The sequence below is a fragment of the Argopecten irradians genome, chromosome 4 (assembly GCF_041381155.1).
Source record: "Argopecten irradians isolate NY chromosome 4, Ai_NY, whole genome shotgun sequence".
Taxonomy (NCBI): Eukaryota; Metazoa; Mollusca; class Bivalvia; order Pectinida; family Pectinidae; genus Argopecten; species Argopecten irradians.
The window spans coordinates 19,586,612-19,647,559 of NC_091137.1; the positions used below are offsets into that span (position 1 = coordinate 19,586,612).

The 60,948-nt window shown below is 33.3% G+C and overlaps 3 protein-coding genes across 5 annotated transcripts; 2 read left to right on the plus strand and 1 right to left on the minus strand.

The window, feature by feature from the left end:
• Nucleotides 1-2,300: 2,300 nt before the first annotated feature.
• LOC138320865 (uncharacterized) lies at nt 2,301-33,429 on the minus strand. Its single transcript, XM_069264142.1, has 15 exons — nt 33,104-33,429; nt 29,869-29,981; nt 13,176-13,580; nt 11,931-13,037; nt 11,347-11,401; nt 10,742-10,931; nt 9,946-10,086; nt 9,511-9,699; nt 8,783-9,068; nt 8,025-8,157; nt 7,268-7,830; nt 6,270-6,463; nt 5,743-5,851; nt 3,711-3,953; nt 2,301-2,991 (listed from the first exon to the last, which is right to left on the minus strand). Exons 3-15 carry the CDS (start codon nt 13,525-13,527, stop codon nt 2,954-2,956), a joined length of 3,600 nt encoding a protein of 1,199 aa, XP_069120243.1. The 5' UTR covers nt 13,528-13,580; nt 29,869-29,981; nt 33,104-33,429; the 3' UTR covers nt 2,301-2,953.
• Nucleotides 15,255-41,235, plus strand: LOC138320866 (kelch-like protein 26). Of its 2 annotated transcripts, none has more exons than XM_069264144.1 (8): nt 15,255-15,481; nt 20,498-21,274; nt 22,249-22,349; nt 27,722-27,902; nt 37,837-37,952; nt 38,247-38,447; nt 38,711-38,827; nt 38,966-41,235. In XM_069264144.1, exons 2-8 carry the CDS (start codon nt 21,009-21,011, stop codon nt 39,058-39,060), a joined length of 1,077 nt encoding a protein of 358 aa, XP_069120245.1. In that variant the 5' UTR covers nt 15,255-15,481; nt 20,498-21,008; the 3' UTR covers nt 39,061-41,235. The 2 variants fall into 2 exon arrangements, with proteins under 2 accessions (XP_069120245.1, XP_069120244.1); XM_069264143.1 differs by lacking the exon at nt 15,255-15,481 and adding an exon at nt 17,219-17,522.
• An 815-nt stretch (nt 41,236-42,050) lies between these two features.
• Nucleotides 42,051-48,997, plus strand: LOC138320867 (lysosomal thioesterase PPT2-A-like). Of its 2 annotated transcripts, none has more exons than XM_069264145.1 (9): nt 42,051-42,224; nt 44,049-44,202; nt 44,474-44,566; nt 45,879-45,933; nt 46,216-46,268; nt 46,755-46,838; nt 47,423-47,507; nt 48,139-48,193; nt 48,629-48,997. In XM_069264145.1, the coding sequence occupies exons 1-9, from the start codon at nt 42,078-42,080 to the stop codon at nt 48,773-48,775; spliced, it is 873 nt and encodes a 290-aa protein (XP_069120246.1). In that variant the 5' UTR covers nt 42,051-42,077; the 3' UTR covers nt 48,776-48,997. The 2 variants fall into 2 exon arrangements, with proteins under 2 accessions (XP_069120246.1, XP_069120247.1); XM_069264146.1 differs by lacking the exon at nt 42,051-42,224 and adding an exon at nt 42,657-42,820.
• The last annotated feature ends 11,951 nt before the right edge of the window (nt 48,998-60,948 follow it).

The following is a 60,948-nucleotide window of genomic DNA, read 5'->3' on the forward strand; positions in this document are numbered from 1 at the left end:
TTTTGCAGCAAATTGAATCTGATCAGATGTAAATACTAAGAAGTATTTCAGTTCAGTTTGTATTAAAATTGTAGAAACTATATGTTAACTTTATAGAGTTCATTTTATGTATTGAATATAAGTTTATAAGAAGAGTTGCATATTTATATCAGGGAACTAGGACTAATATATCTATACTAGTAAAACATACTAGTAAATATACTATAAGGGGATAAAGTCTGTGTATGAAAAGTAGGCCTAGCAAAAAAATCCCTTTCAGAATTTCATCTGTAAATGAAGACCATTCAAACACAACCTACATTTTGTATGCAATGGTCCAATTTTTAAAGGATGATATGTGAAATTTTCAAAAAATAACCATCGTCAGTTTAAACTCTTGCTGAATTCGCTAGTATCACTATATATATTGCAGTTTTATAGTTTTATAGTGTTTCAATAATGAATTAGACTTTTATCATCAAGACTTATCCGATATTATGATAGTAACTCGTGTTATCTCCACTACTGGCTAAGACAAGTGACTGTTTATTAGTATTGGCGAGGTGTTGTATTACCAGAAACATACATACTGACGTTATATATGGTAGACATCACTTGGCTGAGAAAATGGCTTGTTTATTATACTTAGTTATCTTGATCGTGGTGTTGTTGTGAATTGTTTGGAAAAGTTTGACGGTTATAACTGAGCGATAAATTTATTTCATTAGTCTTACTTCAGAGACCGAGGACCCTACACATTACCTGAAGTACTGGAAACATTCTTGAATGGTAGGTCTTGTGCCAAGCCTGTCTCTTTTTCTAACGACCCAAAGACGAGTTGGTCAGGAGTCAAGGAACCAACGGAACATACCTTGTTATACCTGGTAGATTGTACACGCAATGTTCGATGTGTCTCTCTGATGCGGTGAGTTTTCCCCTCATTTTTTGCTTTGCGTTAATTGTTTTTTCCCAGATATAAGAAATAAAAGATTTTAGGAATGAAAAAATGGTTGGTGATTGAGAGAGGTTTTAGGATAAAAAGTAACTTCAATTCAGATGGTGTATCGTTTAGAGCCTATGGTGAATACTTGTACATTATGTATAAATTTTAATATCAGAATAGTTTGTCTAGATTTGCATACCCAAAGAGTAAGTGTTTAGCAATAATACCATTATACTTGTCAATGGTTTATAACAATTTGTTTCTGTTTAGACCGGATTATATTTCAAACATCATGTAGTATGAAGTATTTTCACAGTGCTACCCGCAGTCTTGTAGATGGGTTTTATGGATCTCTTAATGTATCAATTTCAACAAATTTTCTTTCGAATATCATTTGAAAAGTGTTTGAACAACAGGCATAGGCTATATACATGTAAGTTCTCTCCCCCGTAATGTATCAGAAAAGAACATCTACAATGTACGTAATTTATAATTGTTCATTTGTTAACCATATTCAAGATAGTGTTTAGTTTGTGTTTAAAGTAGTGACTTTGTTTTAATTGCCAAAAGGGACTTTGAAGACTGTGCTTCTGCTGTTGAATTGTTTCAGGAATCTGTTGTACTTTAATCAAAAGATTTTGTTAATTTTAGTCTATAGTGAAAATCTTTGTCTTTCGTTTTTGTAGTTAGAAATGTAAGATAGATTTGGAGAAAGTAAAATTTACCGTAGATATTATAGAACCTGCACACATGTCTGTATTCGCTTGTTTCCTAATGTATGCCATCCTATTTCTACATGTATGTAGTTAATATCCTTTGGTAAAAGTAAATGTAGTCAAGCCCGTTATTATCAACATGCTTCTTAAAATGAATGATCTATGAATTTGTTAGAGAAGATTGCAATTGTTCCATATTTCGCAGAAGTGCTCAATTTTGTGTTTTATCAAGGGATTTCGCCACATCTGTATATTAAAGAACTGAGAAGGCCATCTTTAAATTGACATCATCATTTAGGTTGCATGTTAACCGCTATAATATCGATTATTGATGTCTCCAGTATCATTTTGTGTCCAATTGAATGTAAACCATCTCTATCGCGCGAGGTTTACTTTCGCGACTGTCGCGATCCAAGTGAAACTTTATCTCCGTAAATTTATGTCTGCATCAGTTATATTAATAGGAATATCTATTTAAATCTGCGAATGTTAATAATCCCGATCTTGCTTTGAAATGGAAATCGAGATTAAATAACCGTGAAAGAAAGTTGGGAAAGATAAAGTATTACATACAAACGTACCAAAGCAAGTGAAAATCAACACAAGTCAAAAACGTACCATGCATTTAATTATTTTTCTAGTTTAGAATTGCATGTATTTTTTACAAAAAATATATAGTTATTGCACGTGAAGGAGTATAGTCTATATCACCAAAAGAACTTAGCACGGAACGAACTTTTGACTTAGATTTTCGTCAGGTATGTTGTGATGATCGCTGAAATCAGCTTCATTTAAAACCTGGCCAGTAGTTATATCTGTGTAACCCTTGTAAAATACTAGCCGCAATGCTAAAACTATGCTGGTGGATCTGAAAGATATTCTAGCTTTGTTGAGCATTATCGTGACGTCCCAGGCTTACAAACCAAAATTTCCCCAAGTACAAACATTCAGGCACAGAACCGTTTATCCTGATTGACGTAAAACGACTTATTTTTAGATTTCATATGATAATTAATTGCAGCAATAACAAGCTACTAGAGTGTCTATAAATCGGTTGATAGCCGTATCAAACATCCATACTTAGGTTTACTTTAATACAGAATTTAAACGTTTATTGACAGGATTAATTATGATACAGGACGCCACTCTTAATACACTGACGTCTGAAATTACTCTGTGCTGCAACTTTGCTTTAGATTTTATATTAAAGACTGTCATATATTACGTGGGTTTCAAATCAAGTTTGTTGTTTGTGATGTGTCATTCTCGAGACCACTCCTCCAAATCTCCAGCATTCATTGTCTTAGTTCTATCGTCACGAGCGTGGTTTTGTCATCATTGATGTGAGATGGTCTGTAGGAAAAGTAAATAAAGATTTAAAAAAAATGTAAAATACATTACTTTAGAATGTATAGTTTTTTAAATAGATAAACCATAATAAGAACATTCACTAATTTTATTACAATGTTATTCAATTTTACGTACATTTTTGTAAGTCTTCGTAAATATCTAATATTCAAATATATTATAATGGTAATGGGACATGTCAAGTAAACTCAGTAGCATTTTAATCAGTGTACGAGCATTTCTAGTAAATAAAGGAAATCTGTCAGGAAAGGTATGGGCGCTTTCAGTAATGCTAATATTTCTTAGAGACTTTTACAATAAATATTTGTAAAACACCGCCGACAGAGCACAAACTATACTCATGATTTGAACATTAATTAGTGTTTTTTCGTGTAATATACATATATGTCAAATTAAAACAAAAAATCATATAAAATAATTTATTTTGCTTTGGGTGCATGTGCAATCACTATTTCATTGCATGTAGGACATAGCGCCTCGGAATTTTTATGGGACGCAATAAATCATTTTTGGATATCTTTATCTTGAAGTAAAAATAGTCGCTCAAACTTCTCAATGGTGGTAATGGTGTAAAGTAAGTAATTTTTGTAACTGACGAAAATTCTAATTATCCTGCTCTTATTTTTTATTGAGAAAAAAAAAAATACTGTTAGTCAGCGGTGGAGCATTTTTAAGCAAAATATATAAGGGGTTTTATAAATGACCTGCGATATGGCCGAGTCCAAGATGCTTCAGACACTTGACCAGTTTGCGAAGTCCATAACCATTTTCTTTCCGTTTCCATAGAGATAACATTTCACGACATTTTGACACCTCATCGGAGTTCTCAGCAGTAATAGTCTCGATTTCTGATTCGTCTATATCTAACATGCTGCCGATATCTTTCCATCTCGACACCACCTGGGTACTCTTACACACAGATAAAATCACTGTCTCCATCTTAATGTCTGGAATAAATATGATTATAAAAACACCATTAAGTAGATTTTGGAGTTTTATTAATGATTAATGAAATAGTTTAATGACAAAAATCAAATTCCTGAACATTTTAAAATAATTTGACAGTTAATATATTTAGAAATCCGTCATGATATGTAAGTGTTACCTCCCTTACGTCAAAGGCGTGACAATTGTGCGAGAATATAAACAGAATTATCTCTAATCCATTCACGGGGATAAAATGTTTCAAAACTGCTTCGACGATATCTAGACTTTCATACTGGTCGAGTATATTTGAATATTTTGCGGTTAAAGTATCATGAAAATAGTAGTTCTAGAAAATAACAGGAGCTCAGAAAGTATATACATGACAAAACCTACAGTTTGCATTCCTGGTGTGTTCTTGTGACAAAAATCAATCAAACTTGCTTCTAGCAATTTTAACCCGTTTTTGGGAGCCATGCAAGTTTATAACAACTTACCGCTAGAATTTCTGCCCTGTTCCCTGTGCTGAGTATTACCAAACTTACCTCTCGAAGTCCTGGCCTGTTCTTGGAGTTGAGTATTACCAAACTTACCTCTGGAAGTCCTGGCCTGTTCTCGAATTTAAGCATTACCAAACTTACCTATCGGAGCCCTGGCCTGTTCTTGGAGTTGAGTATTATCAAACTTACATATCGAAGCCTTGGCCTGGTCTCGGAGTTAAGTATTACTAAACTAACCTCTCAAAATCCTGGACAGATCTCGAATTTGAGTATTACCAAACTTACCTCTCGGAGCCCTGGCCTGTTCTCGGAGTTGAGTATTATCAAACTTACATCTCGGAGCCCTGGCCTGGTCTCGGAGTTAAGTATTACCAAACTTACCTCTCGGAGCCCTGGCCTGGTCTCGGAGTTAAGTATTTCTAAACTAACCTCTCAAAATCCTGGCCTGATCTCGAATTTGAGTATTACCAAACTTACCTCTCGGAGCCCTGGCCTGTTCTTCGAGTTGAATATTATCAAACTTATATGTCGGAGCCCTGGCCTGGTCTCGAAGTTGAGTATTACTAAACTTACCTCTCAAAATCCTGGCCTGTTCTGGTGGCAGTGTACAGTAGATTTGAAAAATTCAGCAAAATAATGTGCAGGCTTTAATTATGTACACACAGCTTTTTAACCTTAAATAACATCTATATAAAAGTAGATATATTTTTAATCTAAACAACATTTGCAATTGTTATGCAGAGTTCATTTTTGGACAGGTCTGTTTTTTTGAGGTTTTGTGAGCCTGTAAAAACCATGGTAACCAATTTTTTTTAAATGCAAAAAAATTGGGATTTTCAACCCAACATTACACCCCCTCTAGGAGAATTATTTTTCTTGAATATAGTTTAAAACCAAACGGCACTGCCGTGATAGCGGAACTGAGCCTATTTCGACATAGGTATATCATTAAACTTTTGACCAATCTTGCCTCGTACCCCGGCTATCAATTTCTGCTGTTACAGTATTGAATTTTTCCATCTTAGACGCACATTAGGATACCCTCTAAACCATTAATCTCGAACCCATTTTGGAAATTGAATTCACCAATTTAAAGCCTGAATATAATTCTGGAAATTGAATTCACCAATTTAAGGACATATACATTTTTTAAATTTTTTATGCATATACTAAAACGGGCTTTCTGCTTAATAAAAAATCTCACCCATGGCCATTCGGTCTTACTGTACACTGCTACCTCTCGAATTTAAGTATTACCAAACTTACCCTTCGAAGTCCTGGCCTGTTCTATGTGTTATATTACCAAACTTACCTCTCGAAGTCCTGGCCTGTTCCCGCCTGTATCGTTTACTGCTTTCCCTCAGTGCATCAGCCAGATCATCTCTGCCACAGTTACGTAGAGCCATAATCAAGGCAGATGTCTGAATAAAAACGGCATCAAAAGACATGTTTACATTTAAAATCTATATAGTTATATAAGTGTCAATTCAAATTAAGAAATTTCACGTTTCCCTAGAACACCTAATGGATACACGAAGGAAGAACTTTCAATCGAAATGACAGAAAATCAACTCCAAAGACATATGATCTCATTGAAATATATACATGTATATAAATTGGTATTCTCCTGGACATTAGTTGACTGCATCTTATAGTGTATATTTGCTTGTATGTTTGCTTTTACGCGCTTTGTATAGGTTGATCTAAATTTATTAATTGCTTTTGCTTATTATTTCGGTCTGGTATTTGGTAAGAAATGCTCATATATTGGCAAAAACGAAGTCTTCATACAGTTTCTCAAATTGATCTATTCTGCATGCATTTAGTAGAAAACACTACTTTTTCTTTCCCGAACAGCGACCGTTTGAACCATGTCATCAGGATGTCTCTTGCCAGCTCTTGGTGTTTTCCTTTATGTTGTTGTTTGATTGACTGTATCCTCGGGTGGTCAATATCTAGACTATTTGCAAGCCTTAACCATCCTTCTCCAACAGCCAGTGCCAGGTTCTCAAGAAATTCGGGTGTTATAGTACCTGTGCAAAATTCAATGATGGCTATCTACACAAAATCAATGATAGAACAAAATTAAAGATGCTCCACCGCCGACAGAGCATAACTGATATTCATCATTTGAAGAATAAATCTAATAGATGCAAAACATAATAAAAAGTAATTCATTTTGTCTTAGGTGCATGCGCAATCAGTACTTCATTCAATATAGGATATAGTGCCACGGAATTTTTTCGGGATGCAATTAATATTTTTTTATATTTGTAACTTGAAATAAAATTAGAAGCTTAAACTTTTCAACGGTGGTAGTGGTGTAAAGTAAGTAACTTTTGTAACTGAAGAAAAATCCTAAATCGTCTGCTCCTGTTTTTGATAGTGAAAAAATACCATTTGTCAGCGGTGGGGCATTTTTAAGTTCATTTGTACCTCGATAACTGGGGGTGCTACTACACAGTTAGGACAGCGTGTCATGTACTATTTACTATAGGGTCTTATTCAACCAATTGAATGTGAACATGAACTTATGTCATAGTTTCTTTTTTATCAATTTCAATCTTTACAAACACATGTCTAAACACAATTATACATCACAATCGATTGAATGCACTGTAGGAATCATTAGTATTTGACTAGGTGGATATAGTAATAATCTTTCTCACCAATGACTTCTGATCACATAAAAGGACATTGATATCAGGACCACTCTTAATATATTGGTAGACATTAATATAATTTTGATACACGTTGGTATCACAATAGCAAAACGTAACTCCGTAATGTACACCAAGACTGCTATTTTATGCAATCATTTTTTGCACATTTCTTACCATCTGTTCGCAATGTCACAGGTGCGCGTACTAACTTGGTGGACAATTTCAGCACTGTTTTTGGAAGTGAAATTGGCATTTCAGTAACAATATTCCAGAATTCTGTTTTATCCACGTCTATGCATTGTTCGTCAAAAGGGTTTTTCGATTTCCACACAAATATTTGGAGAAACCCACAGAATGACGTAAGCGACCTCTGTCCATACCTATCCATTACGTCAATCGTCCACGCTGTGTGAATGCCATGGATACCATAGTAACGAAATATTGTCCGGTGGTTAGAAATGGAAGCAATATTTCCACGGAAACATACACATAAGGTATCACCTTCTTTCAGTTTGATGACCCTCTTTATGATAATATTTTCAGATTCTAATCGTATCATTTGGCGGGAGTTAACTTTGGATGCTCGGTCACATGACAGGGCGAGTTCGTTAAGGCACTTTTTGTTGTGAGCCAAACAAATCTGTACATTTTGATATTCGATGTTGGTAAGAAGACGAGGGACAACGTCTTGTATCACTTTCGACGGTAGATCTTCTGTTACCTCAAGGACGACTGAACTAAAAAAAGATAAGCAAAAATACTTTATTCCTTTTCGAAGTCATAGAATCATTCAGATTTTTTCAATGACTGAAATAAATAGTTTCGGTTGTCATTAAAAGTTACAAGTTTAAAAAGTAAAAAAAGCAGAAACTTGGAAATAATATCTAAATATAATAATAATGATTACAGTTATAAATAAAATGTTGCATACGTGCTCGATTTCTCGTGTACAGAGAAAATTGCTTGATCTTCAACCGTGACGTCATCAGAGGTTAACGTCTTGACCTTTGTGGTCATACAAGATGCAAACCGTACAAGGTGACACTCCTTCTCCAGGCTAGGTTCTGTAAGTAAAGGGAAGGGAAGAAGATATTGGCGTTAATAATAATTCCTGATAATCATTCATACATTTCCTGAGTCATACTTTTGGATTGTGGGATTTGTCAACCAGCCGCGCATGGATATTTAAAAAGTGAGACGGCAATCTGATTTCCTAATTTTTCAAAAGGCAGAGGAGCAAGCGCAATATTACCCATATACTTTTCATTAACAGTTATTAATAATCATTAAGATATCTGTTATTATCAATCGAAGAGGTGAATTAAGAAAGTTCACATATTCAAACACCACCGCTTCGCAACTTACACCCTCCCCCAACCCCATTACACCCCCACAATTTCCGGCTTTCTTCGAAACTGGCGATGTTGCTTAGGTCCCTGAATAATCCATAAGCAGAAGTGGTCAGGTAAAACATAAAACTATAACACTTTTATATCATTTTTTCACAGCTAACAACAGCCAAACGTAGCGAATCTATTTAAATGAACGAAAACTATTCACAGAGCAATTAAAAGTGTAGGAATGTACTTTCAAACACAACGAATTCAACCATCCTAGGTGGTAGTATACCATATCCAATGCAGACAGAATTTATAAATGTATTGCAGTAAGTATAGTAAGTTCACCAACCAACAAATTTGCCAAAAGTCGAGCCCTTCCTGCTCATCTGTCCTCCTCTGGATGTCGACCTGTAGCCAGAATCAGGAGTACCGAGACTGGAGGACAGACGCTTACTGCCAGTGGTAGGCCTGGAGGGCACTGGTGGTCGGGCACACGGTAGGTGCATATAGATCGTCTGAGGGTGGTCGTCGTAAAACCTGAGTGTAACAATAGCCCCGGCACTATAGAGCTTCTGTCTGTCTGTATCAAACATAGACTTTGTCTCTTCTAGTATACTTGGGATCACAGGCAAAACCTGGAAGAAGGGATAAAGTTACTTTAAATAGGAAGAAAAAAGTTACTCTGAATATAAATTGATTGGACGAATCTCTTCATGACTTCTGCGGGGAATGTGAAGGTTTGAAGATTGTTAATATAACTCATCATTCAATACTGATCACTGAGTGGCAGTTTTTTTAATTGACGTCGAGTGTTGACAAGACAATTTCTTCAATTCTAAATTTTAAATCTACCAAGTTGTACATAAAAATACCTGTAAGTGGGCACGAACAAAATGTAGATATGATTAGATTCATAAATCTTTTGCTGGATTGTACGTGCCAAGAATGATCAAAGCCAGGGTTTATCGTTTATCTGTAGTTTCTATGTTGAAATATCTGTAAGTTGGGTTTTAGTAAATCTGATTTAATCACAAATAGATTTAAGAGAACCGTTTTCTGAATAACAAGGAAATGTACCTTCAGTTCCACGTGTACGTTTTTGGAGTTGATCCTGGCACTGACAGGACAAGTCAGAAGTATCTCGTTGTCTACAGTGGAGTGGAACTTTGTCATCTTATCAGTGAAGACAATATCATCCACGATAGGAACAGCTACCACCACACATGTGGTCGGCCCGGCAAACTTCGTCATTACCACGAACAGGTTCTGTAAGGAATGCACAAAATATACAAGCCATTAAGTTTTATCAATATGAATTATGCAGTAAATTATTGCTTTTGTTTAGAAAGCGTTATTCATTATTAATATACATGTACATTTTTAAATAAATAAAAATAAATTAATTAAAGCGTGAAAAAGCAATTTAATAAAAATCCCATGGAGCTATCAATCCACCTGCAGTTTTTACAAAATTAATCATATTTCGAAAATCACAATGTTACGAAAACTCACAGTGTCATCGTCCCGCTGGTAAAGAGTTTCACGGCAAGGGACATCACTCCATTTATCGTGTGAGTTGAGTACTCGCAGAACAGGTTCCTGGTAATAATACATTTCGTCTTTCACGAAGGGAATCGCCACTGTTATTTCATCCTTAAAACAACCGTATAGTGTACTTAGCAGATATGAAATTAGCATATATTATGTAGTATACATTTTCATTCGTATCAGTGTATGTATTTACCGTAGCTGAATGATAATGCAATACTAATCCATCTCATTCTTTACCAAGACCAATCACCTGTCTGCAATCTCATTTCTTGAATCGTTTTGTAAGAGTTATTTGTTAACTATTGAAATACTATTATGTATGAAGTTATCCTTAAACATACACTGTCATCATTAATTTCAAAAATATTTATTTTTAAACTTTTTGAAATGCAAATATTTTGCAATATAAATTTTTTCTGAATTTATATTAATAATCAATCATATTTTTAAGAGTAAATACTTATGTGTTTTTCTATCTTATCTTTTTTCAATTTGAATTCTTATTATTTTCTATATATTCATGTTTGGAGCATTGTTATATTTGTTGGTGCTTACCGGATCTCTGATATCACTATTGTATTTGCTTACCCAACGATCTCCCAGGAATAATTTAAATGTATTGATGAGTACTGCTGATGTTTACCTTATAATATTAAGAGCTGTCGATTAAATCCTTATTTTACCTGAAGTATGAATTGTATAGAGAAATATCACCCGAAAATACATTGTCTATGTATCGCTGTATAATCTCACTTACATCTTTATCGTCGACGTTTTGGTTGTGCTGGATGTGGATGATGTTACTGATGACATTTTCGTAGATATTGACCACTGAGGGGACATCAGCTGGACAGACAATAGAACATTGTGCTGGATCTTGACTGTCTGTTTCTGTGTACACTACACAGCCCACCTGGGATTCACCTTTATAATCATCAACTAGTAAACTGTAATAAATAAACACACGTTAATGTTATTATGGTTTTTTTCTATATATTATTTTAGCCTACTAGTATATTTTGGGTCATTGAGACAACAGCCTATGATGTTTCAGTTTACATTAATTTTAAAGCAAATGAGAATGCTCGTTAGAAGCAAGCTTGGATTATTTTACGTTTGCTATCAATTTGGCTTGATAAAATTTGACGAAACTATCAAATCAAGTTATGTATGTAAACAGGTGAAAGTTATTAATAAGAAAAAAATCAAACACCATTTTACGTCCATAGTGGTATGACGTCAACAATAGTGAGTTAGATATGTATGTAACTCCGAAATTTCGAACATATTTGTAACTGTTCATTAGAAGTGTTTCCATGAAATTGTCAAGCTGACAGCTGCTAAAATGATGACACTACTTACATGACATCATTCATGTTGGTAAAGGTAGACATCCACTCCAGGGAAGACGTGCTATCTGTAATAAAGACAATCTGTTCTTGTAAACCTCCGAATAACACTTCGATCCATGGACATATGTGAATTGGAACATGAGAAAAGAAAAGAGCATGCACGTATTGTCGCCAAATCAGAAGCAAGTAGATTTTTCCATTTTCACCATAAAAAGGTTTGTAAAACGCATGTTATTACTTTATTTCAAACGAAACCAACGTAAATCCAGTATTGTGTATTAGTGTATCGGCCATAGGTATGCCAAATGGATATATTTGAACCCGTTATGATGGTAGATATGGTAATGTATATTATTCTACACGGTTATATATATTATACCGTACTAGTAGATCTTTTGATACAACAGAGTTACTTTATTAGAGATAAATTATATCATTCATGCAGACTGGATTTATTTTGACCAATTTTACACTGTACTAGGTGAATATCAAATAATCAAAGATGAATGAATTTTGATTTTTGTTTTACAGATTTATTTTCATTATAATAAAAAAGTTATATTCAAATGCACTATTTTTACTGATCATGCGTACCTCTTCGTGAGAGTAAATCATTGTCGGGTGACAGGTCAATCTGGTCACTCAGACGCGATGGCACGGTATCCCTGAGCTCTTCTATAAACGACGTATCTTCTAGGGTCCCTTCAGGAGACTGGCTTCTCGCTTCCGTATCCCCATCGCTTTCGCTTCTTTCATTCACTTCCTTGGTTTCCTCTCCTGAAACTAGTTCTTCAACAGTTGTATCTAATGGAACTTCCTCTTCGCACGAATTCCGTGTATTCTCATCTGAGCATGAATTAGCACTTTCTTTTATTGGATTGTCTTCATCGTCGTTTACACAGTTATCTTCACCTTCATTATGTCCTTTATCAGTGTCTGATAACTTTTGAATCTCTGTTGTTGTTTCTTGTTCAGCGCCACCGGGAATATCCTGACCATCAGTCTCCGCATCAGTTTCGTTATTTTCATCTGTTGATGTTGCCTTTCTTTCCGGCGATGCAAGAACAGCGGTGTCATTGTCACTCACATCTGCCCTTTCATCTGTCAGACTTTTCGTCTCTTTATCGTCACTTTCCTCTTTCTTTTCTGTCTCCGGTTCGGAAGATGATAATATTTTGTCCTTTTCGCGGTCTTTCACTACCGCTGAGTCAGTTCTTACACAAGCTGTCACCACCTGCCGCATTAATCGAAGTTCTTTATATACATCTTTCATCGTGAGCTTTTTCTGACGTTGTATACCTTCTTTTTTGTTGTTTTCTTCTGCTAAGTCTCCATTTTCCAATGCTGTATCGGTCTGTTTCGACTGCACCAGATCGGACAATTTCCTATCAAGTTTTGCTCGTCGATTCCATCGTTCTTTGATATTAATGATAGCTTCTGAAAACTGTTTTTCGTGTGCCATATCACCTAAATTATTGTACATATCTGTACAAAATATGGCTCGCCGTCGATAGCGCCTCGCTTTTGAAGATTCCCAAGTTTCCTCTATGAACCCTGCCTCTTCTTTGATTTGTGCATATTCTTGTGCCACCTCCGTTTCATCATTTTCTTCCGGTTGTTCCGGTTCCATGTATATCGTTGAATCAATCGACGGTAGTTGTCTGGTGTCCCGTTGATTTGAGCTTGAACCAGGCTGTGGATCTATATAACACAAAATTGTGCATCATCGGATCATTTTAAAGAAAAATAATTATTCACAAGCATTAAAATTTAAATAGATAAATGTTTTAAGTAAATTAACTTAATCGATACAAAAATGTAACAGTATGTTTTACAAACCATCATTCGTTTTTGGTTGATTTCCAAGATCAGCAGATGCTTTGCCTTTCCGATGGTTGACAGGCGTCTTATGAATTGTTAGATTCTCTGAGCCTATTACGACCGTATGATCGTTGATTTTCGGCATATCATTATAATTCTGCAGCCTAGAGAATATATTTCGTCCATTTCTATCAACAGAATCGTGTAAGGATGGCGGAGTACCACTTCCGTCTTCTTTACGCCCGTCAGATGACATCCTGGTTTCTTCTATCACAACATCAACCTCTATGACCTGTTTCTGTGCCTTCTCCATGCTATGATTTACTTCAGAACTCTCTGTTGGTTGTTGGTAGCTCTCCGTGTCCGCCATAATAGGTGGGATGGCATATGCACAGTTACAACATCCAATCACCAGATATATTGCTGTAAAATATAGCATTGCACTACAATCATTTTGTAACACTTGATATATCGATCGTTTGCTAATCATTAGAAAATAAAGTGATATTAAAATTCTGTGGATAAAAACGAATGTCATGCTATATACAACATATACAACAAATAGTATTTCCTATATGAAACAGCTTTATATTTTTTCCCTTCTTTTGTATAGAGTATATATCAAATAATTATAAATTTATAATATATTTTTCGCCATAATAGCCATTTTTCCATGAAACCATTGTTATTTACATGTAAATATATACGGGATTCGAAAGGCAATTTCCTAAATATAAAATGTTATATCTTAGAATCATCTTGATGCTTAGAATGATCATTATTTTCAATTGATATAATTAGTATTATTCGTCCGTGAAATATATATTTTCTAATAAAACATGTAAGCCAGTTAACGTAGTATTATCTCTTTCAAATATTCCTATTTACGATGATAAAGTTAGAAAAAAGAGAGACTGTGTAGTCAGGAAAAGGGACATACTTTATGAAATACTAAAAGTATATTCAGTATTACAATGATTAATTCTGACAAAGAAAATTTATTCATTGTTTTATAAATGTTTTAGTTGCATTTGCTCCAAGCGTATGGTCTTGATAATAATCAACAGAGAAATATTCTAACTGACATTTCGCTGTTTACTGTGTATGTGACAACACTCTCAAGGGGTTAACATTGGGTGTTTTTTTTTTTACTGTACCTATATTATGATTTAGATATGTGGTTTTCCTGTTACATATGTATATTGTGTGTGGATGTTATCAGATGATACCATTAGGTATTGTACCTTTACTGTATGTTGTCGACTATAAAATGGTAACGCTCCAATGCCGTTGCTAGATATGCTCAAATGTCTAATTGCAATACTAAAGAAAGTGTCCACAGTCTAACATTTAGTTTCAACGCCAAGCATCATAAAATGGGAATATATGTCTTTCATCTAGTTCGCCCTTCAGGGGTTCATAATTTATTTTTGGGATACCATACAGATGTTTCACCCTTTTAGGTCTCGTCATTTGTGTTACGTACCCCTCAAACATAATCCTTTCTTCTACGACTGGTCAGTAGTACTAATATCATTACGTGAACATAATAAAACTTTTTAGAAAACTTTGTTTGTATTCAAATGTGGAGAATATTGATCGATGCATTTTATTATTCCTGATATTGAAATTTGATAGAACCTTTTAAGTAATGTCTACGTAATAGCTATTTTAGTAAGGCTCTACAATGCGTATACCTTTAATTGAGAGACCATTAAATTCCCTATTTATACCTGTCTATCATAATTTTATGTAAATCTATATTTATATTTATATAACCAACGATTTATTTAAACAATCTACCTAATATTATGTAGACACCTTTTATCTGTCTCAGCCTAACGCCGACTGATAACTATGTTGACACAAGCTCCTCCGATTTGTCAGTCCCTTTCAGCAACATAATGGCACCTGAATGTTAATATCAGGGTAAATATGTAAAATCACTGGCATTGCAAACTAAGTGCTTGTCAAACATGAATAATAGTATTTAAATAACAAACACTAAGTTTAACTAGCAGTTGGTGAACCTCACAACGCTAAATTAAAAAGAATGACAGTAACAAAACTCTCTGTCGTTGCTGGGAATAAACCTTTTCATTCTGGATCTACACACACTTAAAAAGAAATGTATCGAATATCCAGGCCATATTTATTTGGTTGATGTATATGTAAAACCTTGCTGTCTAAAAGCTTCGTGTCAGTTTCCATGATATCGCACATATCCCTCCAAATCTGACTATAAAACGTAGATATTGCTGAGTGAGTCGGGGCTCCGTGGATTATGTTCTCGACAGTAAGGATCTACAGCGTTACCTGTACTGGTGAGTGGGTATTCTACATTATATCAGCTTATAATGAAAGACCATCTTCATGCTCCATTTTCAAAACTGTATCGGACTCTTTCGACTGCACCAGATGGGACAGTGATGCATTTTGAAATAGGTCGAATGTGATTGGCATGTTAGAATTTTGGGACGGTTGAACAATACGTTTCAGAACCAAATACTGGCCAATAATGATATTATTTTTGTTTGGTTTTATTAATTTCCTTAGACAAATATAGATCTAATCGTTAAATTCTTATCAACGTTATATATAAGCTGTCGTTGATATACTATTGATGTACAATGCTATTTTTAGTATTTTATCGTCGTCTTTAGTCGCCTTCCCATATTAATAGCTTTTGTTCTAAGTATCATCGACGATTCATTGGAGCACGTGGCAATTAGTATAAGTATCCCACACTCAGATGGGGCCCGCGGTGGCCAAGTGATTAAGACGTCTCGACACACACCTATGTCTGGGATATTAAAATAATATTTTTAAGATTAAAATACGTCTCGACCACAAATCCTCCAAATCTTGGTCTTGAGTTCTAATCCCAAACGGGGCAGTTGCCAGGTATTGACCGCGGATCGGTGGTTTTTTTCGGGTAACCTGGCTTTCCTCCTCCAACATACCTTACGTTCTTACCCTAGGTATTAATAGGACGATACACAATAACTAAACTCACCTCACCTTCAGATGTATAGTTCACTTGTATTTTTTAACAATTAATATTCATAATGTATTATAATTTTAATGTTCACTATTACAAAATTATCAAAAACAAATTACTCGATTTGACAAGGGAACAACATGCAGATACTTTTCTTGTCCGATATCAAATTTGACCTTTTTAGATGCCTTCTTTTTATATCAATATCAATATTGTTTGCGACATTATTCATAATATTCATAATAAATAACTAGAAAGTGAACGAGTGCTATGATTGAACGGAACCTGTAACTTTTTTTAATGATTAGTAAATACATATTCACGCTATGATATTGATATACTTAATTAAGTAATCATTAACCACATTATATTTCCATATATAAGCCTGAGTTATCAATCCAAATATCCGGTTTTCCGTAAAAATTGGTGGCCGTGGGTTGATGTATAAATGCTAATATGTCACAATCTACTGTGAGCGGCAGTTCACAGCATTTGGGTATATACATTTCCATTATTTTGTAATGAAGGTATTCATTTCTATATCCTGAATGTATTTGATATTAACTACCGTCATTTCCTGAATATCATATTCCGTTATTGGTTTGCCAGTACACAATATGTTTTAACTATTAATATGCGCTCATTGGAAATAATACTTTTTTATATGTTAATTGTGATTTTCCCCACGACTATAAAGCTTTATGTTGATCATTGAACGTAATATATATGTACGAGTGAATTAGTGAAGGACAAAAACCACTCAATATCCGTAGTCCATAGTTGGTTTTCTCTATTGTGATGTACAATAGACAATACAATGGTGTATTGGGGACGTCGTATTACTGAATGGGACACACATAATACCGGCATTCAAATTTTAATTAGTTTAGTGTAAAGACTAGTGATAATAGCTGGATGAATAGTTCTTATATACGCGCGATATACACATTACATTTACGATGATATATAACACTGAGTTTGGTTTTGATTGTCAAAAAGCAATAAAATCCCCCAATTGAAAGTCCTGTAAACATTTTTGCTTCATAAACACGCATATGAATATATTTTGAAAGCTTCCGCACTCGATGCATGCTTACTGTCAGACATATAGCATGAGACCTGGTGAGGAGTAGGGGGTGTTGTTTAAAGGCTGTGTGAATATGGACGTACTATACCGGAACGACGACAACGAAACCTTAAAAAGCTTGACATGACAACTTTAGCACTCTCTAGTGTTAAGTGATAGGTTCAGTTGTATTTCTCCTGGTTACCTAGCGGTAGGATTGATGCAACCGGTTGTGTGGTCTCCATTAAATGATCGAGACATATGAACATGCTTATCTAGTGTGAGATCTATAGGGAAGGTAAGTGCATAATGTCATTGAAGATTTATTTAATCCGAGTCCTGATTGCTGATATTTTAATATAGATTTTATATTCCATTTTAAACAATTATCGACATGTTAGCTAAGTCATGGGAAATTGTAGTACAATGTCCGAACAAACAGATGTTCAGTGAACCTTTCCTTATAGGGCTTGATAAATGATTTATTTAACCTATGCATTGGCATGCTTCAGATCACCTTTATCGGCCCTTGGCAGATATTAGCATGTCTATATAATCACACCTGTTGAATTCTAATCAGACAGATATAATACTTATCTACCTTAGATCGATAATCTGAATTATATAGGTAGGTATATCGGTGTATGATAGTCGACGGTGTGAGTAGATCGGAGCTGATTCGATACACATAGAGGTAATAAACTAATTAATTGTACTTATTAACATGGAAAGAGACATTGATGTAAATATCATTCATTACATAACACCACGAAAATCATTTTATCGTGGACAATTTCAGCAACAGACAAACCGATAGAGGCTATATTAATTATCTTAGACATATTTCATAAAGTAACTAAATGCAAATACTCATTCTCATTTATTGAAAATGACAAATACAATTTGCGTCGGAGGATTTTAGCCTTTTGAAATTAAATATATTTATATTATTAACGGTAGTCCAAATCGATATCATGTAATGTATTACACACATTTCCCTTCCAACGATATAAGGTTACACTGTTATAAAATTATATACGGGTTAATGTATATATTTCTGATATTGGTATTCTATCGATTATGTTATAAAGGAACGAAAATAGTTGTTATGTTACCAAAACAATTTAATGATTACCAAGTAATTGTTATTCTTTTAATGTATCCTACAGGTGCTAATATATATTATATACCTCGGTCAAATAAATTGACAACAGAAATATGTGGTACTATCGACGCTTCTCATTTGATTCCATTAATTCATCAAATAGGATGTACAATATAAATCAAGTACATCAGAGCAGAAAACAATGGACTACCTAACCCAGTGTCTATCTTAGTAACAATGGAGAGGAATTCCAAACATTGCCTGACGAGTCGTGAAAGTATTTTAAAATATTTAAACTTTAATTTGTGTATTGACTGTTTGTAGCGGGACTTAAAGAGTTATCGGTTTTTATTGTTATAATGGATCTATCTTAAAATTATGCTCCGCTTGACGACTGCATTCACATGTTATACACCGTCTGTGTGAGCTCATCCGAAGTGAATGAAATCGTCCACAAGCTGATCGTACCTGTTTAAAAGGCCAAATCGAATTGAAGTGTCAGATAGACACTCACTTTCTCATAAATAACTCCACAGACAATGCGGAATACCTATTGTTGTTTATCATGTTTATTACAGGCACTTGGTGACATTTTGTATCTCAAATATTTTCCTTTGTATTTAAAGCGATAACAACATTTCATTCTCTGGGTATTTACAGTAATAGGTCTGATCAGATATCTGATAAAATATTTGTGTTTCCATTTTGTGTGGTGTCAATATCTTTAACTTGTAGATTTTCACTTGTTAAATCCTGTGTCGTATTATATTGTCCAAAGCATTTTTTTATTATTATACAACAGTTATTATAAAAAGATTGTAAAAAGCAAAATAAACCTTTAAGATATTGAGAGTGTAACTGATAATGAACTTAATAGCTAAATCATGCAGCTTTTTCATATTTTTATAGAACTCGTTAAACAACCAAATGAATACATCAAACAAAATTATAAACTCTTTATTGGAAAGTTCCCATATAGCAAACATTCGTTTACGTACATGTATGTTGTTGAAGTAATCTCAACGACGAAACATAAGACGTTTAAAGTTAGCATGCAACCGTCACATCAGTTATAAAAACAATTCTAAAATCGTTAATGGTGTGAGATTCAAATAATCTTATTTCGAAAGAGTTTAAACATGGAATATATCTCTACTAACAAACAGTTAATATCAGAAGCAAAACGTGCTAAAGTAATTATGACCAGCTGTAGTACAGAATGACTTAATAGGCATAAACTATCCTTCTATTATTGCAGGGGAAGTAAAATGATATTTAATGTACAGAATCGTGATTAATGAAGTTTAATAATTAAATTGTTGGCTAACATACTATCAATAAGAATTAATGGGCTGTTTGATGATATATATACTTGACCTTGTACGAAGGACAAACAAGCAATATAAGAAAGGCGACAGATGTATTCATTATTGATCGACCAAGGCCAGGTGCCTGTCACACCGTGGTCTATAGGGAGATCTGTGTTAATTAAGGTTTACTGATACAATGTTCCGTGACTGTTCGCAATAAAAAAACGAATGGTCAAAAATCAACATGCCAGCGAAGGAGTAAGGGATACACCACTACCCAAGTTCTGTGTGAAAGTGATATTAGAAACCTATGATAATACGTACATAAAGTTTTCACGGAATCAGCTACAAATCTATCTCTGGTGACAGGTACCGCTCTATTATATTACTGCGGTATTGTTTTCATTAGCGTATTTGTTCATCATATGGAACTGAACCCATTGACCCTATTACCTGGTAATTTGTTTATTAATATCATATTTTCGTATTGGCGTTAATTGTGTGTTCTGAAATAGAAATCGAACAGTACGGTTCCCACAAAACTGATATACATGTATACTAAATCAGATTGATCTTAACGTTTCAGTAATGTTATGATCGAGCGCGATAATAGCAAACCGAGCACAAACTTTGATTTCGTGTCATTCATTTTAAATATTACTTAGAAATTCTTGACAACAAAAATAAATTGGCGTTTAATCGCAACACTTGTTTCTTACTACAGCAGTTGACATAGGGTAGGTTTATTAAAAAAATTCACATGCATTATCAAAACAATTACTTGTTAAACTATCAATATACTTCCATCGTGTTCATTATGAGATGTATATATTTGTTACTATTCTTGTTTTTTTTTAGATTACGTCTCAACAACGTTACTCTTCACACAAGGACGAATGAAGGTCAGGAGTTGACAAGAGTATAACTTGGTTGATAGTATGGTAAATGAATGGTCTACACTGAGGACAATGATCGTATTGCAACGTTGAATCAATATGGCTGATTTGGTATCAAGTAAATAATTTCCATGATACTTACAGAAGGAGTAATGCCCAGTATGAAGTAACAAATTGTTACAGGTGGATTACAGTCATATAATTCATTAATTTACTCGTTTATACTGATTACGTGAAGTTCGAACAGTTTTAATTATTGTGACATACAATGACTTGAAGACTCAACTTATATTGAGGAGTCTCTATTTCTGTAAAAAAAACAAGCTCATGACTAATGACCTTCAATTACCAAGTTGATAACTGGTAAGGCGGTATAAAAGAGTCATGGACATGTAAAATCGGTAAAACAACATGTTGGTTTCTTTACTAGTAATGACGTATTTTTATAATGTGTGACGTCATACCGGTCAGACATGATGACCGGCTTCACAAATACTCCGGCCAAGCCAATCACTATACAGCATCGTCTGTACATAATCAATAAGGCCGGGACAGGAGAGGCGCACTACATTGTCCTCACGCCTGACCACTCGGACATTCTATCGTACAATGTCAAAACAGACCACTGGAAAATTACCAAGGACATCTGTAACTTTGGTGTGGCCGAAGTGGACAACCTGCTGTATATCTTTGGGGGATACAATAAACGATCCGCCAGACACCTAGACGCATGCTACAGGTAAATACAGATATGAAGTATTACTTTTGATTGTAACCAGCATTTCTAATGGCTTAAAATTTACTTTGTCAGCACATAAAGGAAAAAAAAGTGGTGTCGAAGTTTATAACGCAGGTTCTAATTGGCTGAGATGATAATGCTTTCACAGCAAAAAAAAAGTCAAAAATGAATTAGGAATTTTGATGATAATTGCTTTAGTAAATTGTATTACAACGGTCAATTTGACCATAACTCTATGTCATGGAAATATTTTACAAATTCAGAGTGTACTTTCTGCATACATAGCTTCGCGGTTTATTTAGAGTAAATCTACACTAAGATTTTTGTGTTATATCTCAATAATATAAGATATATCCAAGTTAATCTATAAAAAACACATATACGCGTTGGTTGTAGTAGATATATGTATAAAAAAAGCTGGCAGATAGCGGAAAAGTTTAACAATTTCATATCGCCTTGCTCAGGAACAAGTCTTATTTTAAATAACTAAATTTTTCAATATATATGCGCATCTCATTCCCGTTACCATAAACATGCATTTCATAATCTGTATGGAATAAAAGAAAGTAATTAAGGACTCTAAATTGGATTCATTTAGTACTGGCGCGTATTTAGAATAAATCTGCCCGTGATGTTTTTTTGTCTGATGGACCAACCTTGGCAATTAACAAATTATATTTCTATATTGAGTGTCTTTGATATCGATTGTCATCATAATACCATCTAGGTCTGTATTAATGCTATATCAGTACGATAACAGTACCGAAGTGTGATACTACCAGTTATAAATGAGGAATTATTGATCTGATTAATAAAAAGACTATTTCTTTTTGTTATGTATATATGTTGTTTAGTTCAATATGATAATTTCTTACATCATTCATATTTTTTTTCAATGGAAGTTAAACATATTTGTTAAAACGATCCGATGTAAAGTATGTAACCGTATATATAATTATGTTTATATGTGACAGGTACAATCCGTTTGAGGGCACGTGGACTACTTTACCTTCGATGCCGAGGCCACGCGCAAAATTCTCTACAAATGTGATGAAGGGGAAGATAATAGTTACAGGTAGGTATACATCAATTAATGTTGGAGACTCTCCTGATTTAAAACATATTTTATTGTTGACATGTACTGTTCGCCATGGCACGATTTTCTCAAAAACTTGGTACGTGCCTGAGGGATTGTCAAAATGGAAATTGGTGAAAGTCGAAACACACTTCTCAAAAGTGAAACCCGTTTAGAAATATGGCATGCTATTGTATCAAAGACACCTCGAAATAAAACGACAATATAATATAAGTTTAAATAAAGAAGAAGAATGGCAAATTATTAAATAGAATTATAAGTTGGTGATTTGAATGAAATGATTTTGTGCTCCATATATACAAATACGTAAGTTAACTATCCCGCTGATACCATTCCTTATATAATATCAATGTAATGTTATACTAGATATACATTTCATAGGGTTCAAATGTTGCTAGTGCCCATTCTCACTGAGCTCTGAAACAATACGATTCAATAGGTTCCATATTATTATTACAACAAGTTATTTTTATAAAACCACTTATGTGAATGCTATGTTTTCTTCGGTATTTTCTTAATGTAAACATTTCGAAATTGAATTCTGTGCGAATATTTAATATGAAAGTGTTCAGTATTTAATGCGTAAATGAAAACTTGTTCGCTTTTTAAGTATTTTTTTGAAATAGATGCCAGTATATCATTGAAATGATATATGCATATTGTTACCACATACCTAAAATTCCATCACAATAAGTTTAAGTGTCTATCAGAGTTAAAGTTACTAAATCATTAGATTTACATAGATTTCTTAGAGTTTTTGACTTCCTACAAACGTTCTTATACCTGAAATTAGAAAGTTTTCAAAATTACAACATTTAATTTGAACTATTGGCAATGTTTATCAACGTTAAAATATCGCCAAACACAACAAGAAATTGTATCTGTCGGCATTGAATGTTTACAACGGAAAGAACCGAGTGCATCTTTGAGTTCGGAATCGAGGTCGCTGAAAATCTCATCCGGCTAATGGATATAGATGTAATAACACCACTAAGAGGCAACTTATATTTTATCGGTTACATTGGCCTGATTAAGCGTAATAGCCGATACAAAGAAACATAATGGGGGGGGGGGGGGGGTGCAAAGGTCCTCAATATTTGGACCCCCCTCCTCGCCCCGCACCCACAGGAGGAGATTGATTCTTTAATTCAACACACAACCATGTATACTTTATAAACTTTTTTCATATATCGTCGAGTAGAATCCTTGTACACATTTATAGACAGTGGCGTCGATAAACGGAAACTAATGAATACGCAAATTGCCATGCTAGCGCCAAAGGTGCGATATTTTGGTGTTTGGGGGGGGGGGGGTGTTCGACAATCTCCTACGAGAAAAAAATATTACGATTTAGAATGGCTACGATGAGTTTAACGATGCATTTTGATGAATTTGCGAGCGCCGAAACCGCGAGAATTTGGTGTTTGAGGGGTCCAGGGGGTCTCCCCCGGGAAATACATTACGATTTAGAATTTTACGATGTATTTTGATGAATGTGGGAGCGCCTGAAGGCGCGAGATTTGGGTGTTTGAGGAGGTCCGAGGGTCTCCCCCCGGGTAAAAATATTAGATTTAGAATGGTTGTGATGAGTTTTACAATATATCTTAAAGATTTTAAAGCATTCTTAACATAATACTTTTTGTTTTATTTAAAGTTACCTGCATTAATAATTGGTAATTGTGAATGCCGTCATATCTATGCAACTCGATCTGAACATACTGGCTTCACACCATCGGTACATTGTTGTTTAACACAAAATAATAATGAATTAATTGTTTTGCTAAGTCATATAAACAGATGAATCTTTTAAGAGACATTTTTTTTAAAATAGTACGTAGAACCCCCTGATTGACATTTTAAGTCTAGTTCACGAAAATGTGCAGGAGGACCCTTTTTTCTTTCAAATGTGCAATTTTAGAACATTTCAGTCGGCGAAAACAAGAAATGTTTGCCCTCGTCCTGGGAAACGGGGAGGCAATTGCCCCCCCCCCCCGACCCCCTCCACCCCCGCCCCCACCTCCCACACCCGCTTCCTACGCCCCTGTATCTACATTGTCAAGTATATACGATAATTGTTTTATCTAAAAGCCAGTTCTAAGGAAAGCTTGAGAGGTATTTTTCACCTATCAAATTGAATTAAGCAAAACAATATATGTACATAGTCAATGTATGTTATTTTTGTTATACATAAAAAACTAGGCTGATATTTTTTTGTATCAGATGTAAAAAAGTTTATATTGACATATAGTGGAATGTCCATTTAAATAGACACTAGGTATATATAGGGGAACCTCAGACACTATAACTAAGGATATATATAGAGGAATTTCCATTAGAAAGGATAGATATTATAGCTAGGGCTATTATAAGGAAAGTCCACAAAGACAACTAGAGATATAGTCATTATAACTAAGGATTTACGCCTGTACTTACTTAGTCCGCTCCAGTCGGTACCATTTTTTTAAAAGCCGAATAGGTTATAGTAAATCATACAAATGAAAATAAAATAACCAAACGTCAAATACTAGGATTATTTTCACTTTCTTCACAAAACTCACATTTTGCATACGTTTCAACGTTTATTAGATTAACACAGTAATCAGAACCTGTAGTCGATAAATTTGTGTTTTCAGTCGATAGTAGATATGTCCATTAGACAGATGAGATTTCCTTCGATCGGGTTTGAATGTTCACGCGTCGCGCATGCACATAGGTTGTTTACACTCGCCGAAAGATAATAATATGAAATAGTGACTATGTCGGTCCTATTTATTTTCAGTTTTTCTCCATTTTGAACAAAATTGTTATACAAACTTTTAAATACTGTTATTAACACAAAGTACACAACTTTTACAATTAATTTTAGTCCTATAATTCTTTTTATCTTTTATTACATGATTTTTTAGCGATTTAGTCCCTTTAACGCTGTCAATATACATAATTGTTTTATAAAGCCATCGCTTTGTCACCTATCAAATTATGTAGTCATGTTAGTTATCAAACTGTGTATAGTGTTACAGAAATAGCACACCTCACACCACCAACTATAGTCATATTTGCCTGTATAGTCCAGTGGTACCGAATATACATGTATAGTAAATACACCAAACGTCAAATACATATTTTATCTATTTAAAGCATAAAATATGGGCGTCGTGATTTCTACAACTATTATTTCACAACTTAAGTTTCCATAAAATTCTGAAAAAGTACTGAATCAAAAATGTCTACCAGTTGTGATACGTACCAACGAAGTTGGATACGAATGAAATAACTTTAAAAGTTATAATTTATGTCATGCGATCTCAATTATATCCATTTCAAACTAGCATAAATGTTATTGTTCCGTAACCGCGAGCGTGTATAGCATTGCTTCTGTCATCATTTTAAAAGACTCATAACTAAAACAATAATCATTCAACTGTTCATCTTAGAGTTGTGATGTGAATAATACGGTTCATTTGTATATGAATATAGCCGTTTTTGTTCATATGAGAGAAGTTAGGGATAGTTGGGACGTCAATTAAAGGTGTTGTGGTCTGCTTGCAATCGTCAGTGACGCTAAAACACCAGAGATATATCTTACTATATTTGCGTACATGTATAAATATTTGTATATTAACGAACGATCAATAAATTTCACGCGAGATAGGTGGAACCCGCGCATGATTTGAATTGATACATGAGGTATATTGTGTACCTGTTGTGACATAGCGACCTGTTACATTTGATATCATCGCCCACTTAACGACGTGACACAGTGATTGACATTGGTATCTGTTTACTGTAGACTGGTATTGACTAGTAAACACATTACTTATTGATGTTTATCGTGCTTTTATTGTGTTTTAGTTTCCTCATAGGTACAATTAAACAGTGACAGCATTGTAAAATAATCCTGATATAGCAAGCTTGACATAACAATGTTAAAAGATTTAAAAAGGCATCTCGACCGTGGCACATTACACTGTATACAAATTCACTTAAACATCACAAATGCAGCATTAGAACAGAAAGCAATGACAAACAAAACATCATTTGGTCTATTAGTAAATGCTAATACAAATACCATTGACTTGTTTGCAAATCTCATTATTCTCATCCTCTCATATCACCCTAATACACGTAACTTGTTTAGGGATACAATTCTGCATTTCCTATGACCATGGATATAAATCTCCAATATAGTTTTTCCCTATCCAAGAAAAGGACTAATATGATCGATTCGCTTATCTGTCAAAAAAGAAGTTTTATCATTGATTTTTTTTACTTACATTTGTTTCAGTAATAACGCTTAATATATTTTCACTGAATTAATGACGGGAAATGCACTACACATTTTCGTGTTGTTTTCTTATTAAATGAACAAATGAAAATGCAAATGTATATGGCAACTAACAACAAATCTTTCCGACATGATTTGTTGATTTTGTCGTCTGTGCTGGTTCTATTCAGGTCAGCATGCTTTCCCGTTCGTGTCGGTCAGGTAATTAGGACATAAAACAACCTAGCTGTTTCTATAAATAATTAATTTTCAGTTCTTACCCTAATCAGCCTGTTTTCAAAATAAATGGAGTATGCTTATTTTGTTATTTTTACTACATAAATTTATAAATATCATACATAGAGTTCGAATCTGATTTCTAACAATAATGGTGAATTTGTTTTTGATTCCTGTCATTACCTCTAGTAGTAAACACAGTACAGATTGAGAACAATGTCTGCGATAACCCGAATTATGACTATAATATAGCGTGTAACACAATGGAATATACCAATTCGATATTAATGTCATAACGGCAATAACATGAACATAAGTTTCTAGTCGATATAACTTGGCAATCACAGGTTGCGTCTGGTGCTTCTGTTCCCTATATGTTGACACTGTCAGATTTCTTTTAATACGTACCGTCCGCTTATTTTCCAATGCCAATAATTTCGTTTTTGGACTTTTGATTTTTCTAGGTTCGTGATATAATACATATGTATTGATAATTGTTGTAATTACTGTAATGTATGCTTAATATCAACAATATTTTATGTGGTATTGTATTGTCTTATGTCAACCACTCACAAGTGCATGAAGAGCACTTGGTTCCGAGAGTAATATATTGATGATAGCTGAGGGGAAGTGGAAGTTGTACGGTCGACAAGAAAATTTCATTGTGATAGGCTCTGCTTTCATTCGTAGTATAAGGTTAAATTTACTCGATATTTCTTATTAACCCTATGTCTTCGTTTTGTTTCTCCGGCGTATTTTCAATTAGTTTTCAAGTTAGTAATTTCAAACTAACACTTTATGAACTGTCTACAATGTATAACGTATTAAACAAAAAATGTTTATGTTGTAGGCGGGGAGCTACCAGATGGACGACAGTCAGTCATGTGTGACATGTTTGATCCTGTCAAAAATACATGGAAAGAGTTACGCCCCTTGCTATCTCCACGTTCAAACCACGCATGTGCTGTATTCAATGAAGAGTTATACTGCGCAGGGGGATGTAACGGAAATCAGTTTCACAACAACCTGTGGTTGGTACATATTTCAAACATAGTAACAATAACTTACTCTGGTAGTATATACCAGGACGTATAATGCGTATGCTCACTTATTACAGCCCTTCATTTATTGCTAGTTATTTTTCCTGTACTCGATAAGGACAATTCTATTCTTTTTATAATTAATTTAACTGATGACTTCCCTAATCGACCGTTTTATAACTTCACATTTTTACTTTACTTTCAAAACTTATATTCCTAAACCTGCATACATGTAACATGACTGAAATGATACCCACCCCATTGTGTGTTCTATTGTGCGCTCCGTCGGATGGCTTAAAACAGCTACTTGATATAATTTCTTTTTTTCAATAATTTTCATTTTTTCGTTTTGATCAGTGTTAACTAGTGTTCAACTTTTCATTTTGTTCCATACAATGAATCTCAATGCCTTGGGAAATTTAGTGACGTTGTCACGCTGTTAAACTAGTCTAGGTTCACTGGAAACTTTAATCGTGTTATTGTAGGCCAAACTAAATACTGTGGACAATTAATACATTTGTGTCAACTTAATCTTACGAGGGAACATCAAGGTCTGCAATGTTGAGTTAACTAAGTATGTAAAATTAAATCATAATGTTGTCGCAATAGTTGATTCAATTTTTAGTATATTTCTTTATTGAAGAAAAAATTCATAATGTTTCCATGCAATTAGCAGCTAAGCAACAGTTAATGGAGGACCTTGTTACATTGGGAATTTTCATTATTTTTGAATAAAAATGTTTATGAACTTACAGACCTCAGTGAACTTCATCACTAGTCTTTTGTGTACAATTAGATAATGATATTCGATTAAGGGCATTATTGATAATTTCCCCATTTCACCGAATGTCAATTGTACAGCGTGTCTATGTCGTGCATAAAGAACAAATAAATCATGTTTAAAAATTACAGTATCTGGCATCTAACCAGTGCGTTGTTTCCACTAAATAACAAATGAATGAATTATACATACGTATATATTCAATAGTTGATCACTGTGTTATTTCTATTGATAATACAAGCATAACACTCATCGACCGCATATTCCGAACTACTATTTATTTGATATGTGTCTCACGGGACTAAAGCCGGTATTTTGTTGTCTATTGAATTAATTGAAACTATTTCCCTGGTGTATTGTCACATCGAGTATACTACACGATAATATTGAGTACTGTTGTACAATTAATGCTTGGACCCGTTTATTACGTTGGTATAATGACCGTCATATATTTTGGAACTATTTCTATATGCTTTGGTTTCTTACCTAATAAATTATTGTGTTTTTGGTAAAAAATGGAAATATCAAAATTGACTAGATAGCGATTATTGTTCTCGTTAATGAATTGCCATCAACTCGTGTGTTCCAATGAGAGCTGGGTACAGGGTATGCCTATGAATTACAATGACCATTATCAGTTAACAGACTTTTTATACGGAAATGCTTTGAAAACCAATAATATATTTTTTTATTATGCATTCAATAATACAAACAACAGGTTATAACTATAACGTTTATAAAGGGTGGGCATTATATGAAAATAAAACAAATTAACAAAAAACAACTGAACAATAAATTAAAGCAATATTATCTGTATGTCATCTTTATATAGGTATGTATTCCATATTTTATAAGGCAGAACATCTCAAACAGAAAATATAGTCAATTTACGAGCATAATTATCAACCTATTGGTTCCATTCCATAAAACATTTGATGGCATGTACAGTATATATAAGAATGTTGTTAGTTTCGTAAAACAAAACGAAAATGCTTTGTAGGATCACCCACAAACTCAGCAATTTATATTGTGTTTGGTAGCGTTTGCTAGAATCCTCATAAAGTGAGCATTATACTTTTAAGATAGTCTACAAATGAATTCTTCTTACTCCATATTTAATAAAAAAGAAATTTTTAAAAAAAATATCAAGTTATGTTAAAATATATCCAGTCTTACCTTTGTAAAATGCTCCTGTCAACAAGCTGTATCTTCTATATCAAATCCGAGCCCTTTCCTAGTCCCATCGTTCACCGTAGTGTCGTCGCAGATACCCGCATAATCCTTTCGCTCTACAAATAAGCAAAGCAATGTGTGTATTGCAGGTACCTCCATGTTCGTAGTCGTTTACAGATGATATACAATGAATACAAATGATATATTGCAAGTTCATTCAAGTGATGTTTCCTCTTCAAAACGAAATATTAAATTTCAAGTTTTTACAAACACGTCCAGGTCTTTTTCCTTCTTCAAATAAATACTGGCATAAATAATATTGTTTGTAGTCGATAATGACCTTACATTTGTTTGTACCAATGTTTTTTTTCACTTTATAAGCATAGTTTCTACGTGTTGTCACCACTCTGTCCTATCAGCACTCTCCATCACCTAGACACTTGTGACCAATGTAGCGCCCTCTGTTGGGTTAACGTTACCTAATGACATCAGAGCATTGAGACCCAGCATTGATATTTAACCAGGCGGGGCCATGCATCCTCAATATATCATTGTCGTATCACGATTGGTTTACGGCTCACTGACCCGACCACTTTTTATGCTATCTTATTTCATGGTGGAAGTAATAGCTGCGGAAATTACTACTTCTCGTTTCCACGAGGATATCATTTTACCCAATGATTTTTCTAATGAAAACGTTTTACAGTTTTTGTTATCTTTAAGACATGCATGGTATGCATAACAACATGTAAAACACAGCATTGTGTGTCACTTTAAATTCGCGGTGTCATTATTTCACAGTAACAGATATATGAACCACCCGCAATATGGTAAACAGGGAGGGGGCGATTATAAAGATGATGGTTTGTCTAATATAAATGAAGTATTTTTCACTTAGGCTATTGATCCTTAACAAACCTAGACACGACTTCGGTTACCCCTAAGGATTTGAATAAAGCATCATCTATCTATATATATGTGCGTATGTTTGTAATTATTCATTGTTATATGGGTCGATGCATGAGAAAGGACACACATATTTTACTACATTTAAAATGAAAAAAAAATATTTCCATACATAGATTATAATTTATTATTTAAATGGTAAGTATTAGCCCTTTAAAATCTCCTAAACTACCTATAGGCTACGTTGTAGGTAAACCAAATCATTGCGTTGATGAATATTACCATATATTTATGAAAATTCGCTGTAGAAAAATAATACGTCAAGTTTTAGTAAATATATAAATGTCAGAACAAACTATTGTGTTTTGGCAGCCGGTTAGTTACATCCACTGGGAGTTTACCATATTTCGCTAAAGGTTCTGTGTCGCCCGAACAGGTATTGTGTTCCCAGCTTCATTTATTCTTTAAAACGTCCCTTTCATTACCGCTTTCCCTGGTGATTATTGTTTTATTTATTTATACATTTCTAGTCGAAACCAGCCCTTTTAGGGAAGTGTGTATTCCCTGATCTAATATTCTATCCTAAACAAACATGGCGATCGACTACCGTAAATAGGCACTGATTACGTGAAACAGGAGGATAATGTAAAATATGTTAAGATAAAAGAACCATGTATTCACACATTGTTTGCTTAATGTGTTTAGTTTCTCCATATTTCACTAATAAGCATCATCCAAAGGTAAATGAAATGTACATTCACACACATAAATGAATGGTCAATATAGTACAGGTGCCAAATGGCGATTTATATTTTTGGGTTTTCTGGTTGGCACCTGGACTAATGTATAAAAAATAAATAAATGAGCATTTCTTAATTTTAACTGTATCTAATATAAGTATAAAAGTTCTTAAGTTGTAAGTACATTTTACATGATACAAGTAATGCTTTCAAAAAGAGAACATAATTTGGAAACATTTAAATAACTACTAAAATAGTTCAACCGCTGCCGGTCATGCAAATTAATTAACTGAAATAATCATTGACTCATTAGGAAACTTAACATGTAATATGTTATATTTTCTTTACCTATTTAGTATTCAGATTTTATTGATCTTTCTGTTTATTATGTAACTATATATATCACTAACGATAAATGGAGAAAATTGAAAACAAATATAATCTCATGCTTTATTACCTGATGGAATACATGGCAAGTTATTTCTGTCAAATGATTCGACAGTGTTTCCATATATCAATATGAAAAGTTTAAAGATGCTCCACCGCCGACAAATGGTATTTGTTTTCACTATCAAAACCAAAAACAGACGATTAAGTATTTTTCTTCAGTTACAAAAGTTACTTATTTACACCATTACCACCACGGAAAAGCTTGAGCTTCTAATTTTTTCTTCAAGGTAAAAATATGAAAAATAATTAATTGCATCCCGAAAAAATTCCTTGGCACTATATCCTATATGGAATGAAGTACTGAATGCTCATGTACCAAAGGCAAAATAAATCATTTTGTATATTTTTTGTGTTAATAAGACAAATATATACACGATTAAACGTCAATTTTTGTTCAAATAATGAATATCATTTATGCTCTGTCAGCGGTGGAGCATCTTTAAGCAGTTTAAAAGTTTAGCTAATATGGGATCTAATGATATATCCAAGGACTAATTTTGTTGTCATGCGTCGTATCATATATACGAAACAGTAGGTAATGATAAGATGGCATATTTATCAGACCGATATGTAGATAAAAACATTCTAACGGATTTTTTTCAACAAAATCAAATTTTAAAAAGTCGTCCTACACTTGACAGAACCTGACGCTCCATTACATAGATTAATCTTATATGGTACATGATACTACATTTTCAGACTTACCATGCGTTGGAATCATTCGTATAGAGCCACTTGTAGCCGATTCCCAATTCCATTTCACATATCTTCCAAAGACTAGGTTAACTGATGTGAACGTTTACGTAGCAACAAGACCAACAGAGAAGGAACACATCAGTGCATTTGACTCCTGGTTCTATAAGTGTCCTACCAGAACAATCGTATCACACATCTCCTAATCACGGCCATTGCTATTATATTAACCTCTAACCTATTTCCTCAGTTAACTAGTTAATTTTCCAATTGAAAACTATCATTGATCGATCGCCGCACGAGATTACCAGGTCTGATTTGCCTCCTACTGCTTTGTATTGATCAACTTAATGTTATTTCATTTTTCTGATATTTCCATGCAAATTAAACCGCCAAAGCAATCCCTGTATATTCATATGTATACACAATAACTGTAAAATGATACTCACCATGTCGTTGTTTCCACTGGCGCGACGGTTACCCAACTGTTGTTATCCCATCATGAAGGAATGTAGCAGTCACGCTCCTTTGTACCGTGTAATATACCTGGTCGGACTTGTGGGGACTTATGGACGTGGCAGTTCAACATGTGCACGTCGATATCCGGTACTGCTGCCGTGAACGACGTCCGTCCTAATCAGATCCCATCTGTAGACAAGCAATGGTTTCTTCCGGTTATGGAGTTTGTCGCGTTTTCTATGCGGTTCAGTAAGCGAGCAATGTTGTTTACTTTGATCTGGAGATTTCGTCTTCTCGAATCACGGCTTATCGTGGTTTTTGATGATACCAGAATATCAGAAATTAGGTTTGGTAATACAATTGTCTATTTCTAGAAAGGCTGTTCCAAAGAATGTGACAAGACGACATATAAGCAAAGAGTCACTACCCATGTATCATTGAAAATGGCCGAGATAAAATTAAGTTAATTGGTTTATATGAATAAAGGTATCAAAAGAATTAAATGCTTGCAAAGACATTACCTGTGACGGTTTAACCTATCGCAAAAGTGTGAACTGCCATCACCTGTATAATATTATGATTTACGCTGTGAATATACTACTTGTAGTCTAACGTCTTTCGGTGAATTTGTATTTGGCTCATATCGTCATGGCAATATGTACGGCTTTCCACAACATGTGTGGTCTACACAACTGAAATAAACACCGCATCAGACCCAGTTTATATATATTGTACATGCTAATTATGCAAAGACAATAATGTTGATGTCTAATAAATGCACATATGATTTTAACTTATATGGCATTATTGTACACGTATACATAATAATTATTAATTGGATATAAATACCGTATCATTTCATAACAACAGCATTAACGCTTTTTCTAATTAAAAATACAAGAAAGTTACAAACGTATTTTTTAACAGAAACCGTAACGGACATGTTTCGATGGGTTGAACTGTAGAGTACTTTTGTTAATATTGTAAAACCTTAGCCCCGTTTGCAGAATAAGATATCTCCAATAGTTGTTTCATGACGTCATACAGAAAATGCAATTCGTGCAATTAGTTTAGCGCAAAAGCGCGCAGCTACGATCATTGCTACCATATTTACTCCATGTGACTGAGTTTAGTATTAGTTATACTACTGTGAAAGAGTTTAGTATTAGTTATACTACTGTGATAGAGTTTAGTATTAGTTATACTACTGTGATAGAGTTTAGTATTAGTTATACTACTGTGATAGAGTTTAGAGTATAGTTATACTAGATAGAGTTTAGTATTAGTTATACTACTGTGATAGAGTTTAGTATTAGTTATACTACTGTGATAGAGTTTAGTATTAGTTATACTACTGTGATAGAGTTTAGTATTAGTTATACTACTGTGATAGAGTTTAGTATTAGTTATACTACTGTGATAGAGTTTAGTATTAGTTATACTACTGTGATAGAGTTTAGTATTATTAGTTATACTACTGTGTAGATAGAGTTTAGATTAGTTAGTTATACTACTGTGATAGAGTTTAGTATTATTAGTTATACTACTGTGATAGAGTTTAGTATTAGTTATACTACTGTGATAGAGTTTAGTATTAGTTATACTACTGTGATAGAGTTTAGTATTAGTTATACTACTGTGATAGAGTTTAGTATTAGTTATACTACTGTGATAGAGTTTAGTATTAGTTATACTACTGTGATAGAGTTTAGTATTAGTTATACTACTGTGATAGAGTTTAGTATTAGTTATACTACTGTGATAGAGTTTAGTATTAGTTATACTACTGTGATAGAGTTTAGTATTAGTTATACTACTGTGATAGAGTTTAGTATTAGTTATACTACTGTGATAGAGTTTAGTATTAGTTATACTACTGTGATAGAGTTTAGTATTAGTTATACTACTGTGATAGAGTTTAGTATTAGTTTATACTTGTGACTGAGAGTTTAGTATTAGTTATACTACTGTGATAGAGTTTAGTATTAGTTATACTACTGTGATAGAGTTTAGTATTAGTTATACTACTGTGATAGAGTTTAGTATTAGTTATACTACTGTGATAGAGTTTAGTATTAGTTATACTACTGTGATAGAGTTTAGTATTAGTTATACTACTGTGATAGAGTTTAGTATTAGTTATACTACTGTGATAGAGTTTAGTATTAGTTATACTACTGTGATAGAGTTTAGTATTAGTTATACTACTGTGATAGAGTTTAGTATTAGTTATACTACTGTGATAGAGTTTAGTATTAGTTATACTACTGTGATAGAGTTTAGTATTAGTTATACTACTGTGATAGAGTTTAGTATTAGTAGTTATACTACTGTGATAGAGTTTAGTATTAGTTATACTACTGTGATAGAGTTTAGTATTAGTTATACTACTGTGATAGAGTTTAGTATATTATACTACTGTGATAGAGTTTAGTATTAGTTATACTACTGTGATAGAGTTTAGTATTAGTTATACTACTGTGATAGAGTTTAGTATTAGTTATACTACTGTGATAGAGTTTAGTATTAGTTATACTACTGTGATAGAGTTTAGTATTAGTTATACTACTGTGATAGAGTTTAGTATTAGTTATACTACTGTGATAGAGTTTAGTATTAGTTATACTACTGTGATAGAGTTTAGTATTAGTTATACTACTGTGATAGAGTTTAGTATTAGTTATACTACTGTGATAGAGTTTAGTATTAGTTATACTACTGTGATAGAGTTTAGTATTAGTTATACTACTGTGATAGAGTTTAGTATTAGTTATACTACTGTGATAGAGTTTAGTATTAGTTATACTACTGTGATGAGTTTAGTATTAGTTTATACTACTGTGATGAGTTTAGTATTAGTTATACTACTGTGATGAGTTTAGTAAGTTATTACTGTATGAGTTAGTTATACTACTGTGATAGAGTTTAGTATTAGTTATACTACTGTGATAGAGTTTAGTATTAGTTATACTACTGTGATAGAGTTTAGTATTAGTTATACTACTGTGATAGAGTTTAGTATTAGTTATACTACTGTGATAGAGTTTAGTATTAGTTATACTACTGTGATAGAGTTTAGATTAGTTATACTACTGTGATGATGAGTTGATTAGATTATTATACTACTGTGACTGATTAGATTAGTTTACTTGTGATAGAGTTTAGTATTAGTTATACTACTGTGATAGAGTTTAGTATTAGTTATACTACTGTGATAGAGTTTAGTATTAGTTATACTACTGTGATAGAGTTTAGTATTAGTTATACTACTGTGATAGAGTTTAGTATTAGTTATACTACTGTGATAGAGTTTAGTATTAGTTATACTACTGTGATAGAGTTTAGTATTAGTATTAGTTATACTACTGTGATAGAGTTTAGTATTAGTTATACTACTGTGATAGAGTTTAGTATTAGTTAAACTACATTACCTTTAGTGTCATCAGTAACTTACATCGATGTATTGCCACCCGTAAATCTTGCTCTCCTCGATTCACAACTAAACTATAAGTATAATGAAATCTAAGGTATTTGAAATGAATTTTCCAAATGAATTTTCCTTTTCTAAAGAAACCATGTAAGTCGTATGTCAAGCCTTGGTCATGCCTTTTAAGATCGTGGCCCCGCGCAGGGTCATGCTCATGTGGTACCGTATGTTGTATACTTTTACAACTTTGAAGTTCAGTTTCACGCACCCAACAGGTTGACAAGTGTTTATTATTTAACACTCCAGCCTCCGGGCTTCATTACAGAGAATCCCTTTCATCCATCATGATACAGTACTTGGATGGAGGGGGGGTCCTTATCTAGCTATGTAAGTCGAGAAGCACTATAGCTATTCTTTCGGTATGAATGAATGTCATGTATATATATTGAGCATAAAGTTGTCTTCATATTTCTGGTTAATGTAATGCCATAGTTTTGTAAACAAGTCTGAAATGGCACGTAATAATTCATATATAGCTTCAGATTGCGTGGCTGTATAACAATTGCTAATTCATTCAGATTTATGAGCATAGAATGATGCAACAACAGGCTGTTCGTTTTACTGGAGTTATCGGCAATTATATATTATTTATAGAATATTAAACTTTGCCCTTACAATGTAAAATATTGGACACATTAAGAATTTCTTTGTTTCGTCTAATATTAAGTAATCATAAGTAATGGATAAAAAAGATCAATTAGAATAGAACAATTAATTTGCGGACATACTTATTATACTTTTATAATCGGTTCATTGATCCACTAAATAGACTGACGTCACGCTAATTAACACCTACATATTTATTTGTAACGGACAAAAGTCCATGTATTGAAGAACCATTATTGATAACAATGATTTCCATTTATGCTTTTAAACATTTCATTTTAAATTTAATAAAAAAAAGAATATAGCGATGTATTCAAATTTACTCAAATACTCGTCATTCCTCGATTTTTTTTTCAAGTTGACTTCGAAATAAGAAATTTTGAACACATTATCTTTAAATATTTGATTTGCATAAATTTATTTATTACATGTAATAAGCATATTTTGCAAACAGTACTGTCATCGTTTTGATTACCATAATTTAGTAAATGTAACATTTAGTACATCTGTTTGAAATTATTCTGTCAGTTCTTTTCGTTACTACCATCCCCCCCCCTTCTGCTTATCGGTCAGTTTTATGTTTTATCTGACTTTTAACTTATCCTATCTTGTATCATATGTCTCACACAGGATATATGAAGGCCAGAAATGGCAGGAATTAGACAAAGAGTACCCCCAGAAACTACCGGTGAACTTGGACAGATTCGCCATGGTCAAACAAGGACGTTCCTTCTACTTTATAGGAGGTAAATAGATAGTATAGAAGTTTATGCTAATAGAAATAAAGTGATAATGAAGTGATTTGTGTCTGATTAATATTAGTGTCCATGTTCTAGTACTTCTTGTTCTATCAATAGATATAATTCGTTACATTGATGCAAGAATTTCTTGGAATTAATGAAAATGTTTTGTTTAGAAATATTGGAATTGTGCACAGAAAAAAGGACATTTTTTTATTAATTATAATTATCTTCATTCCTTTTTGAAATAAAGCTTTGTGGGTCTAATTATCGAAAATAACCTTTTTTGAATTGTTTTAGGGGTGTCGTGTAAAAGGGACAGGGATTTCCCTGGCCGGTTTAAGTTTGTGACAGAGAGGCGTATATTTTCCTATGCTACCAGTGTGTCTGCACTAGAGGAGACTCAGAGCGACTCCATGTCGTCCCGACTTGTGTCCCCATGGTGTAACAAACTCCCTACAATGACGTTCGCACGTCATAGTGCCGGTGTAGCCGCTATAGGTATGTATCCAAAATCACGTATGCATAACAAAAAGCAGTCCTTGGTCTTAAAAACTTCGGCATTTGTTTTTACGTATTTCCGGATGATTTGCTATTCATTGTGTTTTAAAGTAAAACTAAATGGAAAAAAACAGTCATTTGTAATTTAAGTACTTAAAACCTATTGCACTAATCACCTAATGAAATAATTGAGTCTTTTTTTACTAATTAGTACTTGTTTTGGCTATTTATGATGAATCAGCAAATTTTTCGTTTTATTTCAGGACATAAAATATACGTTTTTGGCGGCTCAGTATTAGAAACAGGACAACAGGTACGATTGGTCGAGTGTTTCAATACCGCCACGGCAGAATGGGAAGATGACTTTCGGTTCAGAAAAGGTACTTTTTAGTTACATTCGGGAATATTCAGTACCTTCCGTAAACAAACAAACAAAATTAAATTAAAGCTTATGCATTCACGAAAAATCTTCGGATATACCGGTTTATCAATAACAAAATGTATTTCTATTTCCATAGGTGATGTTTCCAACGTAACTTGTGTGGTTCTTGAGGTTCCTAACAAACAAGACGATGAACAGGTCCACTACAAATTGAAGTGGGTGTTGTGGTGACCAATTCCGTGAGACCCGCGTGAGACCCGCGTGAGACCCGGGATGTCTGTGTTCTGGATGCCGCTCCCACTGTGTTCCTTACAGGGAAAACCATGATGTTTTCTTTTACTTGATTTCATTATACATATCGGATAGAGCTCAATTATTTCCGATTGTGAAACTCATTTCACATAATGTTTACAGGGATATTTATGTGGAAACGCAATCAGCTCATGATATGAATGTAATAGATACATGTCAATTAACGATTGAATATATTAAGCAAAGCTTATTATTATATTGGTTGTATATCCTTAAATTATCTCAAGATGTTATGATATTCACCAACGTCATATAAAAGCAAATCTATGAAATATGCAATATATATTTACAATTAAAAACCATTTAGCACGTGACCAAAGATTTGACGATATATGGTTTGTTATAAAGAGGTCATGAATTGGTGAATACTAAACAAACAATCTAGAATTATCACTACAATATCATCAACAAAGATATAGTCAAACAAATATTATAAATGTTACCATCACTATTCATTTACCAACGCATACTTTTTAATATTGTATTAATCATATTTAATTAATAAGTCTTCCATTCGGATAACCCTATTTGTTTCCATCGATTATGAATACAGATACCAAATCATTGACGGGCAGGTCTCGACAATATACTCAGGTAAAATGAAGAAAAACAATGGATTAATTCTACATTGCAGTTACTGCTAACATCAAATCATCCTAACATCTCCTCTCGCCTTCATCTTCCAAGAAATGACTTAACGGTATATCCTTCAACCACAATAGATCTGTACTAAATTTCAAATGTGATAATGTTGTTTTCCTCCAGTCGAAGTCTATTGATATCGTTTCCATTGTAGTATCATACAAATGAGCATTTTTGACATGTTACGGTATCTGATTATTAGACTCTACATCTAGTTGACAGTGTATCCTTATATTTCACAGAACACCCTAAAACCGTAAAATCGTCTTTTTATTATTTAGTGTTCAATGATCCCTAACTCATATCCTGGTTATAAATTTTATCAAATCAAAAACATTCTCAATGGTCGTAACGAATATGGTCAATATATAGCGTTGGTGAAAGGGACATTATGTGTTATTTACATTTGTATGTCAACTTATTACTAAAGTATAACCTGCCATAGAGATCATTTCTGAATAAAGACCAATTTAAAGGGTCCCAAATGATTAATTTTAACACAATGTAACCTGGCTATCAAAACCGTTTTCCACTATTCTTCGATATTCTCTATAGACAGGTTTGACTACTGTACGTTATTGAAACCATACCTCTCATTATCACGACTGTACCATATTGAGTATTTGAATTGATTGAAAAATGGTTCTTGTATCAATAGATGATAAATGTCATAAAAAATGATGTATGTGTTTAGGCTAAATTAAAACCTAGTGCTTTACCCTATTGATTAATGTTGCTTGTCAACTTCCAGGACAACAAAACACTCTACACTGCCGGTGGTTATAATGTTTATATGTTATAATATGTTATAATATATGGTATTATGTGGTATTATGTAATAGTTATAAATATTAAAGTATTACACTTTGATTAGAAACTTGTCATGCATGCTATGTTTAATGAAGTGCTGTAATCCCATTGTTTCAATTATAAGATCAATCGTGTTTGACTATATTTTATTCATTAATGATTTATATCAATTATGTTTCATATCCCGATGAATTGTCACATGACATTGTTACCAAACAGAATATATCGGTCGTTCTGGATCAAATTAGTTTATTAGTGTAACTATTATAAATATAATGTGATATTTCCAAGTCCTTTATAATAAGTAGATATCTGAACATGATGAACGTTATGCTTTCTTTTGAAATGACCTTTTTATTTCAAAGAGTTTGTCATATTGAAATATGGCACACAAAATTGTCCTAATTTATTGTAATTTTTATTTCGTTACACTAACTATCTTAGGATATGTTCTTTAGAGAATAGAAATAGTCAAAGTATATTTGTTATCCGTTGTTATTAGTTCCATTGCAAACAGAAAACAACGAAAGTTTTATTCATCGCAATTTCACCGTTATACAGTACATTATCTGGAGAGTACGCATGTTAACAAGGTTGTACTCTACATTTTCTGTTGAATAAACTACTTTAGCATAAAACGTTTTTGAGGCTTTGTTATTATGGTATGCATAATGATGTTTTATATGAACAAAAGAGTCGAATAGGCATCCCTAATTATAACGTATCATAGAGTATAAAGCTCATATTTGATTACCATTTTATGGTTCAAAATTAAATTTCGTCAAGTATATTTGTTGTGTTTAGTCGTGACAACAAAATATGCCAACAAAATGGGCCATACATATATATAATGGAAGCATCGTTGTAAAGAACTATATATAGTTTGCCCTTTTTGGCCGCCATTTATATGATTTTTATCTAAGTGTGAAATTACATTTGAATAATGAAGTATATCCCTGATTTCTAAGATGTGTATGTTTAATAACGTAACACAAACCATACATAAGGATATATTTAGGATGGATATAAATGTAAAGCCAGTAAGAAAAACTCATAAAATACTATTCAAATGTTTTGTTCTCCATTTGTTGTCACGGGTTCTATCGTAGTTTTTTTATTACTTCAACCAAATTCCGTCTTTGATTAAAATGTACATGGAAATAGTCTATGTTAGTGATGGAGCAGCGAAATCTCACTCTTCTGGAATACTAAAACTGCGATTATCCTCCTTGCACTTTTAAGGGGTCATTATAATTTCTGACAAGCTGTCAATATTTGCATTCATTACAAACAAAATACGACTTAAAAATTATATCATAATCTTTTTATGAAACTTTTAACATGTCGTTACATTGTTTCCATTAATATCCTTACATCAGTATATGAAATGACATTAGTTTTGGTGTCTAATAGTCGGAATTGGAAGCCATCCTTATCACTATGTGTATTCGGTGTTTGATAAGACTTGAACAGCTCTCCTAAATATGGCGCCGCCGTACCGGCTTCTTGTATCCGCAGTAGTGTATTGTGTAGTGGTTGGCCATGCCGTTGGTATCCGACCTATCCTATATATGCACGGAATCACAGCCGCCCCAGACGAAGCTGATCCACTAAGGGAATGGGTGAACGAGGTATTTTATTTTCCCACACTTCCTTCTATCACCGGGTCTATACCACATATACAATGTACAAGCCTTTAGATAACACCATAACGTAACCTCTCGCAAAACGTTTAGTGAAACGAACACGAAGCGTTCATCGTCTCCGTAGGTAATTCGTATAGAAACTATTGCATAGTGTATATATGGGTGATCTGTATTAAAGATTGAATGCAAAATCACAATATCGCATTCAGGTTAAAGCAGCTATTGACCATGATGTATGCTTATATATTAAACAAATTACTGCATTGCATTGATGAGAAGACTCTCTTCAGTAGACTGTACCTATGTTTTACTTATTCTGATACTAGCTCTATAAAGTCTTTTAGATGATAAGGAAAATCAGACATTCCGACCGTTATCTGTTCTAGTTAATCTGGTCCCTGTCGACCTATACGATACACTATCTATGGTATTGGCTTGTCAATATGGTGACACGCTTAATATTCGTTGTGTTGTCCTGCATGCTTTTGGGTCATGCTGAAAGTATACGACCTATTATTTTTATGCATGGAATCATAGCAGCACCAGACGAAGCTAACGCTTTAAAGGGTTTTGTGGAAGAGGTATGTCTAAATTAGATTTGAAGAGCACAATGGGAGCATCTGAGAGTGTTCATACCAGAGTAATATACAAGGGAAAGGTTAATGAATCTGATTGCCGTATTGTTTGATTTGGTGATGGTTTACTCGACATCCTATCAACACCTGAAGACGGTCTCCCCTGTACTTGTTACACGTGGTGATTATTTATTCGTGATGAGCCCTCTTGGAATATCTGGCCTACTAGTTATGTTGACCCCCATCCTCCTTTAAGTTCAGTATAATCCAGCCACATTAAACTGATCAATGACAAACCAGTCGTTCCGCTTCCCGAATGATCCACGTTAAGCATTGGCAGTAAGTAAAGCCTCTATAGACAGGGTACCGTCATACCCCTAATCACTGTGGCTGCATCAAGAGAGCTTTGGGAGGTAACATCAGACGAGTGACATTTAACCATTCTCCATCTATGCCTGAGCTGGGCAATGCAATTAATGTAAACATTTGTTATTGTACTCGCTTTTAAAATAACGTAAAACTTGCAATGTTTATTTTGATATGAATGTTTTGTAATAAATCCTTGTTATGTAGGATTGGACTGTTTGGCTGAATACAGTGTATGCATATATTGTGTACAAAACTGGAACGGGTAATTATCAACTGCAGTTATTCGTTCAATTTTCATTGTGTATTGATTTTCACGGCTGGAACGTTTCACTCGGTAAAGGTCGTAAATATGTCAAACAACATGTAAATTAACTTGTCACTGCGCCGTGTGTGTTGAATTTTTCAATGGTCTATCGATATTTTGCGTCATTTGAGGCCTTTTATGGTGTGCATGTAATAAACATCAGCGGCCAAAAGTTTTGTACCTCCCCCAAAAAGAAACTCCCACATTTTTTCAATAAAACATGCAAATAACAACCCTGTCATTGGTATTGATATAGTAAATGTCTAGCTAGGTTCAAACAAAAGTTTGCTACTAAAGTTGTGAAAAGACTTACAGAATGATTTTTTAGAAGTAGTAGTTTTTTTAGAAAGTATATTACCTGTACAATAATTTATGTTGATTTATCTTGCATCGTTTTGTATTAATTCAAATGCGTGTACAGTATTTTGCGTTGATTTACCTATTTTGTGTTTTGTACTAATTACCAGAGAGGCGTAAGATTTTGTTACATAACCCTTTGTTAAATTTACCAATCTGAAATAACACCTATGATCTAACATAAGTTTTGTATTGTTACACTAGGCGTTCCCAGGGACTAAGGTTACTGCCATAGATGCCTTTAACCACCTACAGAGTGTGGTCCCCATGTGGACACAGGTAAACACTATTAAGGAGATGGTCAGAGAGGAAATGGTGAACAGTCCAGAGGGAGTTAATCTCATCTGTTTCTCACAAGGTACCATACAATAATTTCATTATTCATTTGTTCAGTCATGCTCTACAACTCTGCTTTGACAAAATGAATTATAGTCGATGTACAGCTTTAGTGAGTTATTTACAATCATCAATTGGTGTAATCACATTAAGATAACAGCTACCGTTAATATACTATTATTTTTGTAACTTTTTAATATGATGTACTGAGAAATCATAAGTAACATTCATATACTGTAAGAAATCATTAATCATACCTTTTTTTAATTTATTTTCTTTTACTACTTCCTAAGGTGGATTAATATGTAGAGGTCTACTTTCGGTTCTGCCTCACAATGTTAACAATTTCATCTCTGTCAGCTCGCCACAAGCAGGCCAGTATGGAGGTAGGTCTGATCTCACCTTAATGTCCATCCACATAATTATAGTATCAGTACCAATGACGAATTCATGCATTTTCATTGGAAGTTTGATATCTTTTTTCACATTTGAAAGATACGCATGATTATTATATTCTGATGGCCATTTAGATAAAATGCTTCCAAACTAAATGTTGCTTTAATGGTGAATATCATTTTAACCATTTATAGAATATTCACATGACATTTTGTTTTCACAATCTGGGTTTACACAAGGTAAACTTTTAATAAGAATAAGTAAGACTACAATATATAAGTGGAAATAGTCATAGCTATCTTTATTTATATTAGGTATGACTATGATGTATAAGTGGAAATAGTCATAGCTATCTTTATTTATATTAGGTATGACTATGATGTATAAGTGGAAATAGCCATAGCTATCTTTATTTATATTAGGTATGACTATGATGTATAAGTGGAAATAGTCATAGCTATCTTTATTTATATTAGGTATGACTATGTTGTATAAGTGGAAATAGTCGTAGCTATCTTTATTTATATTAGGTATGACTATGATGTATAAGTGGAAATAGTCATAGCTATCTTTATTTATATTAGGTATGACTATGATGTATAAGTGGAAATAGTCGTAGCTATCTTTATTTATATTAGGTATGACTATGATGTATAAGTGGAAATAGTCATAGCTATCTTTATTTATATTAGGTATGACTATGATGTATAAGTGGAAATAGTCGTAGCTATCTTTATTTATATTAGGTATGACTATGATGTATAAGTGGAAATAGTCATAGCTATCTTTATTTATATTAGGTATGACTATGATGTATAAATGGAAATAGTCATAGCTATCTTTATTTATATTAGGTATGACTATGATGTATAAGTGGAAATAGTCATAGCTATCTTTATTTATATTAGGTATGACTATGATGTATAAGTGGAAATAGTCATAGCTATCTTTATTTATATTAGGTATGACTATGATGTATAAGTGGAAATAGTCGTAGCTATCTTTATTTATATTAGGTATGACTATGATGTATAAATGGAAATAGTCATAGCTATCTTTATTTATATTAGGTATGACTATGATGTATAAGTGGAAATAGTCGTAGCTATCTTTATTTATATTAGGTATGACTATGATGTATAAGTGGAAATAGTCATAGCTATCTTTATTTATATTAGGTATGACTGTGATGTATAAGTGGAAATAGTCGTAGCTATCTTACATTAACTTCCATTAGTTCTTGTCTTTTAATCTTTGTTGACTATAACGCCATGTAGCTATATATATATTCTGTTGTTACAGACACGATGTACTTGAAGTATTTTTTCCCAAACTACCTCAAACAAAACGTCTACAAGTTAGTAAATGTAATTCATTTATATCATTAAGTTCTGATAATATTCTATCAATAAATCAATATCAGCACAAAGAGCACTGCTTTGACAATGTGCGATATAGTTAAACAGAGAGTATACCAATCATGTTGATAGTTTTTCCTCATATCTTATTTTGAATTATGAACTTTAAAGTCGTTTAGTAGAGCAATAATATTATACACTGTTTATGCTGATGTTGATCTTAACATTGTTTCTTATGTTTCTTTCTGTCAATAAACTAACTGTGTTGCTGTTTTTTGAAGGCTTTTCTACTCGGATCTGGGTCAGCAGTGGTCTATCGCCAACTACTGGCACGGTAATATACTGTTCATGTAGTTAATCTTTATAATATGTTCTTTATTAATGATTTGAGCGATGTTTATATTTCATAATAATCATTGAGAGTGAAATCTTCCGTGCCTTTTTGGAATAGCAGAATCATGTGAGTGTTGCGTTGATGTAGCTGTTACTTTATGAAACGGTTTTTAAGCATAAAAGATCAGTTGCAAAGAAACCAGAGATAGAAGGTCTTGATACACACACTTCGTCCATACCAACAGTAATTTATACAATTGGAGGTTTTCCTCATAACTTAAGGAAAAACAACTGAAATAAGGATAATTTATACCACATTTTACACATAGTTGCGCAATGATACTTAAGTCCAAAAGCATTTGCGACATTAGCGGTTTTCTTTGGTATAAACAGGAGATTTGATTAAGAGTTCTATCCCATTCTTCCTTCACCACCTTATGATTACACAACTAGAATTAATTTAGATCGATGTATGCTTGCTACCCAGATCCACACCAGGAGGGACTGTATACACAGTACAACAACTTTCTAGCGGCGTTAGACAATGACACCGCCTCCACGAATATCACTCGTACGTTTGTATTATACGTTAGGCTTGGTACAAGGGAGTTAACTCGTATGTAAATTATCAACTTTCATTGAACTTTTAATAAAGTACAAATATAGAAATAAAGGGTTTAAGTTTGAAGTCAATCGTTTCATGCTAAAACTCAAGAACATTGCGATATTATCTAAACATTGAAATGTATGTATTCTTAACACAGTATATAAAAAATAATTTCACTTGATAAAAATCTTGTTTATTATTCTAATTAAAGCATCGCATTGTGATTTCCATTTTATTATTCAGTCTGCTTTTTTATTATTCAGTCTGCTTCTTGCGATAATTTCTTGTATCATATCAATTTACATTGCTCATTATTATAATCCAGCATTTGATAATTCATAACATGCCTCTATTTATTATTTTCGTATTGTTGCTTTTAATTAAAAAAAAAATTTTTGCGACTGATTATTCACAATATGGTTAAATTAATTTCCTGCGATTGTATTTATTTCATTTTCTTCATTATTAGCCTGCACTATATGTGTTTTAATCATGATTTATAGTAACTTCATTACATTTTGATTGTAGGTATACCGTTATTTTTTCAGAGTATAAATCTAATTTCCTACGCTTGAAGAAGCTCATTATGATTGGAGGACCTGATGATGGCGTCATCACTCCGTGGCAGTCCAGGTTAAGTCTTCATTTACTAAATATATATTACCCCGCAAATGCTTTCATGATTTTTATTCTCCGCAAACATATTTCATTTTTGATATTTTTGATATTTTTATGGACTGTACGTTAATGTTGCGTTAATATCGATTTATTAAGTATTAGCAATGTAACTCAGAGTCTTTAGATGAATCCTTGCCCGACTGTTCACTTTAAATTTATTTCCGATCATTAATTCAAAATATTCACTTGATAATTAATTACAGTGTACAGTTGCAAGTTGTTCTGAATTCTTCGCATTGATTTATATTATATAATTATATATTGTGTTGTTTTTTTTTTTTTTTTTTTTTTTTTTTTTTTAAATTTCAGCACGAAATCTTTAAAACATACTTTGCCAGCTGCAATATTGTGGCTGGTATCTAAAAATGTATATCGAGATAGTTCAATCATGTTTGTATAATTTATCGTGTAATAATATTTTCATTTGTCAATCGTCAACATAAACAATACATGTAAGTAGACTTTCCATAAATGAAGCAGAATACTGTTTTAGTATAGCAACTAATTCCTTATGTGTGTTATGGATAGGTTTTATTTCTGTTACAGTCACTTTGGGTTTTATGGATAGGTTTTGTTTCTGTTACAGTCACTTTGGGTTTTATGACGCAAATGAAACTGTTGTACCGATGAAAGCACAAAAGGTGCGTAAGTCATTGAGAATAGCGCCATAATTGTCATTGTTCGCGGAGACTTGGTGAAAAATATAATTATTTCCAGGGCGAAGGGAGACAACTCCTTTAGTCACCGAACGTAGTGATATAAATAATATCATGTCGCAGTTTGGAAGCAACGCATTTTCATAATTTATAACAAAGAAGATAAATCACTTCAAGTGCTAGTTTTTGTTTTTACAATATTATCGACATGCCGCTTTTTATTTATCATCATAAATAATTATTTAATGTCTATACAATAGCCTTACATTGTACTTAAGTTATAATTATTAGATGATTACTGAAATTTTGATATACAGTTTTTATAATTTTTGAGTCTTAACATTAGACATTTTGATAGATAATATCCTATGCATATGCATAAAGATAAATCATTTACATTGACCATTAAATGTTTGGTAGTTTTACCAGCAGGATTCGTTTGGGCTGAAGACATTGGATGACCGTGGTGACGTCATTACTCACATCGTGCCTGGGATACAACACACACACTGGATGAAGACCCGGATGGTGTTTGAAAAATATATCAGAGGTTGGCTGACGGATTAAAATCCGTCGTGTCGATAAGTTTGGGGTTCAAAATGGTAAAGGAAAATATAGTGTTGTACATATTACATCTATACATGCCAATTAACTGTGTCAATTTTCATCTTCGCGATAAAACAAATAAACAAATGTACTGATGATGTACTCAGGTTTATTTCTCAAACAACTCTGGTACATATTACCGTTATCAATAACATTTATGAATAAAAATTCAGTACATAATGATTTCTCTCGGTTGTTTTGAACTTCTGTCAAAACACATATACCCACATACAATGTGTTGACTCATTCGTAATTTAGAAAATAAGTATTGCCGTAGATAATGCATTTTTTAATGAGATATCAGAAAGATATGGAAGATATCAAAAAGATATCAAATGCATTGATCGCAACTGCAACCATTTTTCATTGAACTTTAGTTGAGGAAACCAATTGAGAAAATGTTAGTTATTGCAAGACTGAGATATGCAAATATATGGGATTTGTATGAGAATTACATCTGGGGCGCGATTTCGAATCCCAGCTTCTTCGTTACTACAGAGCTTACTATCACTGGCGTTATATCCACCCCTGGAATATCTCGTAGTAAAATTGGAGGTAACAGAAGACACCGGTAATTTGCTCACTTGATACTCACCAAGGAAATTGTATAACAGTACACTGTTGTTGACTGTGTTGCTTTGAGGTCGGCCGTCGCTATCTTTGTAACCTTCAAAAGAAGTCTCTGGAGGCCTCGGGGTTTTTTCCCTGACCTACCTCCAGTTTTACTATGAGATAGACCAGAGGTGAATGTAACGTCAATGATAGCAATCGCTGGTTTTTTTCTCCTGGTATTTTGGCTTTACTCCACATTGAAATCTGACATGTCCGTACATGACTCTGGTTGTCAATAGGGTGCGTACGGTGCACTAATTAAAACAAAACAAAATAACACGCTTTTGACAAATATTGGATTATGAAAGCCAACTAGACAACGCCAAATGTACTATAATGCAGTACAAAAGCGTTTTATGTTGAATTTGACGTTGTCCAGTTGGCGTGTAAACTCCAATAATTGTTCAAAGTTTACATTTAAATGTAATGATATTTTATTCCATAAATATGCTGTCATCGTCAAAAGATATTTCAACAGCTGATGTTAATATTAATGAAAATATAATAAAAGGTAATAAAATTGTGTTTTTAGAAAAATCAAATATTTTTGATAAATTTTCAAGAATTTTAAAACTGAATTTCCAAACATTGAAAGCAGGTTAGAGAGGCGATATTGTGTATGTTTTCGAACGATTAACAAGATCTGTTTAAACTAAGAACGGCCTACGGTCAGATTTACAAGCAATACCTATTACTCTAAAAAAAGCCAAAGGATTCTGTGGATTTCTTTGTTGTGATATATTCATTATCTAGTAATGAAAAGTGATAGCAATTCATTTTCGTCATGTATGATAATCTGTATTAGTATGAGTGATACAAAGAGTAAGACAGGAAGAGCTTGCGGAGGTTGAGCCCAATCATGACATAAGAAAATCTTTGGTTATATTATACATACTTTATTTGTTTTACAACGACTGCGAAACATTTTATACAACTTATGCTATTCACCTTCGATGGTCCGGATATAGGCGCTCGAGTCTTTTAGTGGGAGGAAACCGGAGAAAATCCACAGGATCGGACAGGTGACCCCCAACTTTTTCGCATCCGAGGTTATCTAATTGTGCACAACTATTAGGAACATTTAACAAGAAAGAGATTGAAGATATATTCGATTGTTATGACAAAAAGATATTAATTTTGTTTATGTGAATATTAAAACAAACAAACGTCTTGGTGATCTTCTAATTTAGAAAACAAATATGGGACAGATTATATAAATCAGAGTTGACTAAACGTCGTCTGGTAAATATTGGTAGGCTCAAAAAACAATAAATGAAGTTAAATTTAGAATGCATTTTAATTTTGTTTATTAATGAATATGTTCATGATATTATTGATAATGACCCATCCATTTATCCCATATATCATTGGAGGTAAATTAGGGAATCGATTAAAACTATCCATCTTTAAAAATCAATAGCGTTATCATTTGACATTTCCACCCACATTAAAGTTACAAGGGATTAAAATCATAATTCAAAAGTTAAATCAATAACCTTTTACAGATATAATAGGCTTACAAATAACTTAAATTTCTTTGAAACTAATCAAAGAAATATATTGCATGTATGTGCAATTAAGGCTGTATAGGTGTAGCTTGTATTTGTGGGGTTTTTTCTTTGTGGGAATGTCATCCATTGCTTTATGAATGTCACCGTTTTGTGACGAAAAAAAAGTATCAATTCTATCTATTGTAAATAAACAGTTACCAGACTTTTTATAAAGTTAGTTCTATCTTAACACCTACTGTTTCGTGCATATAAGATGATTATGCAAGTTTCATTAAATACGGTATTACAAGACACATTAAACCAATGTCCTGTAAAATGTTTACTGGAAGAAGACATCCATATGGCGTTACAGTAATTGTACTCTGGAGGCAGACCGATACATGCAGTACACATAGCACTATTGTGTTAAACGTACAGGTACTCCGAAAGTGGTAGTACCAAACAAAGATTTCATGGGTGCGGATACAATTTGTTATAAATTCGCTATAGACGTTCGCGCTTTCGTTCGGCCGTCGAGATTACTAGTCGTATATACGTGTTAAATTACGTAAAATTTTAGTCACTTAAACTTTGAACGCTAATGAACATATATGAGGTCGAAAATTGATGGTAATGTGTTGTCATAATACTATTTGGGTCTTAAAGTTGAAATTGTTGAAAATATTTTAAACTTAATGACCGACGAACTGACAGTTAAAATTAAACCATATGGTTTCGGAATTAGAACTTCTACATCTTCTCATGTAGAAAACTTAAAAAGTCGTTAGAACGAAAATTCACTTCTTGGAAAAGCAATTGTTTCTGGTAAAGGCAAAAGACATTATATTACAGATTGGTAAGGATCCAGTAATTTCATTTTGTGTTTAAAATACACTAAAGTGAGGTTACGGAGTTAGAATGTGCAAATCCTCCCATCAGCTCCGACCGGCAGTAGGCCATTACAACATTTAATCAAAGATGATGTTCCCTTCCAAGTTATGACACTAACTTTGTGGCAGATTAGAAACTGATCTTGAAGCCAATATGATTACAGTTATGGCCAAGTGGAATAGTACCATCCAGTACTTTTAGATTACTGTTGGCTAATCCATTACGCATTCAACTTGAAATAGGAGAAACATGTCATCACATTTGGCATCATATCATATTACAGGAAATTAATTTTCTTTAAATGCGTAATTAAATGCATTAATTGCTTTGTGTGAGAATGGATACGTGACCATCAGTATGTAATAACCATTAACGTCCCGGAACATAAAGCTGTGAGAACATTCGAGGAACTACAGATCGGCCTGCTACCACTGTATAACCTTATGTCGTGATATGTTCTGTAAATGGTTCCACCAAGGTCGAAGATGAATATATAAGTTAATGAAACTGTGGGAAATCCAAAGTCATCAGTACAACACCGTACAATAGCTAGGACTTCGGTGATGTACGTTTATCAAACTGAAAGGTCACACAGTACTTTGAATGAAAAACAAACACAAATTTGTTATTGGAAAAGTATTTTGCATTAGGTTTTGGAAATTTAAAATATCATATATATCAAATCGCCTTATAAAGTTTATGATTTGGGAATAGGAAACGCTATATTTGCGATAATTATTTTACTTCAGAATATACATATGCAAGTCAAATATATCATAAAATATATAAAAAAAAACATATCTAAATGTTTTTTGTTTTTGGAAAACATTTTGAAACAATATCCAGTCTTTGTATATTATAGAGATCTGCCCTTTGTGATGAAGTATTGATTGTGGCGTGATATGTTTGCGAGCATACAGAGAAAACGACGTGAGTTGCGTTCACAAAATAATGACGTGATAAACGATACCTTACCGCAAGTGAGATAATCTTGTTAATTCAAAATTATCTGAAAAAAGCTTCGTATCATACCTCCTAGTTAAATGAACACAGAAAACTTTATCCCCAACACCTTTGAGTTAACCTAACGGTACAAATAAAGCAATATTTGTCACATACATGGATAATACACCAGACGGTGATATGTTATCACATTTTAAACACGTTTGTGTTGATGAAAAGCGACATATTCTGCACTGTAAACCCCGATACTTGTACAACTAGCGACAACATCAGTGAGCAGGTTCTGTTTCTGTAAATTACGTGGTGACTGTAATTAGATTAGTGCACATATAGTTAGCACGAATTCGGGTCGTCATGGTATCATTGATGTACTCTATCCCTTCATATTATACATTAACTTTTCAAACCTCTGTTGTATTATTTTGTTCATGGAGACATAAATGGAGACAAATATTCCTCTGCAGGCAAGTCAATCTAGCGAAAATTAAAACGTTTGGTTTCGTATATGAATATAAGTTGGCTTCATGAATACAAAAAAAGTAAGAAGTAAAAAGTTAAATATGTGCACTACAATTCACTAATAAAGTGTTGGTTGGAGTAGCTGTGTTGATCACATGATTACGTAATTAAATATTTCTGTAACAAGTGTTTTCACTGGCTTAAAAATACCATCTCCTACCGTAAACATGGCTGCCTCGACGTTTGAAACGTTGCATCTCATTGGCCGAATCAACAACGTAACAATATTTTAGAGAAACTATTAGATCAAATTACAAAATATTATAAGGATTAACTCAAATAGGTATATGTTATGGAGATCTTACACAAAGCATTAGAGTGTATCCTCAGTTCCCTAAGAGTATACTCTAAATTTCTCTATTGTTTAATGATTTACTTGAATAAATTTGTTTTTTATGTGTGTTTTGGAGATATAATCTTGTAACACACAAAAATACAGTGTACTCTATATAAAAACTGAAACGGTTTATGATAACAATAGTTTTTTGTATTTTCTTTGTAAAATATTTCCATAAAATAAAAATCTATTCTTATTATTCTTTATAATCTAATCTTAACCCGTGAAATTCCATGGTGTTTGGGGTATTCTTTTTTCTATGAGAGCGATGCGCCGTTGTTGTATAAATCAGATACGGCGTTACAAACGACGACGTCTTTTTAATGTTATGAGATGATAACATAAATCTTAGGCCAATGAAAATGCTCGTTACAGGTAAGCTTGAATTATATCTCCTCAACATACACTGAAATATTATACTTTATTTGATACAATCTATGTGGATCATTGAAGTATAGTTTGTTCTGTGTTAGGATTATCAACAACCGTAATTTGACTGTAGATACCCATTTCATTGTGCTAAACGTTATATTTTAGAATGCAGGCTTTAGAAGCACAAGAACTTCAACCGCGATCACGATTTATTTATATTGCGATAAAAATCTGTCGAGAGACTTTAACATAGCATTTTTCAGCTGTTCGTGTTCAACTTCAAAATTGAAACAAAATTACGTATCAAATGTCATGCTAACGTTATCTCATTTGCATATCACAGCGTTGTTTTATTTGTAATAATTTGTGCCTGATTATCTGCTCATTTTTGCAATGGAAATTACATTCCAGTTTTAGCATTGATTGTCAACCATTAACAATGGTCTTGACAATTCACAATATAGTACATTTCTTTCTTTTTTCCTCTCTGTGTCCAAACTTTTGGTGCATCATACATTCTCTTTGATGTCCATTCAAGCTTTGACTCTATGAAGCATGGTAGCTTCCGTCTTTTTTATTTATATTAGATCATAGACTTTTGGGGGTTACGAAGCATTTAACAATTTGAAGACTGATTAAAACTTGGAACCTTGTGAACATTGAACTTTAACATTTGGAAAATATTCATTACATTGTTTTGTCCTTCTTTCCTGTTAATCACAGAAGTGAAGTATAAAGACAGGGTATACTAACAACGTAAAATTACACACTTTAACCATATCTTAAAGTATTCATTTCATAGACGAATTTGTAATTTTATGAAACAAGTCTTTGAGGTCTTTATTTTTACGGGCCTTGGCGAATTTATAACATAACTATAATAACCTATAAAAATTCAATGAACGTCAACGCCAAAATTAATGTACGACAAAACTCCAGTGGATAATGCCATTTTATCCTGTTGTCATCGAAACTCATGCCTCAAGGTTATAAAAAAGTTTTAAGTCCAAAGTATTCTTAAGTTTAGACTTAGCCTATCAAAGATGACGTCACAAAAAGTTACATCATTTAGATTTGTTAAATCTGAACTTAAGTCTAAGTTCGTTTCATGATCCTAGCCTCAATTTCTCGAAACAAACTTCAGTCGAAAACTGACTTAAGTTAACTTTTTAACATAGTTATATAGGGAGAAAAACTTTTGACTTAAGTCTGCATTTTTGTTTCGAGAAATCAGAGTTAAGAGCCTGATGTCACTTTAATTTTTCCTGACGTCAGTTTAAAGTTTTTGTCATTACGTAACAGTGGATTTTTGCACGGTACAGCCAATGAAATTTGCTCCAGGTTAGGGTATATTACACTAGTTGCACGTGCAAAAATATTTCACGGCGAAGTCAATGGATATCAAGCTGACTATCTGGTGAGTAGTCATCACTGTTACAGCTAAAACATAGAAAATCATCGATAGCTCATTCTATCTCATCCGAACTTAGTATGATAAGGGATACAGTGATTGGTTGGCTGTTATTCTTCTCCATTAATCTTGGGTATGTAATCGATAAGTTGTGAGCGCTTTTAGATACCCCTATATCAATGTCGACTGTCGTGTCCTAAAACTAAAATGCATATATTATATAATAATTATATTGCTGATATCACTAATCGTATTAGAAGGAAAAATAACTGTATGATTCAAACAGAGAAAAAATAACTGTATGCCTTAGACTTTTGTTACATTATATTTATCTTAGAGGCGGTTTTTTACTCTATTTTTCCGCCATTTCCTTTAACAACATGCCTTGTGAATCCGTTTGGCGATTTTCATTTGAAATTGTATCTTTATTCTGATTTTACCAAACTTTATATGACGTGTTGTCGATGATTCTTTGAGTTCCAACCATATATTTATAGTTAGTGTGTCGACATTTCCTATTTGTAGTGAAATATCTTAATACCGAACGGGTTATCTGTCTTTTTCTGTAATTGTATGCCTTCTATTATATAAAGAATGACATCAATTCTATACAGTTACGGGTGTAGACGCTCGAGTTTAAAATCTAAGTTTTAATGACCCAAGATCTGTTGTAACAACGCGGTGTCATCGGACGTTGATTATCGGTGGACGCCTCTGTCTTGACGCTTTAAATCGCGTTTGTGTTAGCAAATTAGTAAATGCCGGCTTTCGTTAAGAAAACATTGCTCAAAAGCTCTACTGAAGTTTCCCAGGGGAGCGTCGGCGGTACGATTCAATTCTAGCGCATGTGCTATGTGTGTAAATTACTGCCCAAGCCAATGGTTAAAGACGCTATCGCGCCAGCGTTGAGGTGTCTAATTAATCAGGGGTTCTGAACCACAACCGAGACACTTGCTAACGTCTCACTGTTTATTAGATTTTAAAGAAAATATTTAACTCGTTAGAGATTAGAGAGAGTTGTTTCAGGTCTAATTTAGGAGGTAGAATAAAGGGTTGCGTAACGCGCACATCTAATTACAGGGTCGGCAAGGGACCGGACTCACGGAAACACTGGTGTCACCATGGCGCTGGAAACAGAAAACCATATTGACACTTGATTTACATTGATTTGTCGTGGACAGGTGGAGTTTATGGTAAGACCGACACAGACAGTCTAACGCATGTCCAGTCGATGGTCCCTTTAATCAATATTTTCATATGTATATACTGTAAGTCCACGAATTTTCGCGTTCCCAATTTTCGAAACATCGGAATAAATTATATGCCTATTATCGCAATGAAATAAGACGCATTCGCATAATTACATATTAATACAATTATTATGGAAACAATTCGGATCCTGTCGTAAGAAAATAAAATACATATTTCTTCTTTTTTGACAATAATATAGAATGTAAAGCTTTTAAATATTTCAATAAAAATGATGATATACAATGCCTAATTAACAACACGCTTTATATTTGATGTGTTTAATAAATTCCCGTATTCAATATCAGAATTAAGGATAGTTTCGTTTATGATATTTACCAACGTTTCAATATTCACTTTTCTATTAGAAAGACCTCAGCTTATAATTGGTTTGTCTCCTTGTGATAGCGGAATCAAAATGATGCTGAAGAATATTGTCAATGAGAAATTGGTAGCCTACCTCATTGTGTCATACAGTAGGCGAACTTTCCAGTGTTGAGTAGGCATGGATCAACCAATGAATATAATGTTCTTACAGGAGTAATATCTCAACTCAATGTTTATTTCGTTTTTATTGAAAGCACTTGTTTATTTTTAGGATTAAAATTCACGATCAACGCGATACATGTTGTTTCTATTAGTGATGGAATGACGCTTTCGTCATTTCAGCGGTAATATTACACAGATTACGTTCAATCAAACTTTACCTTATTTCACGTGGTACGTGAATTAGACCTATTCAACATACCATTAGGTTCAGTTACAGAAAAGATAATGAATAGAAATTATCACAGATATGAATGTAAAAATGTCAGTAGTAAAAAGTTACATATACCTGAAGAAGAAACGTCTTCAAATGGGCTTTAAATGTTACAGGAGGCAAAGAAAATCGATCCCAGTCAAGTGCACAATTTATACAATATTAACATTGCATCCAGATTAAAGAATGATATTTTCTCACATTAATTTTAGTATGCTAACAGTAAAACTATATAAACGGCTTGAGCGTTGATTCTGATAGCGACTAAACCACATTTGGTTCATAAGGTAAGAACTATAAAAAGAAAGACACTCTATACTTTCCATGCTAGGAAGTGCATAAAAAAGTTTACACGTGTCAGCGTAAGACATAGAGTTATAATCAACATGAGCGTTACAAGATAAAACATTCCAAAACCTTCTGTTTGCACGTTCAGCTTTGTAAATTAAAAATGTTTGGTAAGGAGATCATATCTGACAACTGTATTCTAACTGACTTTATACAAGACTGACCTTAAGACAGGTACACTTGCGTAAAACTTTTACGTGTTCGTTTACATGTATTCAGAAATACCTATTTGAAAGCAATTGGTGTGAATGCTTTATCATATAAATAAGTTTCCAAATATCTCTATCTACACATAGCTAATTAATAAATTATACATTTGTGTAATTCGTCCTCTCCTGTTTAGGATGGCAGATACATATTATACATATATCATCAATTACAAAATGTTAACATAATCTAACATATTAAATTGAGCTGTAATATAAAAAAGGTATTTCCTCTCACATAGTAATATATGAACATGTCAAGAAACCATTTTTACAATAATAATAATGTGATATCAAGATGTTTTCATAGTTTTCAAAAAAAGATTAAATAACTAGTTTTAGGAAATATCACTCAGGCTAAAGCGATCCTGTCGTGACGTAATGACTGTAATACAATCGGGATGATCCAACACAATAATCACACGGTATCAAGTAGGGGTGTGTTAGCAGAGAATAGATAAGGCGTATTAATGTAACTAAAATATAAAAAGATACTTTATGAAAAAATATACAAACAACCTGACTTAAACCTAATTTTCTAAAAAATGTAGATTCCCTGAATGACCTGGAATTGAATTTTGTTACTCCAACCATAACACAATAGGATATAGATTCAGTATTGTAGCCATAACCAAACAACGTCAATATGGTTTTTATCCACAAATCACATTAAATCCCGAAACGGCCAATAATTCGACATTTGATTTAAAGAATCCGCGTTGCTGTTTGACATCATTGTCCTTTAACAGATGATAATGTCACATCGGACAAATCATTTGACACCTCTGGGGTGTTGTTCTCCAATGCTTATTACTTGAAGTGTTCTTCAAGGGCATATGATTTTTGAAATCGAAAGAAAGATGTGTGATGTATCTATATAAAGGATTTGGAAGTATTCAAATTTATTAGGATACCGATTTGGAGAAAATTTGAATGTTAGCTGAAAGGTCTTAGTAGGTAAATCTGCATCTTAGAGGGATGATGGGATAATGAGACAAAAATTATTGCTTCAATATTTTATTTCCACATGAGTTCATAACATTGTAGTCACTGCCTATTATTAATTTAAGTACATTGTAAAATCCATTACAAAACCATTCTTTAGACTACGTTTACAAATCAACAACTAAGCATTGTTATATTTAACATATCCCTGGTGCAATTCTAATGAGTGTTGTAATATTTTAGCTCAAGTTGCCATGGCAACGAACAGAAATACTGATGTTTTTATATTTTGTTTTATTGAAACCAGAAGAAAACAATTTTGACCAACTATTCAATAATAACATGAATGAGATCCGTCTGTAGGAAAAAATCTAAAGGTTGGTTTAAGATAGATGCGCTCTCTGATAACTGGATAGAATTAGGTTGAAAATAACACAACAAACATCATTCTCACATATGTATAACTTTTGTATTTTAGAATAGCACATAAATGACATACCAATTGTTTCAGGGATGTAGTCAATATAGGCAATGCAGCGATGTAAACACTTAATAATATAATAAAAGGGACATTGTGCCAAAACCCATTTCGATTGACTTACATCTACAACATGCACCTTTTGTAAACTAATCTAGTCTCTGCAATTATAAAATCATTACAACGATTATGTACATGTAGTCAATTTTATAATAATTTCGATTGAAATCATATATTATTACAGATATGACAAATGAGTACAATGTAAGTAAAAACTGGCATATTTTTATCACATAACACATGACTAAGTTATTAAAATAATTTAAACATCGTGATATAGTGTGAAACCGTCGTAAACACAATTAGACAGTACAAATAAACTCATTTTTTAAATCCTTGATTTTTCTTCCTCCTCCTCTTTCTCATTTTTTTTCCTCCTTTGCCCCTCCTCTTCCTCCTCCTCCTCCCCTCCTCTCTTCTTCTACTCCTTTCTCTGGCTCATCTTTTCTCTCTATTATTTTTTAATCTTTTTCAATTGTCCCTCTTCTCCTTTCTCTTGTTCATCTTGTCCTTCTTCTCCTTTCTCTTTTCCATTTGTCCCCCTCATCCTTTCTCTTCTTTATTCTGTCCCTCTCCTCCCTTCTTTGTTTTCGCCTTGTCCCTCTCTCCTCCTTCTTCTCCTTTGCCTTCCCTATCTCTCCTCCGACAGTATAATTTGTATACAATCTGGCCATGTTTGCCCCCGATCACTAACCACTGATGGACGAGCCTCTATCCCCCGGCTGCTATGTAAGGCCTACTGATGCTGTGGTATAATTTGAACTTGTCACCTTTAGTGTGAAGCGAGCCTGCAAGCATACGACCTATCTAAAGTACTATCGATTTCCTTACGTACATACCCCGGGCGCATGCGCAAACAAAAACACTGATGTTTCTTTAAATTTGATTTCGGAATCTGCAAAGGGTCGCTCTTTCTTCCTAAATTAAATGTTTCAAACCCCGACACCTAGCGCCTGCAGTCTCCCGATATTGATGAAGTTTAAATTAGAGATGGCAGAAAACGGTAAAATCATTTTAAATTCCAAAGATTTACTTTGTGTGGAAATTGCTCATACAGTTAATTCCTGTAATTATACGATTATACGAATTGTTTCTAAAGCATCCGTGATATGTTTTGAAGATTGTTAACAACGTATATTGTTGTTCTCTCGAGCTTACTTAAATAACGGTAATAAAACAGAAAATATACGTGTACCGTCAAGATGGAGTCGATACAGCAAAGATTTCAAATCAATGGAGATTTTGAACAGATATATAAATCGCAACTTCACAAATAACCTGGAAGCATTCCAATAGTATTTTGTTGGTTTATGATGTAGTGTATGTGATGTTAATTGGTTAAATTCGTTTATCAGTATAAACTATGTGTTTGATCCAGGACTAAATTTCTACGTAAAGCAATGTTAAGGATTCTGCTATACGGAAATAATTCTTGGAACCATTTTTTAAAATACTTTGTCCATTTAAGACAAGCGATATAGATATGATTCGTGT

Coding starts and splice junctions, on each gene's coding strand:
- LOC138320866 (XM_069264144.1), top strand. CDS start 21,009: ATGATGACCGGCTTCACAAATACTCCGGCCAAGCCAATCACTATACAG. Junction 27,903..37,836: donor CAGTTTCACAACAACCTGTG/GTTGGTACATAT, acceptor TGTCTCACACAG/GATATATGAAGGCCAGAAAT. Junction 37,953..38,246: donor TTCCTTCTACTTTATAGGAG/GTAAATAGATAG, acceptor GAATTGTTTTAG/GGGTGTCGTGTAAAAGGGAC.
- LOC138320865 (XM_069264142.1), bottom strand. CDS start 13,527: ATGGCGGACACGGAGAGCTACCAACAACCAACAGAGAGTTCTGAAGTA. Junction 9,700..9,945: donor ACCAGCGGGACGATGACACT/GTGAGTTTTCGT, acceptor CATTCCTTACAG/AACCTGTTCGTGGTAATGAC. Junction 3,954..5,742: donor ACAGGCCAGGACTTCGAGAG/GTAAGTTTGGTA, acceptor TATTTATTCCAG/ACATTAAGATGGAGACAGTG.
- LOC138320867 (XM_069264145.1), top strand. CDS start 42,078: ATGGCGCCGCCGTACCGGCTTCTTGTATCCGCAGTAGTGTATTGTGTA. Junction 47,508..48,138: donor ATCACTCCGTGGCAGTCCAG/GTTAAGTCTTCA, acceptor TTTCTGTTACAG/TCACTTTGGGTTTTATGACG. Junction 48,194..48,628: donor TACCGATGAAAGCACAAAAG/GTGCGTAAGTCA, acceptor AATGTTTGGTAG/TTTTACCAGCAGGATTCGTT.